Raw genomic sequence first — 72,089 nt, 5'->3', positions numbered from 1 at the left:
ACAAAACCCTTATGGCAATTTTAGGACTTCATGATTGAAAAAATCACACACATTCATACAAACCACACTGGCCACACTCAGACTATCATAAAAAACTTTAAGTCAAGCCAGGCAGCAAAATGAAACCAGGTATTAGACCCTGAACAAAAGCCTACTGCGGTCCTCATTCTTATGATCTAGAACTGATGTTATCACCAACAGCTGGGGTGAAACTCAAACCACATGAAACAAAAGACATTAGCTGAAGAAAAATTTTAATTGACTGGAATACGTGATATTTCTCTCTTGTTTCTCAATATTCTTTTCTTCATTGTTTCAAAAGGCACCAGCAAGTTCCTGGAGTTAGAGACACTCCATCTGTTGTATTTGAACAACACACAGAGAAGTGAACCCCGAACGTAATCTGAATCTTTGGACACACTAAGGAAATCAACAGCGACACTAAAAAAGTGAATATTCTCAGCAAGATGATCCTCCCTTCAACTCTCTTCTGTACCGGTCAGGCTAAGATTTGACTAAAAATAATACACTATAAAAAAAAAATAATTATATTTTCAGTGGGAAAACCCAATGTTTTTGATGCTTCATATTGTCGAGAGGCAGCAGGTCTTTGAATTATATCTTTAGAAAGGCATTAAATAAGAAATATTTTGTAAAGGCATAAATGTGGAATGGAATGGTTACATGGAAAGTACGGAACAGTGCAAGCTACAGTAGCCACTATCAGAAAGGCTATGACGTGCAGAAATACTGGATGATTAGGCACAGCAGATTACTAGGAAGGTACTCCAACACGGGAGCCCCAAAGCCAACGTGATGATATGATCATTTTTCATGCCAAACAATCTCAAAGTGTTTCGCGGGAAATGCTAGCTTGTAGTTTGCTGACAAATGGGATCTGGGTGCTCAAGATGGTATTTCACCCAAACTCGATTTTCACCGGGTGCTCGTGACTCTTGTAGGTCACACCTCTCAAAGGGCAGCCAAAAGGGACATTTTAACTGGAAGGTACTGCCGGAGTTATAGAAGTGTCCTAGACCTGTCCCCCTCTTTGCTTCCTTAGTCAACTGGCTGCAGTGCGTTTCGAGGAAGATCAGCACCTTCAGCAGTTCTGAACACAACTCAGTCTTTGAGAGCTTCCATTCGAGAGACAAGCTTAAATTGTATTTATTATAACCAACTACAATCCCCTGCAAGCTGCAGCTCCCTCACCAGGTTTCTATTTGAGCAGAGAGAAGCTTAAGCAATTTGGGAAGCTCTTAAAGGACAAAGTACACTGCCAGATAATTAAAAAAAAAAAAAAAAAAAAAAAAGTAACGTGGCTACCTGTGATGACTCAGCAGTCAAATATTTTCATTCAGAGATATTTAGCATTAAAATTCAAACAGGCTCAGGTGTCATTAGCTATTTATGAGGAAAAGATTCTCAATTAAATATTCCTCATTTGTTAACAATTCAAGTTACAATGGAGCTTTTATTTCCTTTTAATTGTAAGCAAACAATATTATTAGTACTCAAGGCAGACAAAACAGCAGTATTATCATTATTCATTTACCATTATTACCAAAAAGTACAAGAAAAAGCAACAAAAAACCCCAACCTCAATCTCTTCCTCCACCCCTCAAGATATCCTTTCTAATCCTATAAAAGCATCTGTCTTTGATTTCAAGTGGAGTACCTGCTGTGCAGGATGCAATGCCAATCCAATTTGTGCGCAACAAAACCAAATGGGTTGAAATGAACTCTGAATTTTAAAGATGTTTTTGTTTAATCATTACCGTCACTCCTCTTTAATGAATGCATTAATCAAGCAAAACTTCAAGCAAAAACGGAAAGGCTCATCTCAAGAAATGAAAAAACAAACAAAAAAACCCACCCCCCTATCTTCACAATATCCGCTACTGTCAAACACGGTTACACTTTCCTTTGGCAGAACTTCAAATGCATATTACTGTAGGTTGTTTGGAGACATTAAGTAGAAGCAGCAGCTCCCTCCAGAAAGACGTGGAGGAGGAAACAGGTGAGCTGCCTTGTCGTCTCAGCTCTGCCACGGAGCTGATTAATGACCTGCTACGCAGGATGTACAGCCCTCACTTTCCCTGAGCATCCCCTCAAATGTCCTGGAGTTCCATTTTATGTTAAGGAAATAACAAGAACGGTCAATACTGCATTGTCAGCAACATGTAAAAACCATGTACTTACTTATTCAAACCCTTCGAAATTAATTTATTTCAAAGCTCGGTATCAGTGAGAACAATTCAATATTTGGAAGATTTCCATTAGACAGTAAAAGGCACGGGGTTGGCCTAAAGAGAAACTTATTTTTAGAAATTAGGGTACGCAAGTGCTCATTTTGGACAAATTCAGTCATGTCCATTATTTGCCTTATGATATTTATCCAAATTTTTGAAGCAGGGATTGAAGATTAATTTACATGGGACAATACCAGCAAAGAAGAACAGAAAATAGGAGAAAACAACTTTTTCAGTTTTGCCATCTCCATCACCAAGGCAAAATTAAGGATTTGTTGAAATTTAACCATCGTGATATACTAGAACAAGCCCTTTATCTTTTCAAAAATGAAGTGGAGCTAATTTGATGTAACTTGATCAGAAAACAGATGCATTTTATATAATGTTTTTCCTTTATAAAGAATTTTCCTTGTTGATATTTTCATACTCTTTCGTCAAGGTAATGTTTAAAATTCATTACTTCTCTCTTGCTTCATTTCTGCATTATATATTTTTCCAAATGTTTAAAGGCATTTCTACTGGTCACGGCCACCAAGGTACCACATACAAACCTGGGGAAAAGAGCTGCTGAGAGCCGTACCAAAGTTGCAATGTCCCTTCGAAAGGATTTATTACAGTGCTAGATCCTTTCCAGGAGGAATTATCCAATAGCCCTCCATTAAAGGATCGTAAAAATTTTAAAGACATTTTATGATTAGGCCAGTGACCTTTACTAGAATTTCTCCCACGGCTTCCACAAATTTTATTTCAATGTGGAAACAAAAAAACAGCAGAGGAACAATCAGATTATTTAAATTAATTCGTAGTTTGACAACAAAAAAGGCACTCTTTCCAGTATCAGATGGACTAAGAGAATATAGTAATATTACATAAAGGGATCTTAGTTTATTTGTTTTTTTCTAAAGGGAAAAAAGAAATTAAGATAGATTTTTATGTGCTCTCTCAATCCCTGGAGGGTCTATATCCTTTTTTCATATTTCTGAACAAAACTTGGGAGCGTGAAAGTTGGCCATACTGATGCACAGCGGATGGACATTTTGCTGTTCTAACGCCACTAACTAGAAGATCAGCTGGTGCCATTTCTGGAGCTACCAAGTGGGCAAAGGACAGTTGGCTCCTCTGCATGATCACGCAACAAGCGGGCATTAGACAGGGCAGGAAACGTCTTCCATCCTCTGATGTGAAGGTCTGGAATTCACTGATGTTATTCTATGTTATGACAACCACAGAAAAGGTCTTTTTTTATTCATTTCTTTTAAAAAGCTACCCCCATTCAGAATTATTCCAGAAAAGCGCACTTGGTCCAAAAAAGGGGAGACTCTGCTCCCCTGCTGAGCAGTGACTGAATCTGATCACTGCCAGATTCAGAAAAGGGAAGGAGACGGCTCCTCTCAGTCTCATTACAGACTCCAGGTGAACCAAGGTACACATGAATTATGCATGAGGTAATTTGAAAAAGTAGTATAAAAAGTTTTTTGTGATTATTTGTCTTTTTTTTTTTAAATCCCTATCACTTCTAGCAATAACATTTTTTTTTACCAGTTGTTCCAGTGCTATGCATTCAAAATAATAGTTAATATTTTCCTTACTGTTTCTTCCAAATTCTCCATTTGAAAAGCAATTAAAAGATATCCCTGGTTTCTTCTGGGAGAGACCCAATTTCCCCGATTTCAGTTGTTGATAGATACAAAGCAACATCACATAGGGGGGGAAGAAAAAGAAAAAGACGAGAGAAAGAAGTCATCCCAACCTTCTGTCAGGCACTTTAGGGCATAATGAGCTATGATGAAAAACAAGTCAAACGCTGAGAACACAAGAAAGCCTGGGAATTTGATCTCACTGACGGGATCTGGAGTAATTAATTATAACCCATGTGACCACTGGATGTCCCCACTGTTCCTCAAACGCAGCAGAGACACCATCTACCTGGCAGTTAACAAACCCAGCAGATCTGACAAAGAACGGGCAGTGTGCAAGGACGCAGGTAGCGATGATCCCCACACTAATCAAATTCCCAACACACACACATACACACACACTTCCCCCCCAGCATGTGTGGGAGCAAACTGGAGAGCAGGGGAACAGCAGATCACACGCGCTGAGAGAGAAACGCTCTTTGAATACAGTTTCCACCAAGTTCGCTTGGTGTCTACTCGATGCTTAATAATGCAACACCGAGCGAGGCTGGGTGACAGATCCTCAGAGGGAGCTGGGAGAGCAGAGTTACTTCTGAGGAGATGCGCAGGAAGCCTGGATGAGAGCGTGGCATGCAATGGGGAAAATGGAAGAGACCCTCGTGCCATAAGAGGTGAGAAGAAAGGTGAGTAGGAGCAGGGATGCCAGCATAAGATCACCAAGCAGCTGCCAGTCAAAGGCATCCAAAAGAGCTGAAATAACAAGAGAACACCTGTAACGCCACAGGGTGTTCTTCATATCAAAGCTTTGAGGGCACTGGTGGGACGAAAGCTGGGGAAGGCAAAGGGAAATAAAAACAAACCCCGAAATACACCAGGAAGACTACTTCTACGCATCCTTCTTTTGAGGTCAGGTCACATGAGAGGTTTAAGTTCACATGAAGGCGCAGGAAGCTGAGCTGTTAGCATCAACTCATTTTTATTTATTTTGTCACGTGACAAAAAGCCAGATGCAATTCTGCCATCAAGGAAGGACCAAGCGCCTCGCTTACTATGATAAAAAGGAAAAAGGAAAGAGATTGTCCTGTTTTTTAATGGAAGGAATTTCCTACTAATAGATTTAAAAGCAGATTTCAAGTCCACCATGTGTCTATTTTGCAGGCTCAGAAAGCTCAAGCTCTGATAGCTTATGACTTATTTCATGCTTGTAATGAGAGGTTACACCACAAAAAGCACCAGATCCCTCCTCTGTCCCCACCTCCTTTTATTAACACAGCTCACTGGTGTTAGATGTTGAGCTACAAAGCTAGGGGAAGGGCAGCAATTGCTCATACAAAACAATATTTTAAGGGTTTGCACTATGTGAAGGTGAAATGTGAGTTTTTTCCTCTCTCCTCCTTCATTTCTCCACTTCCTACCACATGTAGAAGCCTGATCAGTGAAGGGTCTGGGTCACGGCTGACTTCACCTTGGACATCAAAAAGCAAGGCTTAAAAAACCTGCAAGAGCACAAGCACTAGCAGAGAGACATTAAAAAACAAATATAAACTGAAAACAAGTACCTAAATTGCACATTTCACTAGAACATGCTAAACTGTCAATTAGTATTACGTTTAGTTATTACTAGTATTCTGTTTAGTTACACACACTATTGGGACGAACAGAAACAGAACTAAGCATAACTCCTTCAGCCTGGAAAGGTTTACCAGAAGGGTTTGGTGTTTTGTTCTGTATTTTTCCCCCCCCTCCACACCATTAGATGAATGACTGGTCTGACACACGGTGGATATTCTTTTGTTCGGATTTCAGATAGTCACAAAAACAGAGCTGTACTGAGAAGGCAGGGGTTTGTTGTGTGGGGGTTTTTTTTGTTTGTTTTTTTTTTTTTTTTTTCCTCTTTTTTTTTTTTAGGGGTAGAGCCCTGGGGGAGGGAAGCGCATGAATATATTTGAATAATAAATTAATTTGAGAATTTCATGGTTTGCAATTAAATTAATTAGGTACTCTGAATTACTGGCCATTGACTCTTCAAGCTTGTTCTACTTGGCTTGAAGTGATGTATATGCACAAATGTGCCAGAAAACCTAGATAGCTATTGTTCCCTCCCCTGGATCTCATCTATACTTTCAGATCAGCAACTGACCCTAATACATATGCTTTGTGTGGAAAATAAAACGGATAAAGTGATTTGCTGAGATTTCTCAATAATAATAATAAAAAATTGTTACTTGTTCGGCTGACTTTTTGTAGTCAACACTCTTTTGCAGCATGTTGTCTGACAGAGAGAATTCATTGTGTACGTTTCAGCCTTCCAAAAATAAGAGTTACTATCATGACTCTTCATCCAAAGATCTGAGATTGCTTAAAAATGTCAGGGATGCTTTATGACAGCTGTTCAAATTCTGAGCAGTTTCTTTATAGCTTTTGGCTCTAAAGGAGGATAAGTAACATATCTAATCCCGAGACCTGATTGCTTTCCCAGGTTTAAAATGGAGACAGTGCACTCTCGTTTTCAGACTTGTCGTTGGAAAGCTAGTTCTCTGGCACCTCCTCCACTCTCAAGACGTTACATCTCCACTTGACTCCAGGCTGAAGTCACGTAAGACTGCTCTGCACTCTCCAGCTCTCAGCTTTTTGCATCTTAATAAGTTTAGGAAGAAATAATAGAAAAAAATATCAAGAAACAGTTAAAATCCATTGAGCTAAACATTTTGGGGCCCTAAAGTTTAAGATCCCATCCACTCTCTTTGCCCTAGAGCCCAGAGAAGAAGAGTTTAGCCTATAGTCTTATGGCTGTGATAGTAAGATAGACCCTTCAGAATCAGTCTGATTCCTCCAATTTTAACGTTATTGTGGTTTGAAAATCGTAAAGGCACACTATGGAATAATTTAAATTAAATCTTTAGCCATTAGAGATACAACTAAGCTCCACTAGTGTTTAAAAAGAATTACCAGACTCGTAGGCATTGTACTTAGGTAAACAAAACAAAAACTATTGAGCCATTGCTTGGGTCCTCCACAGAAAAGACTTTGCCCATGCAAGCTGGAAGATAACTGAATAGAGAAGTATTAAAAGGTGTCCACAGAAGGAAAAAAAAACAACAAAAAACCCACTTAGGCCAAGTTTGCTCATACCTTTATTCTGTGGCATTTGTTCCTTACCAACCATTAATCTAGTAGAGAAGAATTTGGCCCAGAGCTGCTACAGTTATCTCTGATTAAGTTTTAGCTAATCGTGCGTGATAGAAAATGCACGCATGAAATCGCCGTGTAGTCCAGCCTGAAACACTCGTAATGCCTTGATAGAGCCTTCTAAGCATGATAAACTAGAACAAGACTACACAGTAAATCCCGTCTTGCACTAAGGAGTCTCACAAATTCAGCTTTAATTTTTATAAACAGATTGCTTCTTGGGTTGTTATTATTAGTGTGAGCTGGACAGCTTGAATTAGAGAATAATTTATTCCCTGTGCATTTCTAATTACAGAAAAGAGGTTCACTCACTGACACACTTGTCCGTCTTGTTCTTTCCTGTCTTTCAGGCATGGCTGATTGCAGTTAAATAGACAGACCAGCACAAACTGCATAAGAAACACAACTCTGTCAAAAAAGGACTGAAGTGTTACCATTAATTATTCTGGACCATGTGCTCATTTACAACAGATCTAACATGAGAAATATTCTCAGAGGTGTCAAACAGCCTCAGTTTCATAGGTGCATGGGGGTAGCACTGACTAAATGTTTGAGTGACTGGTAGGATGTGACCTGCCAGAGACCCTTGAAGCTTGGGGATTTCACGTGCAATTTGTGTTTCAGCATTCAATAGATAATTTAAATTGGGCCACTCTCTCTGAGCATTTCTGAAGGATCTACATGCCTGAGCCTGTGTCGGAACTGCACGAGTATCTCAAAAAAAAAAAATAAAATCATTTATGAGCATCTGCGCAAGTGATTATTTGGAACTCACTGCATCTTAAAAAGGCTCAAAGAACGTGAAAATGTTGTTTTCTAAAGAATGTCAAAAGGTAGGTGTAACAATCACGGAGTGATAGAAGACAGGAAGATAGCTTGGAAACGCTAACTGGGGGAAAGAACAAAAACAAAATCACCATGATTCAGTTAACCCTCGCTACAACAGGGACTGCTATTTTAAATAACTGAGCAGAGAATAGTCCACCTTAGCCATTGATCAGATGGACAAAATTTGCAAAGGCAAGAACCAGTCGACTGTTAATTCACGTTGGAACTGAAAAGAAAAGCAGCGCTGGATTTACCGAGTTACACCCTTCAACTATTTCAACCAGAACTACAAGTACCATCTTTCTGGTCAATTTTTTTTTTTCTTCTAAAAACAAGAAATACGTATTTTAGGCATGCCCTCACTGCATCTGTATTTAGTCTTTTTAACATCTATGCAACTTAACAGACAAGTCCTTCGTCCACTCTCATGTATTCTCATAAAGGTGAATTTCCTACCCCAAGCAAGGAGCAGCAATTGAGAGCTCTTCCATAATGAAGCAATACCTTTTTCAAACAGGTAATAATCACCTTCCTCCCCCTCTTGGCACAGTTTGCTGCGCTCTCTGTTGTTGAAACTATTTGCTTATTTTTGCAAGACCTGCGTAATTTCTGCACTCGAATCTCTGCAACAAAGTTTCTCCCTTAAAGTCACAGACATTCCCTGGCTATTTTTCACAGAATGTGTAAGGAAGAACTTTTTGCTGCTTAAGGTTTTACACAATATTCTTATGATTAAAGTTGCGTTTACAAACAGCTTAAGCCTAAAGAGCGTTTCCACTAAGTGACAGCACTTTGCAAACAGTGACAAAGCTGGTTGATGGGGTTATCATCTGTCAGCAAGTTATTAAAATCTTTCAGGTTTTTCACCTGAATATTTTAAGAAGGATCAATTTCGAGATAATAGGAAGACTCTATGAGCCAAGGTAAAGAAATTCAGAATTGCATGTAAAGCTGGATTCGCTTTCAAGCGGCATTCTCTCGCAACCTTTGGTTTACTATTCAACATTTGTTTTGAATTTATTATTTCGCTTGGTATCAAAGATTGCCTCTTTCTGCCAGCTAAATAGACAGTATCTTCATACTGTATTCATTGACCATCCGAAAAACAAAGCTGCGATAACTTGCTGTACCTTTTTACTAAGTGCTGCTGTAACTACTATCCCCAACCTCATCAGAGATCTTGCTTCTGAAGTTCACATGACATGACAATGAAAGCGTTCAGGATCTGGTTTCAAAAGATGCTTTTTACCAGGCTACAAAGCAGGTAGGACAAACGGCAACTGCTTTAAGATTTTTTATTTTTGGGGTGTTTTGCCCACCCTACCCCCCACCCCCCAGTGGCTGGGTTTTTTTGGTTTGTTTGCTAAGTGTTTCAGATTTCAAAACATGCCTTCTGATCTGAAAGGAAAAAGAATATATTTCTATATATTTAAATAATAAAAGAAGTATCCAGAAAATATGCACATTCAGTCTCCATCCAGTCAGCACGCTCTGCTGGGTATACAAGATTCAGTTTCAAGACCTCTGTTCTAAACTAAGCTGTTCCAGATGTGATAGAGCAAACACCTGAACAGGAGTTTCCCATATTAACAGGAACGAAGCCTCAAAGCATATTTGAAGCATGTTTTGGCTCTACACAAAATCTACACAAAATGAAGCATATTTTGGCTCTACACAAAATCCTGGTGTTTGGAAAGGTGGTGGACTACCCCCCAGCCAAACTGTAGATATACCTACTCCACATTTTTTATTTAATCTGTAAAAAAAAAAAAAAAAACCAAACCCAAACCAACAAGAAAAACCCACCTAACCCCAAAACAAAACCAAAAAAATCCCTCCCCCTCAAAAAAAAAAAAAAAACAACCCCAAAGAAACAAACAAAAAAACCCAGAGCAGGAAAAGATGCTGGTCATACAGTATTTTTAAAAAAGCCTCCGTTAATTTTATTGTTGAGTGTATGTATCCCCTAAACGAATGTATAGGCTGTATCTACGATTTGGTGGTCTTAGGGTGCATTATTAAGTACTCTGCAGAGATGAATTACCTTCAGAACACTGAAAAAATCATTATCAGAGCAGTTCCTTTCAGTCTTACTACCGTTGAGTATTAGAACTGATTAACTGACTTTAAAGAGTCAGCACCAGTACGGGTAGGCTGCACGAGGTTCAGATGTCAACCCTCTTCTCTGAATCAAGCAAATCTATATTTACGGTTGCAGAGAGAGACCGAAACTAGAATAATTTTAAGTACTACACCAACAGAATATTAGTTTTATGGTGAGACTTCCTACAGACCAGGTAGATAGAAAGGAAAAGGTAATTTTTATTCTCTTCAGAACAGAGATACAATGAGGAGATCTGTGAATTTTTGATATTTTTTAAAGATTAAATAAAAACAGACTTTCAAAACATCTTCTGGAAGGCAGCTGTGTTTGCCTTTGCCAAGGCAAATCTCATACTTGTTGTGGCAAACAGACACCAAGCTGAAGCCTAAAAGCTTTAGTTCTGCTCTGCAGCTCCACTCGAGGGCCACAAGGACGGTGCTCTCCTGCCCCATCTTTCCAACTCAGAGTTCCCACAGAAGCTGAACAAGAGTGGATTTCATATCAAGTGGGTCACGCACCTCTTTCTTCCTCACTGGCAGAAAGCAAGGGAGTCTAGAAAATTTACACGAACTTTCGAGATGCAATAGTAGCTCCAATTAAACGAAGGTAGAAGAAATCCAGCACAGACCCAGACAGCTCAGATTAATGCTGTAAAATTATCTTCAAGATATTTTAATCAAACACACTCAGGGTTCGTTACCAAAAAGACTTCTGAACGTTATTCTTGCTTTCGTACCTAGGGAACCTGACTGAAAGAGATTAAATAACTTGCACAAGGACACTCAAAGCTATGTAATGTCTGATTTGGGTTCTACCTTCTGACTACTATCGCTGAGTCTTAACAACTCCCTCCTTCCTCTGCAAAGCTGCAGGCTTCAGCAAACAAAGCATCCCTTATAGCTAATTGGTATTACATGGAAACTCAACTGCTCTTATTTACAAAACTACAGATTTATGTCAAGCAAAGCCAATTATGCTTAATGTTTAAACTATTGCAGGTGCTCAATGACATTGTTGCTAGGCAGTAGAAGTGAAATTGCTCTTTTAATGCATCTTGTTCCAACTGGGAGCATGTGTTTTATCATCAGTGCAAACTTAACAGATGGAGATCTTAATCCTCTCCAGCGAGCTTTCTTCACCCTCCCTCCCTCAAAATGGTGTCCCATGCATTTAGACTTAAGTAAGGTGCTCAATGAACTGTCTGGGACAGAACTTATATTTCTTTGTTTGTGCATACATGAATACAGTATAAAACACACAGTTAGCCCTTAAATAAACCCCCAAACTGTACCAGCAGTAATCAGCAATTCATATGGCTATTAAAGGTTAGTAATAACCTGCGCTGAGCGCAGCACCTACTCAAATAGTTGTAACCAGAGCTGGCAAAAAGTACTAAAACAGCTTCTTTCAAAGTCAAAACTGAATCCACAGTCCTCTATCCTAATTTCACTGTATGTTGGGACAAGATTTAGAAAATTTAGGCAGTACTCAAACTACAAAACTGAACTGGGATGTTTTTGGTCACTCCTAACCTCACTTAGGAGGCAGCTTTTTCCACAATAAATTTCAAAGCTATAATCCTTTATTGTGAGCATTAAAACATGCATATCTTAGATTTACCTTGTGCAAAGCAACATCAACAGGTGACCTCAAACACGGGCAAGCAAAGCTGAATGTTTTGTTTTCTCCCATGAAAACTGCCGTAGATCAACAAAATGCTGAACAAAAGGCGGCTATTTTAACATTTTCCAGCTGCTTATTGCATTATTTCATACACATTTCTTTATTTTTCCTGTCCCCTCCTTTTTTCTAAGGTATTAAATCAGATGTGAGAAGCCGCTTCCTACAAAGTCAAGACCAAACCTATAGAGTCCTTTATACTGATTTCACTGTGTGCTGGGACAAGATTTACAAAATTTAGGCAGTGCTCTGAAAGTACAAAGGATTCCATCAGCTTTGTGTGGAGTCCCAGATGCTGCAGTTCAAGAAGCATCCCCGTCTGTTGGGTATAACTGCTAAATTGTTCTGTCATAACAGTAAGCATGATTGATAGACTTTTGCATATAGTTTCCTCTGCACCACCAGCTGAAATAAGTCAAAATCCAGCAAAATCAGTACACCTTTTCTTTTTGCCATCCAGCCAAAAGGCCAAGTTCTTAAGTAAATCTGACAGAAAAAGCCCTCCTCTAGTCCACGTGAAGAAGGTAAAGAGTTTTCAGTACTCAGCTACTCATCCCAAAGCCCATTCTATCCCATATCTTCCAGAGTACCTCTTTATGACGGCTGCCCAACTGCTTCCTTCTCCATTACTGAAAGCCTTTCTTGCATGATTGCATGACAGAGAGGTCCTGTCCAGGGAGTTAACTAATCTTCTTTTTTCTTGCAGAATAATCTTCATCAGGCAATTAAACTGCAATAGCTGCATTCCATTCTCTGCTGTCATCAATTCTCACGTTCTGATTTCTGAGGGGGAAAAAAAAAGAAAAAAAAAAAAAGGGTCAAGGGTCTTAGGAATTTTGAAATCATTCAGCCTAAGCATGCACCAGAGGAAACATTTTATCTTAAAAGAAAGTTAGGTTTCTTCTTCGCCTGTTCTTGATGTAAATGGTTCCAAACTGTTGTTATTTTTGCAGTTTAAAAAAATAATTATAAAATTACCATTAGGTGTTAAAAGCATCTCTGGCCCAATTATACTCACTGCCTCAGATCTTAGATTTTACCCTTTTATGACGTAGTTCTTTTCCTTTTGTGTATAACTCTCAAATGCATTGACAGTGACCACATACCTCTTGTCAGCAGACTCCAGCCAGCATCTTTGCAGCTTTTCTGTGCCAAAACAAAAGTCAAGCATTCAGGAATTTCTCACCTTTTCTTTATGGAAAGAAACTAGGAGCTTCCATGGCTTAAAGCTGGCTTTATTGCAATAGAAATACCACTGAGAAAATAATACCTTACAAGCAAGTAACTGTCAGGTGGGATGGACAGATTTACTCAAAATATGTGGAAATCAGCCTGCCTCTCACTCTCCGGTGCCCTTGGAGACTAGGTCCTTCAGCCTTTTGCTGCCTCTCCCTCTCATAGCCCCAGCACCAGCCCAGCTTATGCAGTCACTTTAGGAAAAAGAGGCTGTCTCTGGCTGGCAGGCCAAGAGCCAGGGCAAGGCAAGCAGGCAGCCTTTTTCCCCCCCACAACACTTCTTACGTGGCAAACAGGGAATTGTGCACTCAGCTCCGCCATCAAGGCACGACGTCCCACACCAGTCAGAAAGCACATCTTTGACATGGAAGACCATTTCAGGTCAACTTGTATGAAGTTATACTTCTCCCATCTTCACCAGTGCATCCTAGAATCACATTCTCTTTCACCGCGAAGGAAGATATTAAACAAGTTCCACAAAAAACTCACTTCCAGATGGGTACCTCCCCTTTCTACAATATCTGTTGCCATATGGGCTTTAACAGGTCCCCCAGCGACCACGTAGCTCTTCTGCTGACCCTGATCTTCATAAGTTATTTCCCATGGGACATATGTCAAATGCTTTACTGAAATCAAGGCAGATCATCTCTACTATGTTTTGTTTAGAAAATGAATTCTCATTACACACCAACATTAAGGTAATCTGGCAAATCTGCCTTTGATATGTTGCATTTTATTCAATTTTCCTTTTATCTCATGACTTTAAATATTCTCTTTTAATTAAAAAAAAAAATCACAAAACTTAAATACTAGTGAGATCAAACTAACTGCTCCTGCCTGCCTGCCTTCATGCTTCTTAGATGTCTTTATTACGCTTCGCTCTCCCTTCTGCAACGTCAAACCCAAAGCTACAGCATTAAAAATGGTTAACAATGGAGAGATTATTTCCTTTAACAACCCTTTCATAGTTTCAGCTCACAAATTACCCACCGTGTCATTTCAGTGCATTATATTCCTCAAATATAGTTTCTCCTGCAGTAGAGCATTCCTCATATCTAGCAAGCATTCTGGCTTGTCTACCACTTCCAATACAAACACCTTGATATCAGAGTGCTCCTTTTGTTTTTGTGTTCAATATTTTTCCTTATCACATAAAGAACCCACTTCTATCCTCATTCTTTTTAGTAATGCGGCTTTAAAAAAAATTAAAATGTTAAGTGCTAAATTAGCATTGCTTACAATGCCCAAGTCATCCAATTTGGGGAGTATTTAACATTGTTTAGATTTTTAAAGTGGAATGCATTTTAATAATAATTTCCCCCCATTCCCAACAGCATCTACCCTTCCCCAATCTTCTCCTTATTCCCTTCAAACCCTTCAACTGGGCTACAATTAGTAATTTTGATGTAAATAAATTCTAGTCTCCAGTTCTCCTACTAGCAATTTTCTGTCTATCTTTCTTTAGGAATGACAAATCTCACAGTGCTTCTGCCAAATAAAAGGCTACATGCCTTAGTGTCAATGTTTCATAACATACTTCATGGACTTATTACTGGTATATAGGTTCTAGAATATTTTTGGTAGATCTCAAAGCAATTTGCAAAGAAGGTGTCATGGTTTAACCCCAGCCAGCAACTAAGCACCCCGCAGCCGCTCATTCACTCCCCCCAGCCGGGATGGGGGAGAGAATTAGAAGAGTAAAAGTGAGAAAACTCACGGGTTGAGATAAAGACAGTTGAATAGGTAAAGCAAAAGCCGTGCATGCAAGCAAACCAAAACAAGGAATTCATTCACTGCTTCCCATCAGCAGGCAAGTCTTCTGCCATCTCCAGGAAAGCAGGGCTCCATCTCGCATAACAGTTACTTGGGAAGACAAACGCCATAACTCCGAACGTCCCCTCCTTCCTTCTCCTTCCCCCAACTTTACATACTGAATGTGACATCATATGGCATGGAATATCCCTCTGGTCGGTTGGGCTCAGCTGTCTCCTCCCAACATTTTGCGCACTCCCAGCCTACTCACTGGCGGGGTGGTATGAGGAGCAGGAAAGGCCTTGACTGCTTAGCAACAACCAAAAACATTAGTGCACTATCAACAGTATTCCCCAGCCCAAATGGAAAACACAGCACTATACCAGCTGCCAGCAAGGAAGTCAGCTGCATCCCAGCCAAAACCATGACAGAAGGTTAGTACGGCTGCGTCCGTTTTACTGACAGGGAAACTAAGGTAAAGCAGCAGCTTGCTGAAGGCTGGGTAGCAGATAAGTAGCAGAGCCAAGAATGGCACACAAGTCTCCCACCTTTGCAAGTATCAACCAGCCAATACCGGACTCCATTGGTAAATGATACTGTCACAAAGTAATTTGCTAAACAAATATATACATGTGTTTATTAATTTTGAACCATTACTGAGTACTAATACATGCGGATACCTATCTATTTCCCTATAGAGATTAAAAGCCTTTCGTCATCAACCACGTCAAGCAGTGAACTCTTTGTCCTCCATGTGCAGGAACCTCCAAGGCCAAATCCTATGACGACTGCTATTTTATAAACTTATAAATAACATTATTATTACTAAGAGAATTCATAAATACACTGGCAGTTCCACTTAGGTATCCTAGGTAATTTGTCATGAGAAAGCTGGTTAGTAACACAATCAAAATTTAGTCAAACAAGGGTGAAGTTTTATCAGGTTTTCTCCATAGGAGATAAAACGGGAGAACGTTCCAGGACACCACCATAATGCGTGATGGCTTTTTCATGCTTCAGAAGTTTTCCTTCAGGAAGACATCCTCCGAATTCTTTGGTGTATTCCTGATTCAGATTGTTGTATCTGGGAGGGAGAATAGGGGAAGAAAATACTAAAATAATCATCCTTTCTTGGATTAGCTTCACCTATTGTTTATTAGGTAATATTTTTGCAAGTTATAGTGCCTTCTGAGTCCTGGACTACTAAGCAACCAAAAAACAACCAAGCTAGTGATATGCGCTTTCCTAGAACCTTTCAGAACTTCAGGATGAGCAGTGCCAACCAGGATGCAGGTGTTAATAATAGCTGCACTGTGGCATTTTAACCAGTTTTAAAAAGAAACACGCTTTTCTCCTCAGAGAAATGTTAGTATACTTTTTCTAATTCAGAGCTTTAAAGCCTGATTTCCCCCCACCCCTAAATCAGTGTTTATCTGAAGAGTCCTCACGCTTTTTTTCTTCCCTGTGGGAGAATTCTTCTTCAGCACAAAATGAAACGATTACATTTGACCTCAAAAAACATATTTCATGTGGGTTTTGGTTGTCTTATTGAAAAACGAGGTACCTTGATTCTGAAGTAAGATACCAATTTGAAATATTTTTTTTTTTGGAAGACTGGACATCAGCAAATTTCCTTATAAAAATATGTTAATTTTGCCACAAATTATTTGTCGAGTTCAACCCAATTTTAGGGCTATTTTTTGACAACCAAAACTTTTAATTTTCAGCAGTACATATCAGAAATGAAAATTTCACTTCTCAGAAGAATAAAATCCCATTTTATAAAAAGAAGACAAAGTACACGCAGGAGAAACATTTCTAATCATGACTCAGGTCACATTTAAAAGAAGAGAATCGAGAACCAGCCACTGGAATAAATGGACACTTGTGTCTCAGCTTATATTGAAATAATTGATGAGACACTATGGTAATCTTTGGTGCTGCAAAGTTAGTGCTATACGTAATAGAAAGAGCAGTGTTTTTGTCAAGAGTTCTAGAAGTACACTGCTCTTGGAAGTTTTCTATTATAGTCATTATTGAATCAGTGCTTCAGCAAGGTTTCCGAAGGATTTCCATGGAACTGCAGCCCAATGCCTAAGAGAGAATGCCACTTGCATGTGACCCTTCCCACTTGTGGTGACACAGGTTGCTTTCCTCCCTGTTCTTGACTACGAGTATTACTTAACACACTGCCAACAGAAAGTTAACTGCGATTAAGTGTTCCAGAATGCAGGAGGCAGGCCAACTTTTAAACCACCCTGCAGGTAAAAGGGGACTGCAGTTGTGAGTTCCTTGCATTTTACAGACAATATACAGGCATTAAACCTAGGCCGCTCTATAGGTGGCATAAAATCGCTTCCATTGTCTCCAGCAGAAAGTTGCTTTTATCTCACTGCCCAGTAGAGTATCAGAAAATATTTCAGGGTTATTCTGTTGAAACCACTACATACAGCATTAGTATCCTATATTAAAGATGTAAGCTCATTGAGTAATGTTTTTTATATATTGGTACAAAGCCAAGTGCAGTGGAGGTCAGTTCCATGAACAAGATATCTTGGTGTTGTGATCTAAACTCCATACCAACATAGTTAACGTCTTTCTCTAAAGACTAGGATAGTGTTCTTTCTTTGAGGCATCTTCATATTAATAAGACCCCTTAAACATTCAAGGCTAATTACATCAGGGTTCGTTTTGTTTATTTGTTTGTTTTTTACTTTACCACGTAATTTTTTATTGTGAAATCTCTCTGCTCAAGACAGATGAAAAATGCTAAAGTCTGAATCCTGGACGACAACATATGATCTATCACTACCAATTCTTTATTACACACTAGTTCACAGGTTTTTCAAGGATTTCTACCTGTACAAATGAAACATCAAGCTTTCATTTTCTCACATGTACCTGTGTGCAATGGTCCAGAACCCCAGGGCGTTCACCACCATTAAGGAAGCCAAGAAGAAGAAGAATCTCTCCAATTTACCTTCATGCAGCAAGTGTGGAAACCAGTTGCCTGGCAAAGCAGACATTTGAAGCAGAATTAGTTTACCTTGCAGGATGAGACGTGGCTCATATGAAAGACACAAAGATAGCTTTGTAAGACACAATCACAGCAGGTGCTTTGAATTCCCCCCGCTCCCCATAGGTATTTATACAGACTTCATTCTCACAACATCTATGGGTTTTTTTGAGTCTACGGGGTATTTTGCTCCTGCTTTCTAGACAGGCAATAGAGATCTAGAGAAACTAAAGAACTTTCCTAACAAGTCTGAAGCGTACTGGAAAACCTAACTCTGCACAGCTACTACTGTGCAGAGTAATGATTGGGCCATCTTCCCTTCTATATTATCCTGTGCACATGGCTAAATGAATGTCAAACACAAAAATTTTAGGAAGAGCTAGAATTAAGGTGGTCTGTAGAAATCCTCATTCACATCTCTCATGCTTTTAAAAGGCCCTTCTTCAGATAAAAAAAAACCCCAAACCTATAAGAAAAGCATAAAAAGCATTTGTTCAGTGCCTTGAATGGTGCTCCATTACTGAGATGCTACCTGACATTTCACTTTATGTTTCTTTATAGCTGCCTTTAGCCATGAGTCTGCGACGTGTCCTTGTCGTGCACACGGCATGTATTTGCATGAATGAGACCTTTCTCTACTAAGGCCTTTGGCCATAGTGTCTGTGACATTTTGGCAACTTAAACTCCATTCAGCGAGGATGGTGACACCTACACACACCCAGAGTCTTCCCTGCCTGCAATCTTGCGTGCTGTAGTTTGCAACCGCATCGCTTTCGATGTTGTCCATTGCAACCAGTCTGCAAACGAGCACAGGTGGTAAATAACTATGGAAATCAAGATGCTTAAAAAGAAAGCCAGCCCCAGTCAGTCTGCATTTGAAGACAGTCAGTACCTGGAGTCCCAGAATCAACTACAGCAAAAGCATAAAATCAAGGTGAAAAAGAAATTGTAGTAGATAGAGAATATCAGAGAGAGTTCTACAGTGCTGTAACAACCTTTTACGTTATTTGGGAATACAGGATGTTTAATGCCTTTGAAGAAGAGAGAGAGACTGTCTTCATTGGCAAGTAGTGAAGTGCAATAGCAGCAAACACAGAGCATGAAACAGCTGGTGCTGAGAACATGATGTCCACACTCTAAACAGCTCAGGGCAGGGGCTTCACATCAGACCAGTTCCCACCAACAGCTGGAACACATCAGGCACGAGCTTTTTTTTTTTTTGTTTAGTTCCATACAAGAGGAATGCAGGTTTTTTTGTGCTCCAAGAACACTCTGTGATGCAAAACAACACACAAATAAGCAGAGGGGATCAGGACATTCAGATCAAAAGCACACTCCTGATCCGAGCTAAAACACCGGCATCAATGTGCCCAAAGTTGCCTGACTTTGCTCCTTCAAAGTCTGCTATGAAATCCTACCGATCTAAATGGAGAAACTATTCACCACTTGAACTAGCTACAAGAGAGAGGAGGAAACACAGCCACCTTTGCCGTAGCTGCGCTCTACAAACCTGACAGCCTTAACCGATCTTTTGGCCACTAATGCCATCTTTCGCCATCCAATGCTATACTTAGCTTCTCAAAATTTTCTCATTAGAGAGGAAAAAGCAGTCCCACAGCCTAGGAGAACTGGCAGCCAAAGGATTACACACACACACACCCCGCCTCCCCATATATTTACATTTTTCCCTTTCCTCCGCATCTTAAGAGTTGTAAACACGTTTCTTCCCAAAGCAGTTACCTTTAGCTCTCCTGGGACTAACAGAGAACAAGCTGCCATCAAGTGCAGCCGTTTTCCCCTAACTCCTCCGCAGTTCGCTCCGTGCCACGTTACCTTCCTGCCTGTCACAGAGCAGCACCACCTCACCCCTGCGCACGCCGTTCCTTTTGTAGCATTAGCTCGGAGCGAGCTTTAAAACGTATCATTTAACATTGTCAGTTGACTGAGCTCCTAGGTGCTATAGCTTCATTTTAGGAGCTTATAAACTTTTACCGTCATAATTCACAATCAGGTAGTTTTTCATTTCGCATCCCCCAGTGGCCAGTAGAAGTCACGGCGAGAGCGCGCGTCTCTGATGGAAGAGAAAGCGCGCGTGGGGCTCGGCGCTACAGCTTGTCAAAGCAGAGTTCACACTGTCTGCGAGGTTATTTACATCAGCAAGGCTAACTATATGAGCAGCGGGAGCTTCCTAATGGAACGGCATTTATAATGGAACCTGAACGGAAAAATATGTACTTAAAAATAGCACTGAGCGATTTAAAAAAAAAAATTAAAAAGAAGAATTTAGCAGCTTCTAAGAAAACAGAGTAAAATGGACCTTTGAAACTGTCTTAAGACTAGCAGAGGCACCATAGTGAAGCGCTGAAAGTGGGAATGGTTGGTTTTATCAGCGTGGGAGGGCAGCCCAGCAAGTAGGGTTGCCCAGAACCCAGATTCGGGTTCTGCCCCCACTTCACCACTGGTCTCCTCCATGGCCTGGATCAAGGATCATCGCTCTTTCTCCTCTCTACTTCTTTTAGTAATTGCCAGTGTTTAAACAGCAAGGCCAGGACAACGACCCAAACCTTCGGAAAATCCTGTATTATAAGTGAGTAACAGCGTAGGCAGGGCCAAAATTAGATTGGGTACAGTAAGACTCCATCTCCCATAGCGCACACGTTCTCTCTCTCTCTCGTTTACTGCGCTATGCAAAGCAGGAGGAAGGAGCAAGGCTTTCTTTTCCTTTCAGTGAAGCGCAATAAGGTTTCTCAGGGGTGCCTTTCTCTACAGAGAGACAGGGGTGGCAGCTGTCCTAGAGATATCCAGACTGTTATCCTACTGTCAATATGCATTTTCATCAGTGGATACAGCAAAGATTAATGTAACCATCTCCTATTTTCAGCCAAAAAAAATTTCTTCTTTTTCCTTTTTAGGTGGAAGTTAGTTTTCCATGGAAAAGGGGATAAATCTGGACTACATTTACTTCTACTTACACAACTGCACTACCGGCAGGAAGCCTTGGGAGAACAGCCGTAGGTGTTAAAACATCAACCATGTGTTTCAGGCAGCAAAACTCCCTTTAGATGCTTTCACCCCTTACGCCGCTAACACCTTCCAGAAGCTGCCTGCAGACTCCAGCACCCTACACTGACTGGGTTTGGGGTTGATACTTTCAGGAATTTTACTCTCAACCATGAACGTCAGGAACTTACTGGGCCAGTTTGGTTTTGCTGGAGTAAGACGCCCTGAGCACTATTGTGTTTGAAGAGTCCAGCACTTTCTCATCCTTGAATCAGCATGCAATATGCTAACAATTCACTTTCCCCCAAAAGACGCTGCCTTTGGGTTCTGTCAATCCTTTACTTTTCTATGGAGATTGCCAACAGAAGTGCCAATTACAAGGTTGGTTTGTCACATAGATAATTACTCACTGGGAATTAACTTTCTACAACAAGCTCCTGATTGCCATTTTTATTCCAACAATGGAAATACTTTGTAGCATGAATCACCACAGAGAATCAGAAGTTTCCTTTAGCTGTGTATATTTTAAAGAGCCTTTTCTTATTGGTTAGAGGTGAATCGGTTATGCATTTCATGGTAAATTTAGAACAAATTAGAAGATTAAGCCTAGGCAGAGTCAGTTCCTCAAGCCTGCTATACCATACATTGTTGAAACAGAGTGCCTGGTAAACTTTCACTGGCATTTTGCAGTCCTATCGATTTTGCATCAAAAAATGCTCAGGTAGTACAAGACAGAGGAATATTATACAACACCAAGAGAAAACACCTGGCCCCACCAACACAGCCAGACAAGTAAGTGAAGCAGGGATTAAGACACAAACAGAAATGCTTTCCTGGCCTGCTTCTGGTGGATAACTGACAACAACAAACTGCTGGCAATACTAGCTATCAAAAAAGATGTGGAAAGGGCTGTGAGCCAGTCTTTGACATATACAAGCGTACACAAGGTATCTGCTACTATGACGGCACCCTTGGAGCTCTCAAGGGATTCACAACAAAGCCCAAAGTTGCAAAGGCAGGCATTCAGTTTGTTTAGTGAATAACACCATCATATTTTAGTATTGGGAAAACACAGAAGACAAAGCAAAACAGTCGCAAGCCAGAAGTTAGTCTATTCTGTACGATTCCCACATTTTTACAGCTATCCTGCAACTCAGACTTTGATTATAGAAAAATGTAATTCATATCTTAAAAATGGATTTTATCACCTTCCATCATTTCATCAAGTTAGTGGGCATCTATGTAATGTTTAATCATACCCAAATTAAAGTCTCAGTCTGCCTCTAATCCTTATTAGCTAAGTAGGCACCAGTGGACACCACCATCTGGACTGCAAGAAATATCCTTTAGCTTTATCATCTTTGGTATTTAGAATCACACAAGGCTCCAAACTGGAAAAAAAAAACCACAACACCCAAACCCACAAAAAACCCCCAGTTCTCTAAATACAAATAGGAAAACTGTATCTGGGGCAGTTTCCTTCCTCTGACCTTTTTTTTTCCCCCCTTTTCTTTCTTACGTATTTATATTAATATTTTTAGAGAAATGTATTCTGAAATGATTGGCATAGGAGGACAGGTTTTGTCTTGCATCTTCTTTCGTTAAAATGTTAGGAGAGGTAAGAGATCCAAAAGAAAGCAGTTTCCCAGCTTGTACTGAAAATATCACTGTCACCCGTCATCTGTTTGCACTCGTCAGATTTTTAAAAAAAGTCTTATTTTATCATATTCACACCATCCTCCATAGATGCGTTAAAAATGATTAATGCAGCTTTGACTGTGACTGATATCTGATCAACTTTGCCAATAAAAACCCAAATAAAATTCTAAACTAGTGACATGAAAGAGGATATGAAAGTGTTTAAATTTTGTCAACACCCTCTGTGCTTCATCACTTCAAAATGCACACTGGAGGATCTACTTCACTGCCTCCTGAATTGCTTCATGGAAAACATGGTCTCATTGCTTAGAGATGGGAGAACCAGAAATAGTCTTGGCTCGGGTTTTAGTGAAACAAGAATCATGGGACAAGACAAAAGCACCCGTAGCCCGAGAGGCGCACACTAAGCCTTCTTAAATCTTACAAAACAATTGCATAAACACCATCATCTCCTTTCAGCAAAAGGGAAAGAATTTTGGTCTTCCAATATAGGGAAATTAGTTTAGCTTTTTAGGGGAAAAAAAGTTCCAGTTGGTTTTCGTTACCCCCAGTTCCATAAATTGCCCAGATACCGAATGTTTTACAAGCTCTTTAAACAGAGCTGGAAAAAAATAACAAGGGCGAGTAATGAAAGCTTAATTTGTGTCATTTGACTTAACAGGGGTCACAATTTTATTCTCTGAAGCGCTGTCAACTTTAGAAGGTTCAATAGCTAACCGGTAACCATTAGGTTTTATACATTTAAAAATTATTATTTTGCTGATCTTACGCTTTTCATCACAAGCACCAAAGAACACCGTAAGAAGCACAATGGAAGAGTTTGGAAAAACTACAGGTGGAATAAGAGAATTTTATATATAACTTTTCCTATCAAACTAGGAAAAAAAAAATAAAACCAAGCCTAAATGCCTCTTTGGCTTTGCTACAGTCTACACCCAGCTCCAGAAATCTGATCCCAAGCCAACTTTGATTTATGAGTCAGCAGGACAAAAGCCTAGCTGGGATGAGTAGAGGAATATTCTAAGTTTTCAGTCTGAAGTGTTATAACACAAATTAAGATACAGGAATATCTCCATTATTTACAAGCTGTGAGTTGCACGAATTGTGACAACTTAGAATAATTAATCTCATTCAAGCGGGAAACACTGGGAAAGAGATACCCAGTAAGATTCCAATTATTTTTAGAAATAAGATGTGAGAGCCCAATAATATGTTATTTAGATACTACTTTCCTTGTTAGTATCTAACAAAGCTAACTAGAGGAACTGAGGAAACGCTAAATGTTTTTCACTGTATTTTCTTTAAAGCTTTTCAAGTTTTGCAGAAGACATCCTCTATTTAGGGGCTTATCCCATTACAGCACCTTAATCTGAATACAGACTGTTGCTGAATCCTGTGGAAATTGTAAGAGTGACTTTCGCTCAGGACAACGGTGTGGTCAATTCCATCTACGGGAAAAGCAGGTCTGACAACGTAAGTAAAGACATGTTACACCGTATTTTTTTATTTTTTTTTCTCTGCAAAGCTAAGTAGAGAACTTTGCCATACAACTTCAGAAGTGTTCAAAAATCTTGAACAAAAAGGGTTGGAATGTGACAGCTGCAGTCTGCGGAGAGTTTGGAGAGTTCCAATTTTTGGTCCAGCCAGGATAAGAATTTAAAGGCTCTAATAAAAGAGCCTTTCTGGCAAGAAATTAACATTTTCTTTTTTGAATCAATTAAATGTTTTCATACAGACTTACAGAAAAAAAAAATTGAAATAAATCACCTTGATATAAAATTAGACAAAAAAAAAAATCTCCTGAATTGCAAATGAAATGAAAAAATTGATTTCCTCTATTGCTTTGTATAAAAATATTCTACAAAGGAATAAATTACATATACAGTGGCACAACATAGTCAAAATGTTTTGATGTTGACATTATGCTTAATTATTTTATAAATATTTAATTATACCCAAAGTCAAAGTGCAGTAAAATATGTCAATTCTACTAAAACAAAATTTTTCAACCTTATCAAAATTAATAATTTCCATACTTTTGGGGGGGAGGGGAAGAAAAATAGTCAGCAACACAGTCTTTCTTGAAGTGTTAATTTTCGTTGAACCCATATTACTGAATGAAAAAAATCTGTTCCATTGGGGGAAATTCAGGGAGCTCTGCTCTCCACCCTGGATGCCTCATTACTTAATAGTTGTTTACCTGATTCATTTGGGTAAGGATCCCTGGTTTTTACCCACCTCTAGGTGATGCTTTTATACCTTGTAATAAAATTTTAATTGAATTGTTAACTTAAAAACAGCACTGCGCGTCAAAGACCCATTTGTTTGTTCAGATCTTGCAAGTAGGCATTAAAATTTCTTGTCATACTTTCAAGAAAACCCACTTTCCCTTGAAAGAAAAGAACCCAAAACCTAACCAGGAGCAGTTACAAAATTCTTCATCCGTGGTAACTGCAATGATATCATGCATCAGGGCCAGCAGTTGCGTTCTATAAGAGATCAGTTCCCTGTAATGCAGTAACAACGAAGCTTATCAATGGAAAGCATCTTTAGAAGTACTGCTTCAGCAAGTGGAACAATTTCAGATATGCGAACAAAGGGATCCCCGTCCTTTGGTTCAAGAACTCAAGTGCTTTATAAATTTACTTATGAAACAAGTCTTTTCTGTATTGAACAAAGATTCATCAGCAAAGGAAAAGACTTTATGAAACTCTTGGCCTATCCTGAAAGTCAGCAACCCAGAAAAATCTCCACTTCAGGACTTACACTAAATACTCCTCAATAGGCTGAATCTGAAATAATTCCTTTTGAAACGGTAAGTTCTCTGGGAATTGCAGTATTCATCTGCAAAAGGGTAAAACCAGAGTGAGACCGTATTGCCACAGAATCTGGTTCTTCCAGTAGCTGGGCAAAGGGAGAGGCGTAAAGAAGGCAAGAGGGAGGGGATGGGTCTTGGGGAAAAAATTTCCTAGACAGCTTTGAAAGATTTAACCCAAGCTCCTTTCCCCTACGACACCGTGGAACAGAAAGAAAGGTATGCTCTTCATTCTTTGAAGTACTAATCTTGCTCTTGTGGCCAGAGCCTTCCACCTAAGCATGGCTAACATGAATGTACTTCTTTATGAACATAAAAAGGTACTTCCTAGACAATTTATTTTCTTGTCTTCCAGAACAGAAGTATAGAAATTGGAGGTGAGGGCTTCCTGCAAGATGCCGTCCTCTAATTACTCCACCTATCAAAACTAGGATGACTCATTAAAATTGGATGAATACAGCTGGAAGGCTATTTCCTATCTTAATTCCATCTTAATTGTGAGAGCAAATCAATAAAACTTTGGCATCCCCTTTAATTCTGCTGCCTAATTCTCCAAATCAATAGTATTAGAAAACTGCTCAGGAATACCAGTCATGAGCATATTCTTACCTTGAGTGCCTGCGTGGGCTGTCTGAACAAAGAAAGCTCCCATAAAGCAGCCAGCTCCATTAAAGAGAGTTAAAAAATGCATGGAAATCCCTCTCATTCTTTCTGGCACAAGCCAGAATGATAGTAAGGAACCTTAGAAAGGAAGCAGATACAGTTACAGGTTAAAAAAAAAAAAACAAAAAAAAACCAAACAAACAAACAAAAAAGTAAATGATGGTAGAAGACAGAAAAAAAAATTCCAAAGTGTCTGTAATAGGGACACTCCATATTTTACACAGAGAATATTGCTGCAGAAGGGCAATCACACATGTTAATCCTTTGTTAATAGGGTATGCACCGTTTAAATTGTTTCAATGAATCTCCATAAGAAACCATCCCACATACAACTATCAATATTCCACAGGTACATAAAGATCTTTCACCCAGACTGTTGCTTTCACCTTTTAAAGCCTCAGGCATAGCGAGACAAGAGAAACACCACCACAGTCAGCAAGCGTGAAGACAGCAGATGTGATATTTAACTGTAGGACAGCAGGACCTGCTATGCCAGAGCCAATGCAGCATGGCCACTAGCAAATACTTCCAAAATCCAGAGCTCTACCTTCGACTTGGACAGTTACCTTGCTTTAACTTTAAGATGGACAATGCTCCTCTTCCCCACAGAGCAACCCCCAGAGTCACTGGCTAATTTTAGAGACATTGTTCTTCACTTTCTTGCCAGAAGAAGCAACAGCTGCGGTGGCAAGGGGGACCTACAGCATGCCATTGTAGCTTAGATGACTACAAATAACCCCACCAGTTGTAATTTGGCTAAACTAGGTTACAGTAACAGTAAGTCTTTATAATAGCTGTTCCTTTTGAGTACCTTTACCTGGTTATCAAAACCTCATTTCCTAATTTCACACCTTGAGCCCTCATCCACACTCGTTCTCCAAGACCCAGTGTCTCCCAGCCTGCTTTATTAGCTGAGTTTGAATGACCTCCAGCTTGAGAAACTTGTCAGCAGAGGATCCTATTTGGATGCTGAGTTGCCTGAAGCATCTCTGAATACAAATGAAACTTTGCAATCACCATCTTCCACCCTTTTTAATTTGGATATCCAAATGAGAGCTTTGGAAACATATTAAGGAAACGAAAAAAATACCATGGGCAGAGTTTTTTTTCCCCTCATTCACAATAGGAACCAGAAGCCTGAGGGCAAGAGAAAGCAGGTGAGCCCGGGACACCATCTGTAGATGCAACAGTACAGTCTGAAACATCGTACAGCCAGTGTCCTAGCTAATTTGAATCACTAAGAGTCTAAAAAGTTTTTGGTTATTCCTCCCTTCTAAAAGCAGGGGTGCAAAAACATGCATCTTGGCCAAATTCAGCTTGGGTAATTGCGTCCTACTTACCTAAATTACCCCTGCTGTTTCAGTTGCGTACTCCATTCCTTGCATCTCCCACGATGCTGCTGTGAACTATTAAACAGCTGCTGCATTTCACCCTGGAGACGACTGCATTTCATCGGTGGGTGAAGTGATCCCAAATATATCCTTTAACTAACAGAGCTGTTTGCTACCAGGCTTCCCATTTCTAAGTGCTTTGAGACATGCTGATGGGCAGATGATATTCTTGCGGTACTTCAGCAAACTCTGCAGATCTGCTAACCCTTTGTAGGACAAAGCGGTGACAGTGCACCAGGCGGCCTGGACACTGGCAGCGTAACACAGCTGCTCCTGGCCAGCAGGCTGGCTTCCCTTCCTCAGCAATTTCATGCACTGTGGGGGAAAATATCACCTAATATTGTCCCACAGGACAGAGCTGTTTTGGGTTTTGTTGGTTTTTTTGCTGTTGTTGTCGTTTTGGTTTTTTACCGGTATTTTTGGGGGGTTTCTTTGGGTTTTGGAGGGATTTTTTTTTTTTTCTTTCAAGTCATTGGGCTTTAAAAGATAAATCTCCTAGTTTAAACCAAGCTAGGGTTACAAAATTCAAACTGTCAGAGGCTTCTGAGATGTCACATTCTAACACTGTGGAGGAGAGCAATTATTTTATCATTGTTTTATTTTATTTTTAAAGGACTGCCTTGGAGCTAGGCAAACATTAAATGCTGATATTATTCTAAGAGTCGTTCATGCCACCTGAAGCAGATGATTACACAAAACTCCTATCAACAAGATAATGAAATATATTGTATAAACACAATTGTAAGTATCAGGGCTCAAACGCAGATAAAGAGTTCAATATGCCAAATCTAGCTCCTCTAACCAAGCACTTCAGAAATGAGATATCTCCTCTCTTCCCTCTGATTACAAGTGTGAACATTTCTGTCTTCAACTTGGATCATGTACTTTCAGGTCAAGTAAATTATTATGATAATTGAATTTGACCTTCTGCATAACAAAGGCAGTAAAATGTCAGGAAAGGTGAAACAACTATTTAAATGTCTAGGCTGTCATTACCATTCAGGGAGATACACTGAATGGTTCCTGAACAGCAATTCGGTTCAAATTCAAGTAGAAACCTAGAGCTCAGTTCAGCAGCCTGAATACAGACACCCAGTGCTGCCTGAAATGCTCCAGTGCACCTTAGCCATCTACACGGGGCTGTCCCGTAAGGTGCAAGACTGACAGGACAACCATGTTCTTCTCCAGCAGCAGCTGGAAGCCACACAGATACCGTAAAGAGCCTGCTCGCCCTGCCTGCAGAGTCTAGATGCTCCATGACAAATGGTGCCAGACACCTATGAGTGGGCAAGTGAACGGAGGCCTGCATCCCCATCAACTACAGCAGTAACCTACTATTTTAGGTACCCACCTTTAGTTTTCCAAATGCAAATCTCAAATTCAGACTTAGTCCCATTTACCTGGCTTCCTGAATAGCACCTGTAACTGCAGCTCTTAGCAGGATGCTTAATCTTTATTTAAATAGGGAAGACAACTTTTATTCCTAAGACATTCTAATCACAATCCTTTAAAAAGACCGAAAACAAAACAAAAAAAAAAAACAAAACACAAAAAACACCCCAAGACGGAGCTTTATTTCTTTTCTAAAGGCTAATGTCATCTTCCAAGTCACTGAACTTCTGTTGTGTCCCAGCGTGCTAGATTAATAAGCCTTATTCTACCAGCAATATTCTTCTCATGCTTCTGCATCAGAAGACTGTAAGCAAGCCACCTCCTAACCTTCTTTTTTTGTTAAGCTAAACAGAGAAGGTCACTGTTTTCAGTTACACTTAGCCTGTAACCTAGAAACCACGTTACCTGCCTAGAAACCCGTTTCAGTTAAGTACTTGAGAGCTATCGGATGAAGAGGCATTATGAAAGTGCTAAGTATTTAAAACTAGGGAAAATTACCTTTTTAGTGACAGACCGTGACCCACAGCTTTCAGTAGTCTTAGAGAGTAAGAGTGAAGCTGAGATACTGAAGTTATTTCCTGCTCTTAAATAAAAATCTGAACATTTCTGGGGTTGTACTGGAACAACAGACACTCAACCTGTAGAATTAAATGCCTGCAGAGATCAGCTAGTCAATTACTTTACCTGTGTCTCTATGTGAATGTTGACTAGATTATTTTTGTAAAACTAACAGTTTTTTTTAAGCACTGCAAGGTGAAACACTGGTAAGCACTCTGCATGCTCCTCAGAAGAAAATAAGCCTCGGGAATGTCAGTGTAGTTGTGGAAAGGTGAGTTATGGAAGGGAGGGAGGGTTCAGACTCACAATCAAGAGCGCGTCTACATAATTTATGGGTGGCAGGCGTGAGCGAAGCTCTGCCTGTGCTCTGCAAAACAGGAGTGTTTATCTCTGGCTCCATGCCACAAGCTAAGGCATGATGCTCTGTGCAGGCATGTTCGCATGACTCCCGATTGGAGCACAAACAAAAATATTGCATCTGCCTACAATATTCTCCAGGTTAGCCTATCAGTTGAATCGTGTTACTCGCCTACATATGCTCTGTGTCAGTGAAAAGCTCGTAATAATTCTATTAGCTGGACCCACAAATGAAAAAGGGTAAGATAAATTGCTTCCCCTTTCTTTAACTGTGGCCTAAAAAGAGCTCGTAGACCATAACCACTGCTCATCTGCCATGTGCTTATTTGTTCCATCTCAAGAAAATCACCACCGAAGAGTTCAGGTCAGAAGGGACCTCAGGAGCTCATCCCATCCAGCCCCCGCCTGGAGCAGGTTCAACTTCAAGACCAGTCACGCATCCCAGCCCAGAGTCCCACCGCTCTCATCATCCCCCCACCGAAAAGTGGATTACGCACCCCAGGGACCCGTGGGCTGTGTCACCTTCCAGTTAATCTGGAACAACGCTCACTCTGAGTTACAGCCAGCAAGACAAATTATGCTACTCTGATGCAGGTAAAGCACAGATCTGCTCATTAAGCCCATGGAAGAGAGCCAGGGATAAAATATCAGATGACGGTAATTATTTTTAGGAAGCTGATATCATTCTCTGTGAATCAGGACACTCTCACTTTCTCCTATTAGATTTTACTTACAGGAGGGAGTTACCAAGGCTTCAGCCACTCCAAGTAGGATGTACTGAGGGGCTAAGTGGAAGCAAGGCATAGAGGAGACCAGGAGAACCTCCTCGGAAAGAGTCTGCTCCACCTGAGGGAAATGCTTTCGGTGTATTTCAGAGAAGCCAGCAACCATCACGGAAAGCGCAGCAGATAACTGACCTACAACTGGGTAAAGAGCACAGAGAGTATTCACCAAGCTGTAGTTACAGCATTATCGTGTATTTAGATGAAGCAGAGTCCCAGGAGATGCAAAAGAAGCTTTCCCTCCCTCCTCCCCACAATACATCCTCTCGACACAAACACGGGCAAAAAGTACTTGCTGCACCACAAGCCTAACTCTAAATATATGGCAGAGGGACACCAGCTCAGCACAGAAACAATTTAGGGATTAATTAAATTTTAGAATAAAGGAGAGAGGAAAATCTTTTCTGAAGAGCAAAGTCACAAAGAAGAAACTTTTTTTGAACATTAGCAGAGGTAAGAACGGAAGAGAGAAAGAAAAGGCAGCAGCCCTTCCAGGTATCACAAGAGACTGGGTGGGAATAAGACTACCAATCAGGGGGAAAATTCTCCTAATCAAGTAGCAATATGATTCTGAAATACACACATACGCTGTATGCTTCACCCATTTGTTTTCTATACAAAAAGAAGTAGTGCAGCCAGTTGAAGTACCGTATAACAGTAAAACAGTAAGGGTACAGGCCACGACACATGGGAGAGAAAGATCACCACTGCAGATCCCACCTCAGGAGACCAAGCATTCCCACATTTTCCCCTTTCCCTCCACTTTAGAGTTTTCTTAAACTACTTTTGAAATTTTGTTGGATAGTTCATTTGCTAGACTGTTTAACATTTTAGGATGAGAGGAGCTGCATTACTGTAAGAGATAGTCTTCTGCTTTCTAAGTGCTTACACAATAAGCCATCGGACCACAGTTGCCTCCTGCCTTCTTCAGTTGTCCGGAAGAAGTATCACTGCATGATTCATACTACACTGGATCTATAATACAATTTTTATATATATATATATATATATATATATATATATATATATTTATATATATATAACCGCACATGCAATGTGTGGAGTCTTACCACCTGCCTCAGCGGTGAGGCAGAAGTACAAATACTGTACGAGCTCACAGGGCAGGAAAAAACCTATATGTTTAGCCTCATGAGGCTTCTAATAAACTCAGATGTATTATAAATACCACAGACATCACCATACATTGCATGGAGTAAAATATTTAAATGTATTATTTTATATTTCTTGATGCTGACAGTATGAAATGGTTGTAGCCTCTCGGAACAGAAAAACACAAAGAATGCAAAGTTTTCAAGTAAGTCTCCTGAACTTGAAACATTTATACTTCTGCTGTTTTGAGCTCCCATTGATTTTGACTAAGTTTGTGATTCCTCAGCATTTCTAAGCTATAATGTAAGTACAGGTGTGAGAATCGGGTTTCTTTTGACAGCTTTGGCTCAAATGCCTGGACTATGTTTTTCCACTTGTCTTACAAAACCTTGCCTCACTTATTGGATTTGATGTCAACAGTCAAAGGCTTTTGTTTCATATTATATTTGTAACATTTATAAAGTTTGTCTCTTTGGATATCAGGGCAGAAGAGGCAGAAGTCGTAAAGCTAAGTAGCTTTAGCCTTGTTATGTTTTTGCATGCATCGGTGTTTCTTCTCTCAGCAGCATCTCTCACACCCTTCCACCAGCAGTTTTCCTGCATTTTCACGACTTTAAATACCCACCCCCTGCTTAAGCTGAGGCCTGGAAGCTGTTTTGATGTTAAGGCCCTTCTAGTGCTTAATAAGAACATCAATGAATTATTGCTTGAAAATTGATGATGGGAAGGAATTCAACAGTATTTTCTAGCCAATGCACCTTATCAAGGCCAGGTATAAAGCCCTCAAGGAGCTTCTTGTAATCTACCAAAGCAAGAGTTCTCCTAGTGAAAAATTATGTTACTACTAAAGAAACCTCAAGCAGTTCAATATTACTACACAGCGCCATATTTTAAGCATTTTCCTTACTAAAGGCCAAAACATTTCAGAAAAAGTAATCTCTGAATGCCCAGCAATTGCAATATTTCTTTTAAGACATTATGTGGGAGAAAAAGAAACTGAGAGCCTTGGAGACCTGGTTTTCCTCTTACGTCTTCTCCCTTTGGTCCTCTTTAAAATGACCAGTTTGAAGTGACCATCTGAGGCTTTGATTTTACAGGACAGCAGGCTGTTTTAGGACTGCTTGGGGCTGATTCTAGGACAGGGTTGTTTATATTATCTAGGGAATAAGGTTGTATTAGAGCTTTGTGATTACCTGATCTCATATCCCAGGTAAAACAGGTCAAAAAGCTTTCCTGAAGTTAATACTGGTTCAAACCAGAGCATCTTTTAGGGAGAAAATATCATCAGCTCCTAAATCACTTGAAATAGACATTGGTCTGGAGGCTTGCTTTTGTATACTATACGGAGAGCTACTCCCCACATCGCTCTAAGACAGACAAAATCCCAGATTTAAGACATTACAGTATAATCAGGCATCAAGAATATTAGAGCAAGAACTTCTATGGCTCAGATACTTCAGCTACCGCCTCTCGCCTGTAGCTGACGGACAGCTACCCAACAGACACACCCTTTCAGTTCTCTGCTGAATCTTCTATACTATTGACTAAATCAAGTAGCATAAAATATATTAAAAACACCCAACCAAACAAAACCACAAACCAAAACAATTATGGAACTGGAAAACCTCTAAATTTACCAAATGCTCATATTTTTCATAAAGAGGTCCAGATACTCAATATATTTGGGGTACAATCTAGATTAACTTTAAGATTTTAATGGTTTTTAATCATACCTCATTTAAAAATAAACCAACAACTATAGATTCCAATTTTCACGTAGACCCTTATTACAGAGCAATCAGGTATTTCAGTTCAACATTGTCTATATGGTTCGTCCTGTTATTCTTCGTCGAACTGTTATTCTTAAGGTACTGAAAATTTCCAGAAAACTATTTAAATTTCTTCCTCTTACAAGACTTGAATTAAAATATCGTTATAGGCTGGCTTAACACCAACAGTCTATTTATGCTTTCAATTTTGTTCCTGAAAATAATTTGGAACCTAATTAACTGTTGGCAAACATATTGGCACTTAGAGGTCTACCATATTTGCAGGTGCAGTCATATACTTGGATATCTAAAGCCATCGCCTGTACTCACAGGTATTTTTATGCCTCAGGTAATTTATCACCCCTAACAGGAGGCTATTTTAATAAATGAAGCTATTAAGAATAAACCACTGCATATATTCTACTGCTGTTCAACATAACAGGATAGAACATTAATACTAACTTGAAATTTCCATGGTTTTAAGGAAAATTATTATCTGAATGTGCTTTTTGTGTTTTAATGCAGATGTTATTTTAAAAACTAGGGTAATTGCAACCTGCTGCGTTATATGCATCTGGTTTGTATAAAACTTAATAACACTCTTAATTAGGCTAATTTAGTCAGATTAATACCTCTGTATGTGTCAGTACTCACTGTGCTGCTTGCCATGGGGCACTGAATTAATAGTAGCACACTGAGAAAATAGTCGTTTATAAATATTTTTGTCTGAGGTTTGTAATGCAGGCTGGAAGATAAAAACTGGAGGAAGTTTAATGATAGTATCTACGAAAGGGAATAGTTTTAAGTGAATGCAGAATGGAAGCTGCTTTTCTGGTAGTACTAGATGTAGCTGATATCAGAAGAGGGTTGCAGAGGATTCCTCCGTATCCTAGTACATTAGAGGTTTGGGGGGGTTGTCTTAAAAAAAAAAAAAAAAAAAAAAAAAAAAAAGGAGGTGGCTCAACCCCTACTAAAGCCATCATTACTTCTAGGCTATGAATTTCTTCAAAATGAGCACTGATCTGCAAGCCCGAGTTTACAATTCTTACTGTTGAAAACACTGGGATTCACAGCAGAGAAGACTTCCTTCTTTGTACCACTTCTATGAGAAGGAGATAATACTTCACCTCTGTAGATCCCTCTTTTCTTTGCTTTGAGTGAGTGCACAATATGGCACATTTCAGTTCAGGATTTTAAGAAATAAAATTATTAAACACCTGAGCAATTATTGCGTACTAGATACTCAAATGAAAATTCTAGTACTAGAGAGGAACACTGCACCTCTCTCCAAGTAACCTTCCACCTGTGAAGCGTTCAGCCTGCTCAATGGGAACAGCAGCCCAGTGATACACATACATTTGTTCTACGTAGTCACCTACATGTTTTCTTTTGCTCACCAGTTCTAAACACACCTACTGCAGACACAGAATTAGACTAGATATTTTTATTTCACTTGGGATGAAACTGGAAGTAACTAGACTGGTGACAATACAATTTCACTCTTATAAGCTGCAGTCCTAAATGTTGATGCAGTTATAGCACAAAAATGGAAGAAAAACAAAGCCTTTATTCATAACCTAATTATTTAAATCCATACTTATCATTTTGAGCAACAGAACATTTCTCCACTGCCAGGGAGCAATTGAAGGACTCTCCCATTCCCCAAAAAAAGACTTCCAAAGTACATTAACTTTCCAAAAGTTAACAGATAAACAAAAATATAGAAGAAAACTAAGTCAGAGTAAGTCTGAAGATAAATGGTTAGTACAGTTTCTCTCACAAGCTCCTTAGGATGATTCCTAGTTATTTGTGAGTGTGTCTCAAAATTTTTTATTTGTCAGAAGGGCCTCGATCTCCATTCTAAACAAAAGCTATCCATTTTTTCTTTATATGTAGTATATTTTTTCAGGACTGTCTTTTCAACAATTCCTTTAAAAAATATTCACCCCAAAGAAGTCCATCTTAATATTTATTGTCAGAAATAACTGTATAGGATCATCCATCACCTACTGTGGTTTCTTGTTCAAAACCAGAATATATATCAGAACTGTATAAACACATGTACTTTATACGTACCAATGTAAATTGTTGGAGAATGTCCAGCGTTCTTGGAACTAAAGAGATACGAGTTAATGCATTCCAAAATAGGAACAAGAATCAGCAGTGGCACGATGCTTATCACATTCATTGCTGCAACTGGCAAGACAAATCCACTGAAGTGCAAGTTGGAATTCATGGTTTGGAGATAGTATCCTGAAGGGATCTGTATTGAAGAATAAGACCCCTCTACATTAGTATACCAGGTACCCTTCATGGACAAGATTTTTACTACATTTGGAAACTTCACCAACTCTTTTCCTTCTGGAGAAGTCACAGTAAATCAAATACCTGCTGGCCAAAAGGAATGATCATTCACGATGAAAGCCCTTCAAAGGGCGACATTCTCATTCTCTGCCAGAATGTAACATTTTCCTTCTATGTCACATGCTCACGAGTTCAACAAATCTAAGCAGCATTCCGTGAACTGATTTGATCATCCCTAGTTAGAGCTATCAGCCAATATACTAAATGGTTCTGTCTAATACTTTAGTCACTTCTCATAGACAGTGTTTAACAGAACAGAATTTTAGAATAGCAAGATGCAGAGACATTTTGAACTTCTGATTGCATGCTCAAGGTCAGAGTAATTTTTAAGACACTCTTGCTGGCCCACAGCTCTAAAAGTCACAGGGAATGAAGATTTGGCCAGCATCTTAGAACCAGCCTAATGTAACTGACATCCATAGCACCTATGTAGAGGATTTCCTTTTACTTCTGGGAACTGGAAACAGGAAAATGAATAGTTAGATGAGGAACCCACCAACGACAGTCATCAGGGTATGAAGTTAAGTAGATTTGTAAGACTGTCTTTCACTTCAAGAGCAAATCATTCCTCCTGCTTGTGTGAGGCTCTACAGAACATCTGTTGAGTTTATCAAAAAAAAACAAAAAACAAAAAACCAAACCAATCCAAAACCAACAGAATAGCTTCTACCAACAGATTTTTCAGGGTTTTTCTTTTGTGTGTGTGGTTTTTTTTTTATTAGGAAGCTTGATTAACTAAGCATTGCAATTTCCTGTGCAGCAGGGAGTTATAATCCACTCCAATTTACTGACTGATAGGAAAAAGAGAGGTAACTTGAGCAATTCACAGAGTACAGTCATGACAAAGCTGGATGTAGAGCTAGTTTCTTTACTCTGCTTCTGTTTTTGGAGAGTTCTGGATTCCTCCAACATTCTGAAAGGCTCTTCAACATGACAGGCAATGCCAAATCCAAGTAGAATATTGCAGCTGTATAGCCGTCTCAAAATTAAAGTATGGTTAGTAACAGCTCATGTAGGGTTTCTCATCAATGGTTATTTTCAACCCTACTCACTGGGAGTCTTTTCAGTGCTAAAGAACTACTCAAATGTTAGTTCTTAATAAAAATATTTTTCACCTATACCCTACCTCCAAAAGAAGACATAAATAGTAAAAGGGTGAATAAATGGCAACAGCGCTATCAAAGATTAGAATTGAGCCAAATTTTGTTAGTTCCTTCTTTCCACTGCCTATTGCAAATCAAAATGGACTTCTTAATAGGAATTAAAATATCATCAACATGAATCACAGGCACTGAAAGCTGTTAACCTAATACGGAGAAAATACTACTAATCTTTACCAAAAAAAGATACTGATCTATTGCCTAGTCTAAGAAAAAGCCTTAAACTTACTGGAAATTCTGCCAAAGGAATAGAAGTCATCTCTTTCAGCAGTGCAACTACTTTTATCTTTTCTAGATATATACCTGATTATTACAACTCCAGTTAATGATATCTGGTTTGTTTCCATCTGGTCATCACCTCGGCCATTTGTGTGCGTTATTTGGTTTGTGGGTTTTTTTTGTTTGTTTGCTTGGGATTTTTTGTGCTTTTGGGTGATGCATGGAGGGAAGAGGAGAAAGAATGAGGCAGATGGATGGGAATGTAGGATGATGGCAAGAAGGACTGGCAATAAAGCAGTATATGCTACATATTTGTAAGAATTTCCTTAAGCAGCATTTTAAAACCAACAAGTAAAAATGAATTTCCAAGCCAGCTCATAAATTCGTTATTCTAGTTGCTAAAGGGTAAGCTACTGCAAACTGCTGCTTAGCCAGGATCATCCAGACAGAAATGAATCTGAAGGAATCATGTCAGCTTAAGTAGCTTCCTGACAGATTTACATTTATATAACATGCATGGACTCAGAAGTGGAAAGAAGCACATAGCCTGATAGGCTGTGAAAGGATTGCTTCTTCCCACAAACAGAAACCCACCATTTCCAGTGTAGGTACAGCAGCCACATAATCCCGTCAAAACAGTAGGAGAAATACGCAACCAAAAGCGCAAATAAAGATTTTCTGCACCTCCCAAAAAGTGAATGAACATTTAAGAAACTGGAAAATTACATTTTTTTCAGAATGCTGAGCCTGAGTCTCTGACAAATGTAACACGGCACAGGACTCTAGCACTAGATGTTTAAGCCAGTAAGTGTTCAGAGAAACGAGTAGCAAGCAGCCACACAAGCTCCTTCATGAGTCTTGATGAAGTCATTTTTACTTATTTGATGAGATGATAGGAAATAGCAAGTTATATTCTCAGGTAATTAAAACTACTCTTCAAGGTTGCTCCACAGGTAAAGCAACAGTTAAAAAAACCCCATGTCTAGAGACACAGTAGTAAACATACGTCACAGTATATTTCAAGACTTTTATTTAAAAGCTGTGTACCCACCTGCATAATACACGCTCTGTATAGAATTTGGAAAGCAAACAACGGGAAGAGCCTGGCAAGCGACTTTGTGCTTTCAACCTGAGTCTCACTGTACTGACCACCATAGTTTTCCTTGGCATGATCCATCCAGTTTGTCATGCCTCCGCCAAAGTAGCGATATCGCACACAACATGTTTTCAGTGCACTAGCAATCACCCCAAGAGTCGTCAGCAGGGAACTGTCTGCAAACAATCAGAGACATTAGACATTGGTATGATTTTACTTGCTGCCAAAATAAACACAACAAAACACTTTGGGAGGGAAAATACAACCTGATATATTCACCTTCATGCCTTTTTGGGGAGGGGGACGGCAATAACAGTCTGGATTTGCTCCAAAACATTCCTTTTGAAAAGCCAGTTGGTTCACAACCTAATTGTTACAAAAGCAATCCAGCCCAACATCCAAAGAGAAAAGTGCTTTTTGCTACCAGTTATTTAACACACCACAACAATTTGTTGCTGTGTTTGAGCAGGTAAAGTATTACTTTGCTTTTACTTTCTATTTATTGAATGAGGTTAGTATTCAATCCTTGACAGTACTGAAATATTGCATACCTGCTGAAGTCCAGCGGCAAGGGAAGGGTAGGAAAGGGAGTTCAAAAGAGGGCTGATAAGAGAATTTTCATGGATGCATAAGATTTCATATTATCTCAGGACTTCCAAATAGCATGCTGTGGCAGAGGAGAAGTTTCCAATCTAGTGTTTGGCACATTAAAACTTGCCCACTGGTTACTGGGTTCAGTAATTGCTAACTTGGTTCTCAGACTCAGAAGAAGTGGAAGTAAAACTAGGACAAAACTGTTAGCTTCAGGCTTGGGAATGCAGATTCGTTTGTTTTCAGTAAGTTGCCACACATGCAACTAGGGCTTACAGCACTTCTCTGCTTTTCTGAGAGCGTGGAAGAACTACAATAACTTGGGTATCTGTAAATAAACACTTTCCAAAACCCAAGGCTTAACTAAGACTGCAGAGGGAAAATGTATCCCTACTATCTCTGGTATGGAAACGATTTTCTAGAAATATTAATTGACACCTATTGGAAGCACTTGCTCTAGAGTACTGAGAAAGGGCATTTTATTAGACGACTAACATTTAAAACTCTCTGGCTGCTTAGTATTAACTTGTAGACTGTTGGCACTATTGACTAGAATCTGAAATAACATATCGAAGCTTGCAAACACAGACAGTTGGTACAGTTCTTATTGTTCCGTAGAAGTGTATTATAAGCCGACTATTCTTACCACTCATTATAAGTGATTTTTAAGTTTAGGATCTAGACTATTTCAAGACCAAATCTGAAGATTAACAGAAAAATCTGCAGATTTCTGGAGCAACTTGACTAAGATGCTAACCAGAAAACAAGTGGGACTTGGGGCTCTTGTCAAAGAAGACTTATGTTCAGAAATAGAGAAAAAAAAAAAGGTAGTAAAAGAGTCAGTATGAGCTCAACTCATTGGCAGAGCTAGTAATTACATGTTTTAGGTCAGAGAAGTGATTATCTTTTGCTTCACCCTATGCTAGAGGCTGGACATTCACAAAGAAGGAATGAAAAGCAGTAATGTGGTGTTACTGCTCTACAAGGGTTTAAACCCAGTCAGTGCCAAAATCAGAAGATGCGCAGAGCGCCCCATGACAAGACCAGCAGACAGGTCAACAAAGCAACAACATGGCTGTGAGCTGGTTTATCTGACCTAGTCTCAAAGATGGTCATGGCCATGTCCTCTCCTTTCGAATGGAAGATGTTGGCCAGACACTTCTTTCTTACTCTTATGGAAAAAAAAAGAAAAAGCTTAAAATAGACAACAAATCCTGACATTTCCCTGCCTTTCCTAATGGATCAGCTGAGGCCCTTTTTAATTTAATTTCAGTCAACTACCTAGGAAGCATCATTTAGTAAGAGGCAAAACAGACAAATACATTATTTAGCTGTGTTTCTCAGCATGGAATTCCAGCAGATTATAAAGTCTAGTGAACTAGGAAGATAAAGCTGCTTGAAGTTGTAGTTCAAAAAGCAACTTGAATGATACATAGACCTAATCAATATCAAGAGGATTTTGCCAATGATGTAGTTAGAATAAGTACCTCACCTCTTCTTTAAAAGAAAAGGAGTAAACCCCACAGAACTCCACAGTGGTGAATTCTTCAGATTATAAATTTGATCAGCTAGTAAAAGACATGTTTAAAAGCACAAATATTTCTATCAGTGCACACTGTGTAGATCAACAGCATATACTCTATACTTGTATTTCTAACGTTTTCTTAAAAAACAAACAAACAAAAAAATCTATCCATATAGATATTAAATTGCAACTTTCAAGCAGTGATTTTCCTTCTTTATATTCAGCCCTTGGCTCTAATGTTCTGCTACTTTGACCTTGATCTAATCATGAATATCTATGATACTTAATTACAATAAAAAGACTACATTGCACCCTAGATGGTAGATACACATTTTTTCCTCATCTCTGGTCACCTGCCAGTCCTCAAAATTACAGCACTGGAACGAAATGCAAATGAAGTCCATGCTTGACAGCTAAACATAATTGAATGCATGATCCATATTTGAAGAGTTACCTTAAAATAAAAAAAGGCAGCACATATAAAAATCATTTAAGGTCACCTATGGATTTGAATTACAGTTCTGAAAAATTTCCAATTTCATCATCTCACTGGAAGTATACAAAGTATATTATCTTTTATTTTGACTGAGGAGATAAAAAACTCTGCAGCTATCAGTGTAGAGACTGGCATTCTCCAAAGGCTTGGAAAAATATATGATAAATTAAACAACACTCAGGGAAAAAACACTTGATACAAAATAGTGCTAGTTTTGTTGGTGGCCAAGACAGACATAATCTATAAATTTATGTTACTCCACTTAGTAGAATTAAACTAGTTAGATGATGAACTACATATTTAGTCCATGTGAAATAGTCCAGCTCGGGGTTGGATACTAATGAATCTTTTTACCATCTCAGGTTGTAAAACCTGTAGTGAGCCCCAGCGAGCCAGACAGCCACCATTCTCTCCATAAGAAGCTAGCTAATTTGATGCTGATGATTATCGTGATATTTTTGGGGTATTGTGGAGGGGACGCATTTCTTTCTTCGGCTCTGTTTGTTTTGAATAAACCTCTCTAGTGACATCCTCACCATGATATTCCCAGGCACTTGATTTAGGCATTCATTCCCTCACTGGTAATACATTTTTGCTTAGATTATATTTATAACGTGAAGACTGAAATAACAACTTGCTTTCAGTTTCTGGGTTCTATTGGAAAAACAATAGCAAGGTTTGGGCACTGACAGCCTTATTCAAATCACCTATACTCCACTTACATTATTGAGCTTGGTCAATGGAGAGGGGTAGTTGCCAAAGGATTATGAAGAGCTCAGGTACTAACTGGCGAGGCCACAGAAGTGGAAGAACTTCTTCTGTTATAAAATATCTCCACAGTCTGCACATGAACTATTTAGAGCTACCCAGTATTTCTAGTAATTTTCAAATGGGTAAAAACACTTGATGTTGTATAAGAAAGCACATTGAAATAACAATAAGCATCGACACTGCAAGACAAGGGCATTACAGAACAACTTTGCTACTAGTGCACATTCCTTTTTACCTGACTTACCAGACTGCATGGCTGCTCAGATATGAGTTCAGGTGAGGCAAAGGAGCACACTCAAGGGAGAAAACACGAGCATGCTTCGTGCCTTAGCATAGGTATAAACTTTGCTTCAACTGACCGAAACACATTGGGCATAGGTTGAACCAAACATGACAAAATAAATTCCACCAGCAGCATGCATATGATACCCCTTCTTGCACGGGCAAATGCTTTGACACATGTCTTGATATGACAGAAAATGTACATAAGTTTACCAGAGATTGCTTTCCACTTTTTCAGGCTATCCAGAATCTCCAGGTCTGTCTTTACAGAGGATGGATGTTGTCTCTTACACACAGACCTTGCAAAGCTAAGCCCAAGTATCTCCAACAAAACAGGGCAGTGTTTTGTGGAAGAACATGTTTAGATATGCAAGTTGATCTCTTCTGTAAAAATAATCTCTAAAGATATTTCCTAAGATATAGTTGACTCTTACCTGTTTTGGGTTTGTAAATCATTTCACCACGCACCATGCGAATTGTGATCATAGCCATAAGCACAGACACAAATGGGATAAGGAAACCAAGGTTCCTGGCCACAGATTGCTGGATATAAGAAATGCTGACAAAGACAACTGCTGAATTTAAGCTAATCAGCCAATAAAACCTAGAACACACAGAAAAGAGAGGGAAGAGTGGAGAGGCTGAATAACGTAAGGCTTTTACAGACGATTAAAACATTAAATTAAAGGCATGGTAAGTATAATAAGCACAGGCAGCATCAGTACCATGTACATGTTGACACAGCAATTAACATCAAATTTCACTTGGATGCCTTAGCTCCAAGAGGTGCAGGATTAAAGTAAGCGTACTAAGGCAGTATAGCTGAACAAATTATTAGTCTAGTACTGGAAATATTCTTCTGGATCAGACTAATTAAATACATCAACATTTACACATTTAATATCTGAAAACATAAGTTTTGCGTATGCAGTATCATCAAAATCACATTCGTTAAGCTTAAGAAAGAAATGTCTTAATGCCAGTATCCCTTGTTTAAGAAATATTAGAATTTGATTTATCAGAAAGGATGGCTTTTCCATTAGTTGCAAGGGTCAGCTTGAGTTTTTGTTGGCTTCTGGAAATATCTTGATAAGGAGGTTCTCCAACATAATTTGCTCCCAGACTGCCTTGGCAGTAGAAGTGCTTCCCAAGTAAGTGCTGAGCCCCTCCTATGCACAGAAGATATTCACATGAAAATCACATACTCTTGGAAGCAGATGGTGTATCACTAGTGATAGGCCTACTGCAGTTTGGAAACCCTGACAATAGCATATTAAATATGCTTTAAGGAATTATAAGGATAGCAAAAAGCAACCCAAAAAATAAAATGCATTTCCCTGATAAGATGCAAAATGATGACTCCTTATTTACTTTATCCTTGCAAATGAGTTTATATCTGGAGTACTGTGTCCAGTTCTGGGCTCCCCAGTTCAAGAAGGACAGGGAACTGCTGGAGAGAGTGCAGCAAAGGGCTACAAAGATGATTAGGGGACTAGAACATCTCCCTTATGAGGAAAGGCTAAAGGATTTGGGTCTTTTTAGTCCGGAAAAAAAGACGACTGAGGGAGGATCTTATCAACACTTAAAAATACCTAAAGGATGGGTGTCAGGAGGATGGGGCCAGCCTTTTTTCAGTGGTACCCAGCGACAGGACAAGGGGTAATGGGCACAAACTTGAACATAGGAAGTTCCATCTAAACTCGAGGAGGAACTTTGAGGGTGGCAGAGCACTGGAACAGGCTGCCCAGGGAGAGGTGGTGGAGTCTCTGTCTCTGGAGACATTCAAAACCCGCCTGGATGCGTTCCTGTGCAACCTGCTCCAGGTGACCCTGCTCTGGCAGGGGGTTGGACTAGATGATCCCCAGAGGTCCCTTCCAACCCCGACCATTCTGTGATTCTGTGCTCTGTTAAGAGTATATTGTCACCACACTTTTTTCATTGGATTCCAACTTACACAAACCATTACATCAGCAGCTCTAAAATCCAGCTTTTTTGATTAGTTAACTGTATAAGTATTCATGAAAGTAAAACATAAAAGTAACTGCTTATTCTGTTGCAAAGCCCTCTTCTCACAACGTGACTGACCAATTTTTACTCTACCATTCACGGTTACGCATGTTTCAGTTATAACCCCTCAAACTCATTTTAAATTGTGAGGTGCTCCCCTTATGCTGTTCTTCAGGCCACTTGTGTTGTCTTTTTGCTTTCAGCAGACCATTAATCAAGGTTTCCCTTAAAACACAACTCTCACATAAAATAGGGGTTTGAGGCTACAGAGCAGACTCGAATATTGTGCATCTGTGTAGAGAGATCAGATTTAGTGAGGACCTGCTTTGGTGAAGTCACAGTTTCCAAAAATACTAGCTGTTGGGATCAATATGATAGATCATTTGAAGAGTCAGAGTCAATCATTCAGCAATTTTTTCTTCAAATTTGAATCTGGCTTGCAGATGTAGCCTTTGAAATTTAAAGTTAAGAATTTTAAGTTTGACTGAAGTTTTAAGTTCCAAGCTGGCTTTAAAGACAACAACTGTATTTTAAACAAAGAAGAAGGATCAATAATGTAGTAGTACTACGTCACTATATCACAGGTTACATTTTGCAAGCAACTGCAAGAGGAGATTCCTTCCCCTTTACTGGAACCTTAGTGAGACAGTTTCACTCCAAGGTGACATATGCATTGATGCATAGGTACATAGCTTAATTCATATTGCTTGAACAAGCAAAGCTTGCTTTCTTGTCTTGTGTCACTTCTGCCTCATGTATGCTATTGCACTTGAGTAGTTACTTCTCCTAACTAGTCTAGGATTACATTCTCCACATTAAAAGAAAAATCTTAAGTGTAGTAGAAGACCAGTTACTCCTTAACAACCCAACTCCCAAGCTTTCCAGCTTGATCCCTCCTCAGCTGCAAATGAGTAGGTAGGGCAGGAGCAAGGTATCAGCCCGCCATTGCAGCTCCCTGTAACAATCACAGAAAAATGTTTTGAGCTGAAAATCCTAAGAGGGCAATTGCAAGTCTCTCTTGACACCTAGGAGACTTCCTTAACCCCGTTTCATTCATTTAAGATGACTACTAGGTGGCCTGCCATAATTGTCAAGACAAACCATAGCCATATTGCAAGTTACAGTAGGACATAGCTGAATTAATTACATACATAAAACTGAATTATCATGTCCAACTTTACAGGGAACAGTTCCTTTCTGGAGTTTCAGAACTCTGATGTTTCCTCACATTGAGAGCCAAATGCCAACTTGGGAGGTTCATTTTAAGAACACCATCCAGAAAGAAGTCTAAATGCTATTGTGACACACTTATAAAAACCTAATGATCTTATTATAACTTTTTACAGAAACGTATTCATTGTGATAACTTTAAAGTAGTAACATCCATGTAACTTCTTATTTAAAAGTATTGTTTAGGTTTATACAGTATTCAAAAAGCTTTTAGTGAACGTAAAAATTGAGATGAATCTGCTGAATGAAACAATCTGAGATCAAGTAAAATATATGAAAATATTATAAAATTGACCTTTTGTAACTTTTGGGTTAATTTTGAAGACTCAGTAGATTTCCTGTCACTTGAAATGTTATTTGCTTTTATTTTTTAAGCATGCCTAGCTCTTGCAATTTAAGTTTTCATAGAATTATGGAATCTGTTAGGTTGGAAGGGACCTTCAAATGTCATCTAGTCCAAACCCCCTGCAGTAAGCAGGGACATCTTCAACTAGATCAGGTTGCTCAGAGCCTCCTCAAGCCTGGCCTTGAATGTCTCCAGGGATGGGGCCTCACCGCCTCTCTGGGCAACCTGTGCCAGCGCCTCACCACCCTCATTGTAAAGAACTTCTTCCCGATGTCTAATCTAAACCTACCCTGCTCTAGTTTAAAACCATCGCCCCTCGTCCTATCGCTACATGCCCTTGCAAACAGCCCCTCCCCAGCTTTCTTACAGGCCCCCTTCAGGTACTGGAAGGCTGCTATAAGGTCTCCCCGGAGCCTTCTCTTCTCCAGGCTGAACAACCCCAACTCTCTCAGCCTGTCCTCATAGGAGAGGTGCTCCAGCCCTTTGATCAACTTCGTAGACCTCCTCTGGACCTGCTCCAACAGGTCCATGTCCTTCTTGTGCTGATTTATCCAAACTCAGACCAAGATAGTCCAGTCCCATGTTCTCTACTTTTTTTTTTTTTTTTAAACTGCACATCAGTAAAACAAGACAACATTAATAAATCTCATCCCTAGTCTGGATTGTACCTTTTGCTCTAGTTCTCTGCTTGCATAGACAGAATTTACTTCTCCTGCTGCAAAAATAGTACCAGTCCATAATCTTAACCTTAGAAAAGCAGAAGTCCTTAGGGAAATTTAGTCCAGCAGAATCCAAGTCCCTTCGCATTGGTATATTCTACATACTTAAATGGTCCGAGTCATAGTTCATACTAGGGATTAGAACCAGACCCTAGATGTGCAAAGCAATCTTCTTCAAGGATTGAAGGTAATTACAGGCTGTTTTAACCCAATCTTTAACCCAATAATTCTGATTGTTTAAATAGAACTTGACTAAGATCACAGACTCAAACTCACCAGGATTATGCAACCATCTCATTTTATATTATTTTAAAATTCAATCCTGTGACAAGCACCTACCAAGAGAAAACAGCCTACCAAGAAAAAGTGATTATTTTCTGAGAAGTTTTAACAAGATTAAGAATGCTTAGAATGAAACCCTCATTTTTCAAATCTTGAGATTGCAATCAAATAGCCCCTCTTTGGATGCCACTGCAAAAATTATTAAGTTTTTTTAATCGCACATGTGCCTTCCTTGATATTTCCAAAGTTCCAAGAACTGACCCATTTGGATTCCCCCAAGGAACTTTTTATTCGTATTATATCTCCTTTGTAATCAACACTGAGAAATGTCACTTTGATTAAACACAATTCTGAATGGCTAAGACCACAGTACAATAAATTCTCCAGAGCTATCTTTCAGAACAACTGATTGCTCTCTAGTCTTAATCCCCCAGAGTCTTATTTAATCAAAATGATGTTGCTAATTAAGGATTAAAACTCAGAATAGAGTAAAAAGGAAGGATTTTTTTTTTTTCTTCTCTCCTATGGGCAGGTCAAGGAGGCAGAAGCTGCTCTAAGGAACTAAACAGTCTCATCCACCTTTGGTAAAGCTACCTTATTCACTGAAGTTTGGATTTAATTCAAAACTCTTTGATATTAACATAATTGGAGGAAAAAAGAATAGCCAGGAAAGCCATCCCCAAAGGAAGAGAGATCTGATTTACTAAGATCATTGATTCTTCAGCATAGCATTGTTAATATGCAAATGTTCCCAGTTTTGATTTTAATAACTGTGCATGTATAGGGAAAGGAGAGAAAAGGGGGCAGTTTAGGGCTTATTTCACCCTGCCTTGAAGCAGGAATCTGGAGGTTCCCACAGCGACTTCTTTGATCCTCACTCCGCCGTTTAACCACAAAGTACAGGTGAATGTATATAGCACTCTGTGTAGTGTAACAGAAGTAGTAAATAAAGGCAAACATATAATCAAAATGACCTCTCTGACACACTGAGGGATACCATTAATATGAAAAAACATTGAATTTTAAGAACTATTTTGTAAGCAATTGTTCCTCAAAGTTTTCTTAAAAAAAAATTAAAATATTGAAACCAAAACACAAACGTCAAGTGGTTTACCTGATGCCAAAGCTTCACACCAACGGAGCCGAAACAATACAGCAGATCCATACCACTGAGCTTAGCAGTTAGAGACTACTAATAATCCCTAGTTCCAGCAAACCAGCAGACTCTACTGCTGTCTGTCATTGCTAAAAATTTACTCTGATGTAAATTCTAATATATCATTGAATTTTGTCACTGCTAGTTAGGGAGTAACAACAAAATATTCTAAAGGGATAGCCATGTTAAACATAGAAAGCTAAATGGAATATGTTGTTCTACCAGCAACTAGGTTGGCAAGTCTTTGAGCATTTGGGAAAGTCAGCTCATCCTAATTCTGACTGAAGATATCTATAGGAGGCCAAAATAGATGATCACCTACTGGTCCTAGCAAAAGGAAAAAGTTAGGAAAAGTTTAAACAGAATTCTTGGAATCTATTCCAGAATCTAAGTGTTTTGCAGTTTAAAAAAAAAAAAAAAACAAACAACAAACCACGAAACGCATCATCTGTAGAATTTGCCTTGTAAATTAGCAGTGGATTTCAAGGCTACACTCTATCACCCCCAACAGATAATTAGCTGACATTAAGTTACCAACCAGTTGAAAAAAGAAAGAAGTTCCTTCGGTCCACAGTCCTCAAGGTTGTATGCACTTAATGGACAGACTATAGCTCTTATGCCTCCTATTCCCAGACTAGCTGTAAGTAATGCAAAGTAGAATACTATTTTCTGCTCCCTTTTGGTTAGCGTATGAAGAATGTGTCTTCTGTCAATGTAAATATCTTCAAAGGGGAATGCCACAACAGGTAGTAGGGCCGTGCCTAGAATTGGAAAGAAAATTGTCATTTGAAGTGGATTAGAATCAGACTGATGAATAAGATTTTTATTTTTTTTAAGCACTTACTTAGGTTGAAAAGAAACATGAAAAATGAAAGATACAAGACAGTAGTGCAAAAAGGCAGAGTCTTAATTCTGTAGAAAGCCAGAATCTTTCTGGCTAATATTACACAGAGTAAAGCAAGACCACTAAGGGCCTCCAAGAAGGCAATTTTCCTCTGAAATCCTTGTAAGGATTCAGGTTCTTCAATCACCTGAAGAGCTCACTCTGGAAAAGTAGCTCCTCTCACTAGCCTTCCGCATTACCTATGCGTAGAGGGCAGTAGAGTAGCTCTCCTCTTGCCAGAGGCCACTACTTAAAATATGTAACTTCACCTGAAGAACCACCTATCGACCAAGAAAACCACCCATCGTGGAGCGTCACCTTTTTTTGCATCTTCTTTAAACCCCAGAATTTTTATGAGAACCATAACTTAATAAATACAGTCTCAAAACGTTTGTGTAAAAATTTCTTTTTTTCTCCTGCAGCTTTACGGAAAAGGCATGCTTTTCAGAAACTTCACCTACAGAAGCACTGCCATGAATTGCATTTACCACCTCTAGTCTGCAAAGCCAGTCTTTCAGATTTAATCAGCTACAGATTGTCCAAGTTGTAATTGGAGACTAAACTCAAAATATATTGATGTGTCAATGACAACATTAGCCATGACTAAGACTACGATGTCCATCAAACCCTAATAAGTCAGGAATGTTTAATTATCTAAAAAAAAAACAAACCCAAAAAAACCATTCTAGTTAAAACAATACCCAAATACATAAAACTCTGTTTGTGTCACCAGTCTTCTACTTTAAGATACACATTGAAAGGACAAGTGGCAGAAGGAGATTCCAAACCAGAAGCCCATGGGAGACACAGTGGAACATAATAGCAATCATTTTTACAGGCTGCTTGCACAATGGTTTTTGCAATCAGCTCAAGAACATTTCAGGAGTGACTCTGATTTTTTCCTTACTTTGTTGCATGTCTAAATAACAACACAGCTGGCTATTGCAGAAATCAGACTTGCTTATGCTCAACAACTAGTCCAAGTGAAAAGTATTTCTATCAGCTTGGTTTAAATTGACAGAATAATCACCAGCTGTGAGCTGAGCTAATTGCTACAGAACAGTCATACTTAGTTTGAACAGTGCTTTTACATAAAAGATCTTCAGAATAACAGGAGGGGGAGATTCAGAATGTGCAAACAGAAAACAGGCTCTCAATACAAGTGTTAGGATCCAGCATCTCTACTTAAAGCAAAGCTTATTTACACTGGTATGTGCTAAAATACATCTTTCACTCTTGTCCAAATACAACTGTCAAATAACTTTACATAAAATAAAATCTTACTACTAACAGCTAGAAAACAGTTTCCAAATTCTTTCTCAAACTTTCTCTCTCTGACTAAAGCCTCACAGTCACCCCAAACACCTTAGATGCTTGTTAAAGGGACCGATTTTAAGAGCTGAGCAAGTGTGTTCTGAATAGCTAAGCCACTTTAGAGGCGTCAAATTTGTGCACTAACTATCCACAAGATGCACAGGCAAGTGTTCCTTAGTCTTGTTCAAAGCACTTCCTCACAAAAGCACGTAGACAAAAATACTGCAGTGCATTTCATAGAGGAGAACCTAAGCAATCAGCTATTAGAGAAGGTGGCCGCAAAGTTGGAGAAAATTGTTAGGTTTCAAACACGATGCTTGATAATGCATTTCTGCAACAGAACTGCTAAAACATGAAATAGTCACCAGGGTGTCACCTACCTAGGAAGTGTAGAAACATGCAGATGCACACAAGCTTGATCCTCCCCACGAGGCATTCGGCGAGCCAGCCAACCAGTACTGGCGTCAACATGGAGGTGCCTACAAAGCACATATTGACAATAGCTGCCTGGTAGTTGCGATAGCCGAGTTTGACAGTGCAGAAGAGGATCATGTTGCAGACGATGCCAAAGAACGTGAATCTCTCGCACAGCTCCACCAGCAGCACACAAATAGCCTCTTGGAGCTTCTTCGCAGGGGGAGACACGTTTCCAGCATGGTTGCTTCTCCCAGGTATCGGTCTTTGATCCTTATCAGCAGTGTGGTTCAAAAGTCGCTTCTCTTCCATATCTCTTCTGTTTGCACCAGGCATGCTTGTCTTTTTTTGAGTACGACTGAGTAGAGCAGCTTAAGTTACAGGTATACTTCTGTTCTCCTCCACTGTAATTAGCAAACTGGTAAGACTCTCGCTTTGAATTCCACACTTCACTACTACAATTTCTTAGGGCACCTGTCACTTTTGTGACATTACATATAGGATCAAAGAGTATATAAAAAAAAAAAAATTAAAAAAAAAAATCAAAGAGCTACATCAACTTCAGAAGCTAATTTCAGCTTCTGACTTTAGCAACACTCAGGAACTCAACCTGTTTATTTAATTAGTCCATTTGGGGGTGAACAGGAGTTTTCCCCAGAATTACATTACCTATTAAATTATGTGAATCCAATACAGTATGTGTAACTCTATCTGTATGTCACAGATAAAAGGTTTAAATACACAGGAAAGCTAACATTTTCAGCAGAATTCAAGTAATAGATTGGGAAAATAATTTGGTTAAAATAATCTGATACTTTAATTAGGCAACAAGTAAAAAACTGCAAGCAGAGATAAAGAGAATTTTTTTAAGGTTAACAATATCTAATTGTTATTAGATTTCTTGTTATTTTTTGTTGAAATTCAGATAAAGTTAATTATAAAAATAAGTAACGCTACTAAATTTAAGTTAGAAAAGCAAATTTTAAAATAGAGTTGAATGTATTAGCAAAGGAAAAAAAAAAAAAAAAAGCAATCCAAGAGCAACCTAAACCAGACCTGTTTCTCTAGGCCAGATATTGAGCCATAGCTGTAATGCTTCATAAGGGGCAGGGGCACAGGTGATGTGCTCTCTCATATCAACCAAAACCAAAGCTCAAAAAGAAATTCGGAAGAGCCAAACTTAAAGTGCTTTATAAAGCTCCTGCTGCCTTATCCACAGAGAATTTTGTACGTTTCCCAGATCAGTTTCTCCATTTTGTGGCGCGCATTAAGATCACTAACACATCTTCAAATTACTCCTAACCAAGAGTGAGAAGCATTCTGCATTTATTTTGCACAAATGCATACACATGTTACAAGGCAGTGGTAAATCAGGCCTGCTTCTCTAAATAAAGCTCTCAACACTTCTGATGGCATTTTTTGAGACATAGGCTCTGCTGTTTGTTTCCATCTGTCCATATAGCTACTCAAATTTTACCTCTTCAGATCTGTTTAGTATATGAGAACTCCTACATCCCAAAACAGATGCACAACAGTATATAACCAGCATGGATAAAGATAGATTCCAAGATTACCTCCAGAGAAAAAAAGAGAAAAGTCTCCGAATGTCGCTGTCAAGTTTGACTGCTTTACTTCCCTGCCTAAGTTTCAGAGCCTAGAAGCTCTGAAGCTTAAATTTAAGTATCATTTAAATTTAAATTTGCTCCCTAAAATAATTCCAAATTATTATTTTTTTTTTAATCTAGTACAAGTCTAAAGAAAGAACTCAGACACCAAAGAACTTAAGAGTTTTCAGATAAGCCTAGTTAGGGATGAAAACAGTCGTGACTTGTAGCATGCCAAGAACTATTTGTCTTCTGATCTATGATAGCTAAAATGATTTTCATTTGGACAAACTAGCCAGAGAAGCTCAAACTAGAAATCACTTGTAACTCAGCTTAGCTTCTCCATCAAAGCCTAATGAAGCCAATCCCCAATCAAAACAGGAAAAACAATAATATTTTGACTAAAAGGTGCATGTATCTTTTGTCGCATGAAGATACTTTTATCTACCTGTTCATGAAGAAAGTTATATTTTCCTTTTTTTAAGGAAATATGACCCTATTTTACAATTAGATAGAAGACATCAGGATAAATACACTCTTGCCCCTATAGATATTTCAATGTAAAATAGCCTCTTTTCCTACAAATTACTTTTCTTTAAAAAGCGCGAAGTTTACCTGTTGTCATGGGTGCTAGCAATTCAAAGTGGATCATATCATGGGAACCAGTAGAGACAGCAGGGTTACTAGCTGGGAGGGCGGTCTCTTAGTCCTCATGTGGTTTCATTTACCCTAATTTTGATTTGCAAGCTAGGGAAAAGAAATAGTTGACTGAGCCTTATAAATACCATAGAAAGCAGGAGGTGGGTGATTTTCATTGTCACTTTGGAATTGCCCTTGCATGCGACTCATACAGGTGTGGTGGTTATGACAGTGACAGATCACAATCAGCAAATGAGTTAACATGCTCAATGCTAAGAGAATATACAATTTCATATAACAATATCTTTAATGATTGATTATTTTTTTTTTAATCACTTCCGCAGCAATCATAGGTGGTCTATCTAATTACTTGACATGGTTTAAGTTGAATTCTAGTTGAATCACCTGGCATTCACTTGGCTTACTCTTAATACACAAGGTAGTAGGACTGCATAATGCCTGATGAAAAACTTTATTACTTGTATTAACATATGTAGAGCTTTATATACACTGAAGCAACTAGAAACCAGCTGCACCAAATAACTGCTATTTCAAAATCCAGCCCTTCTGGCAGTAAGGACTTTGTGTATTCTTTTAAACAAATCTTTAAAGGATAGCTCTCAGAATGGGACAATCAGAACTTGGAAAGAGGTTTATGAAAATACTTGCTCTCACGTGACAGGGTCAGCTCGCTAGAGGTCTGGCCATTAATAAAAGAGTTGCTACTTGGTAGCCTACCGACCAAGGCTGAAGGTTACTTCTACTCATACTGGAACTTGTAAGTTAGCGTTAGGCAAGTGAATTAAGTTGGACAGGTTGAAACTGAAATTTTCTCCTAAATTTCTCTGACAAGTGACAGTTGTCAGTGTTTTTATTATGGGGGCAATGTGCTGAAATTGAAGAGACGGAATTTCAGTGTCCAGCACAACAGTTTTCTGGCTAAAAGGTAGTAGTGCTGTAAATCTCAGTTTATGTTCTAGAAGGATCAGTCTCTCTAATCTTTTAGTAAATCTGATTCAGCTTTACCCTTACTCTTTCAAAGAACATGTGAGAGGTGTTACCCTCCATCATAGCAGCAGCTGTGGTTCCTGCTAAATATCTGGGAGGGAAACATAACTGACATGGACAGATTGACAAGGCAACACAACAATTTTGACACTGTAAATAAAAAATTTCATGGGTCAAATCTTTTTAGTTAGCACCAGGGTTCCTATTAACTTGCATGGGTTGAGAAGTTGGCTCAACGACCACTGACCTGAGGACTGCAATTTCAAAGTCAGAGCAAAAGCTCCGGCCAAGAGCACTGCCAAACAGGGGCAAACATGCCTGGGGTTTGCTGCCTGATGGTGTAAACACAGGTCCAAGGTGGTAGGTTGAGCAGGCAGCCACAGTAAAGAAACACTGCTCAAAGCTGGATGAAAGAAAGGGAGAAAGCAGGAAAACACTGCACGGGCAAGTTTGGAGGAACGCTTCTGGCACCGAGTGTCTTGCTACAGCTCCAGGTGACTAATTAGAAGAGATACAAGGTTAGTGACAGAAAAAAGAGAGATACGGTAAAAGCACAGGCTAAGACTAGACTTCATGCTTTTCAAAATCACCACTTTAATTTACTTCTCTTATGTGTATGAGAAATACTCAATTTAACACATAACAGCAGCTACCAGCCCAAATTTGATCCCTGCAGGATGCCCTTCTGCAAGGGCAGCTAAACCATCACTTTCTGCAGGTACTGCTCATGCCTCCTTTCGTCTAACACAACGTGTGGCCTCAGAGAAAGAGTCAGGCACTCTGATATTAGGTATATCCTTCTCGCTTTTTTTTTTCTTCCTTGCAGTTACATCTATAGCAGGGGGAAAAAATCAACAAATACAAATCACCAGTCTTTTGAGGCATAAAAAATAGGCACTAGAAGCTCTGGTCTTGTACAGGTTGGAGATGACCTGGCACTTGTGAATGTGCTTCACAAGACTTCAAAATAGCTGTAAGGACAGAGTTTAATTGTAGAAGGGATAAAGCAAAGGTTCATATTAAAAAAAAATAGATTTAACTTCTAGTATGAACTTTCTTTGTCTTTTTCTGACAATTTTTTTATTCTTTTTGCCCTTTTTTCCCCATCTTTAGGTGTCACTTCAGACAATGTCTTATTTCCTATGTCCTATACCCTATTTCATAGGTGAACAATGAAGCTTATTCTATTTAAAATGTTATCTCAGACAACCATTTTAGCAATTTCTGCACTGCCTGTCACTGCAGTCTCAGAGTACTCTGTCTGCTGTGCAGGTAGCCTTGAATCAGACCTGGGACAGAATGTGACAGTGCTTCTTTTGAAGTTCACAGCATTTGAAACCTGTATGTGATGCTTCCGAAAAACTACATCATCATTGGTAAAAATGCTGACTAATATTTGTCTGACTACATACCAGAACAACAAATACAAGCAAAACCCACGTGCTCTGTGAACGATGTTAAAGGTCAATTAAGTAAAGGAAAAGTAGTCATCGGGAGGTTGAGAAAGCTTATTTGTGAAATCTGTTAGATTACCAAATCTACTCAAATAAAATTCTTTTATATTTTATAAAGGTCTATTAAATCTTATAAAAGTATACTTTGAAGGTTGAAAAATAACATCTATGAAATAACCAGTTATTAAAATTACTGATTATATGACAAATTGTCTGGGAAGTTCTGAGACTATGGTACCACACCGTGTTTGAATAATTTTATTCTCCCTCTGGTAAGTATTCTTGCAAAACCTTCCACACTTTAGCCAGATGTAACCAAGAACCTTAGCCCAGTTTTGCCTTGCTGCAGGATAGATGTAACGTCTGTCTTGTTCCATGGCAACTTTTGTCTGTGAAAGTGCAAGCCCAGGGTGAGACTTTTAAGTTAGGGAAAGGCTGTATTTTAAGAAGTATATTTTTTTCCTCTTGTAGTCATAATTAAAAATTATGTGGGAAAGCCATTTTCTTCTTCATTCTGCCGAAGGGTAACATACCAAGAAAGAGAATTAAATCCCTCTCTCAAGAATGTCCGAGAGGTCCTGGTGCAGAGTACAGACAGGGCGTCTTCTGCAAAAAGCTTTCTTTTCTCTGCTTGTCCTATGAAAGACTGCTGTAGCCATTACTCCCCGTGTCCAATTTTTTCCCCAGTTTCATTTTTTTTCTCTCTCTTTCCTTCTCCTGTTCAAGCGGGGAGTGTGGCTAAAGCACAGAACTGACTGGAGGCAAAACTTCCATAGCTTTTTCCACAGTACCTAAGCAAGTGCAAGTACAAGAAAGTACAAGACATGGACATACTTGAGGGAGTCCAGTGAAGGGCTATGAAGATGACGAGGGGACTGAAGCATCTCGCGCATGAGCAGAGGCTGAGAGAGCTGGGACAATTCAGCCTGGAGAAGATAAGGCTCAAGGGGATCTTATTAATATATATAAATACCTGAAGGGAGGGTGCAAAGAGGATGGAGCCAGGCTCTTTTCAGGACAAGAGGCGATGGGTGCAAACTGAAACACAGGGAACTCAATTTGAACATAAGTAAAAACTTCTGGGGCTGTCAAACACTGGAGAAGGTTGCCCAAAGAGGTTGAGGGGTCTCCATCCTTGGAGACATTAAAAGCCCGACTGGACACAGTGCTGAGCAACCTGCTGTAAGTGACTCTGCTTTGAGTAGGTGGGGTGGACTAGACAATTGCCAACCTCACCCATTCTGTGATTCTGAGGAGCAACACTAAATACTTTGCCAAAGTAGAATCTAAGCGAGAAGATGTCAAAGGAAAGAAAAACAGTTTCTTGCCCACTTTCTGGGTATGACCTCTATGAGGGAGAAAGGTTTGCTAATTTACTTTTATAATTTTTTTTTAGGGAAATGGTTTTTAAATTTGCTGAATTTGCTCAAACCTTTGCCATAAATGAGAATTATTTTGGCATGATTACCCTGTTCCTTCAAACCGCACATGTTTTATTTTGGGGATTTTGTTCAAACATATATAATTATCTATGCTAAGCAGTTTTTCATATGTTCTAAGGCTTTTGTCTTATTGCGCCTAGTTGACGGTTTTATAATTCAGGAGTAATTGAATTGCAATTATTTTTCATGATGCATGGTACGGTTTTATATCATGTTGTTGGCAGATAGTCTTTATGATGTCGTTTGGTCTAATGGGAAAATTAGAAGTAGCTCTATCATATAGAAAGATGGCTTTTTTGTGTCATGTTATAGTTTGTAGATGGCACTCAGGATATTTTCTTTTGACATATAGATTTTTAGGTAGAGGCTGAAATGAGATTCTAAAGCAGGGTTCACAGTTGAGACAATATTATCTGTACATCCAAGATGATTTCAACTATTCTGCCATAGTGACAGTTCATTTATATTCAAGTCCATTTAGTAGACTGTGGTTAGTATTCTAAAATACATATATAAGTACTATGTGATGGTGGAGTTTCTGCTCTAAATTCATCCCTGATCCAATGTAACCGGTTTCAGAGAAGCCAGGAAAAGATGTCAGCAGCTTTTTTAGAAGCAAATATTCATCAGAACAGGGGATTGACAGGAGATCTCCCACCTCACTGAAGAGCTTTCCAACCACTGCAGTGCCCAGATAGTCTCTTAATCTCTCCTGCTGGAGCTGTAACACATTGTGTAAAGCTTTATGAGCTGTAGGGAAGCTGACTTTATAACCTACAGATTAGGGCTGCTCTGTTGGAATTTGGGGAGAGGCAAATTCAAGGCTCTGTGTCAATGAATAGTTAATTATGGCTCCAAAATACATAGTCCTCAACAGACAGGAGTGAGGAAGCACTATCTGAGAAAAGCACAGTTTGGCACACTGGATGTAGGAGAATGGTAGAAAATGAGACCCGAATGCCGGAGCCAACACAGCATCCTTTTACACAGGGAAAAGAAATACTTCAAAGTTTTCAGTTTTGTCCACAAAATAGTATTTGGAATCTCACAAATTTTCACGGGATAGGTCAATGATCATATGAAACTCAAATCATCTGTCCACATAAAATTCTCACGAACAGATGATCGCATAAAAGTCGGTAACAGAAAGTTTCAGATAGCCATCTTGAAATCTTTTTTATTTCCCTCGTGGGTTCATACACATTTCTGCCTTGTAAACTGGTGCAGGAAAGAGTGTAACATAACTTTATTTATTCAGCTGCAAACTGGCGTGTCCACAAGCTGAAAACTGTGTGTGTTACTACAGAACCAGTCTACAGTATCTTGTGCGGCTTGATTGAGGGAAAAACTGGCAGAATTGAAAATGCTTCTCCTTGTAAGAGCCAGTATTTTCACATTAAAATTGGTTTTTAGTAGAATTTTCAGTCTTTATGAAAGGTATCAGCATTGCCAGCAGGTTGAGGGAGGTGATCTGGCACTGCTGGGCACTGCTGGGGGGATATCTGGAGTACTGGGTACAATGTCCTCTATTGTCAGCAATTTGCCTAAAATGAGTGAAACTGAAGTTACACTCCTAATCTGAGGATATGTACAGTAGAACTGTTTCAAAATTAGCTCTTATTCTTGCAGTAAAGACAGACAGGTTAGAATTTTGTATGAGGCATAATCCAAACATAGGATTTTTTTTTTGCTAAGGGTTTCAGGACAGATCTTCTAGATGTGGATCTGAACTGAAACCATGACTCTGAACAGGTCTGGGCAAGTTTGGATCGTGGTGTGATCTCCCAAGTGCAGGCATTTCTTTAAGCTTTCTCTTATGTTTGATATTTAATGTGGAAGCCACATGTTGCTTCTTTTTTTCTCTGCCACACAGCTACGTTAAGGCCTCCACGTCACCTGCATTTAACTATTGTAATGACCTTTGTCGGGTGTCCCAGCACACCGAATTAGCAAGCTACAAGTAGTAGAAAATCATAGAATCATAGAATCTTCATGGTTGGAAAGGACCTTTGAGATCATCGAATCCAACCATACACACACAAAGAAAAAACCAACCCAAAAAACCACAAACAACCTACAATCTCTGCCACTAGAGCATGCCCTGAAGTGCCAAATCTAGACATTTCTTAAATACCTCTAGGGGTGGTGACTCAACCACCTCCCTGGGCAGGCTGCTCTTTCAGTAACGTAATTCTTCCTAATATCTAACCTAAACCTCCCCTGCCGCAACTTCAGACCGTTTCCTCTGGTCCTGTCATTATTCACCCGGGAGAAGAGGCCAACCCCCACCTCTCTCCAACCTCCTTTCAGGTAGTTGTAGAGGGCAATGAGGTCTCCCCTCAGCCCCCTCTTCTCCAAGCTAAACATGCCCAGCTCCCTCAGCCTCCCCTCATATGACCTGGTCTCCAGACCCCTCACCAGCCTGGTAGCTCTCCTCTGGACACGCTCCAGCACTTCCATGTCCCTCTTGTACCGAGGGGCCCAGAACTGAACACAGCACTCGATGTGAGGCCTCACCAGTGCCGAGTACAGAGGCACGATCACTTCCCTGCTCCTGCTGGCCACGCTATTCCTGATACAAGCCAGAATGCTGTTGGTCTTCTTGGCTACCTAGGCACACTGCTGGCTCATATTCAGCTGGCCATCCACCAGCACCCCCAGGTCCTTTTCTGCTGGGCAGCTTTCCAGCCACTCTTCCCCAAGCCTGTAGCATTGCTTGGGATTGTTGTGACCGAAATACAGGATCCGGCACTTGACCTTATTAAACCTCATACAGTTGGCCTTGGCCCATCGATCCAGCCTCTCCAGGTCCCTCTGTAGAGCCTTCCTACCCTCAAGCAGATCAACTCTCCCACCTAGTTTGGTGTCATCCGCAAACTTACTGACGGTGCGCTCAATGCCCTCATCCAGATCATTGATAAAGAAATTAAACAAAACTGGCCCCAAATCTGAGCCCTGAATGCTGCTGCTAGGATATAATCCAGCATAAGGAAGGGTAAATATGCAGCTGCACTTGTACTTTTAATTATAAAAATAAGAAACCAAAGGTCTACAGACAATACAATCCAGGTTGAGCTCTTACTTTATTTCCTCTGGTCTTTTGAAACCTTTGTGAAGAAAAATGAGCCTGAATAAGAATTCTCAATCTAAGCCCCTTGGGAATGAGACTCATCCCTAATTTGAAATAGGCAGGTCATTAGAAGTTTCCCTACTTGCTAAGGAGGATTGTGTCATGTTATTTCCACATGTTTAGATGTAGATGCATATGCATCCTAATAATCAGCCTTCTTTCTGCTTTTCTTCTCCCTGTATGGCATAGCGAGACCACAAAAGTGACTAAAGGCCACCCTTATCATATGGTTATTTGAAGCATGTTCTGCAGACATACGTGTACACATTTTGTTCCAATCAGCTCTTCTGAACTCTGATTTTCAAATGCAGATGACAGTCAGTCAATATTTTGCTAATAATTCCGGAGAATTCCATGCACAGCTTCTGAAACCACAGTCTGTGTGCAGCAGCAGGTCACATAAACTGCTTTATTCAGTTTCCAAGGAAGTCAGCCGGTGCTTGGGATAGCACATAATTTTCAGTCAGTGGTATGGGCCATAAACTCTCCATCTTCTCTTCCTTGTTCCGTTTCCCAGTACCCTTGTACCGGAGTTTGAGAAAGGAGCTGCACAGAGGCCTAGCTCTCACCATATCTGCCTCTGGGATTTTTCAGAGCCTCCAAATGTTAGTCCAGTAGCACAGAGGAACCTTAGCAAAGGGCAGAATCCTTGGTCCAGATATGAGTCTCAATGCAAGAACGGCTTGCTTTATCAGAAGTGCTGAGCACCTCCAGTCTTCACACCAACCCACAAAAGCTATGGCTGCCTGGGGCCTAAGGAAGGGCCAGGATGTACTCAGACACCAATCTTCTGGCACCGGGGCCTCCGGATTTCAACACAACCCAACTCCTCAGCTGACGCTGACTGCTTATGAGTTTCGCTCATGCTGTACTAAAATACTGTCACTGAATCCACCTAGTACTTTCTTCCTACAGGCCTTCAAAGAGATGCAACGGAGAGGTTAAGTACGCCATACATAGGCAAAAAGAGAAGAAAACCTTGATTTGCTCATTTTCTCTCTGACTTTCATTAGCTAGCTGGAGTAAAACACAGTGTTAAACCATTGTACAGCTTATAGTAAAGCACCCTGAGTTGTCTTTAAAGTTGATAAGGTAGCATGTATGATATTTATTACTGGAGACAAGAGAGACTAGTATCTGTTACATGTTTTGAGTGATTTGGCTATCATTTCAAACAAAGCATGCTTTTTTATTAAGCGCAGTTCAGTTCCTTGTTTTAAAACCATCAATACCTAGTATAAGGAGAGGGACATCAGATACTAACTTACTAGCGAGTGAAATCAGGACATTGCTGTAAAAAAAAATTAATTTTGTAGAACATGGCAAAGGAATCATCATTCAGAAACATGATTTTTAAAGGCCCACTAACACTCCCAGTAGAGGGTGCTCAGCTCCACCAGGAAGGTGCTTTTGAAAATCAATAGACATTATGAAACTCAGAGGGTGTTCAATGGCTTGCACTGATGACGTGTGAGAGTAAGGAAATACATTTTGTTAACGTGTAAGTGTGGGCAGCATCTATAGTTAATCTTCTAGATGTCTTGACATTGAATATGGCAGGTGCAAAAAACCTGGTAATTAACTTCAACTTAAACATAGCGGATTAACTTTTTTCAACTTCAGTTACTGTTTAACCTGACTGATTTTGACTGAAACAGATTAAAGGCAGCTCACATAATCCTTTCCGCTGACGGAATTGGTGGGTGTTGTGATGTCTGTCCCAGCATAGTGATGCCTTCAACCACAAAGGTTTATGAAGAGAGCATCTGCCCATGCCTCAAATGCTGAGATCAACACATCGTGTAACTTTATGGCCAGCTCTGCTTCTGGGCCTCTGCTATTCGATGACTTGAATACCCTTTTTCCTGACTACTTATGGCAGTTTAAAGACATCACTGAATTTCTGGAAGTACAGTTACTCCCACCTAAATTCCAGTCTATGAGATCTGAATTTGTATTTGGAAATATTGTTTTCAATTCCTGCTTAAAAAATATACTACAACCATCAATGGCTCTTACACCTGCTATTCAGCGCTTACGCAGAACGCTTGTCGTGTTCAATACAAGAACTGCCTGCAATATCTGTCTGTGCAGTCTTCAAAGCATGGAAGCAATTTAAGACAATGAATACCAGAATAATTATTATTAACTTTGTTTATATTTGATGCATCTTTAAGATTGGGAGTTGCTGGCTTTTAAACACTGGTCTTTAAATTTCACTCTTAATTGCTGGTGTGTGAATTTCAGTATAGAAATACAATTGATTACGTAGATTACATGGTATTTAAAAATAACCCTCCCTCATTTTGAGACATGCAATGTACTACATTTTGAAAAATTCATTTTTCAGAGAGGTGCACTTGAATGTGTGATTCTAAAACAATATAATCGGACCAAATAGCTTTATCAAAGACAGCAATTCAAAGCTTTTAGTGCAAATGCATCACAAATGCTTACACTTAGAAATTCTCTTTGTAGGATTGTGTTTACAGACTCTGCCACAATAGGTAAAAGAACAAAAATATCTTTGATGATTTAGCAGAGAAAAGGGTAGTACTGAAAAAGAGATGAGAAAGAATGGGATGCAAGACACTATTGAAAAATAATTGATACTGTTACAGGAAGAAAGGCTAAACTGAAGAAGAAAGACAGAGAGGGAATAATAACAAAATAAATTTGTTATTAGGTGTTCATATTTTACAATTAGATACATAAACGTTTGTACATCAGTAAAGTTTTGTCACATTCACACTACACATTGACCTAAAACCACATTTGAGTTTCTCAGCTTTCCTTCTTATTGCTTTCTCCTTGACAGACTTTTTGAAGATCTTAGATATGGAATCTCTTAGTGAGCCGTACATCAAGTAATTATACTTGTGGCAGAAGAGATGAAGGTGGAGGAATGCAAACCAGGTGTTGGTTATCACACCACAATCTGCCAGGAAAAGAAAAGCAAAGGGACACCCTAATTTCCTCACACAGGTCCTCAGGACAAGTTGGAATGGTGAAGGAGAGGCATACATGCCAAGCGATGCACAAGGGGACCACACGGGCTACACTGCTTAACAATGATAGAGCCATATCACCAAAATGCTTGCCTTGCTCCATGTGTAACAGTGGGCATGAATTTTGCAGGAAAGACCTCAGGTTGTAACAGAAAAAAGTCTGGAAGTGGCCCAAGAAATCAGCCTGCACACATGAAAAGGAACGAACACCTCAGCACCTTGCAGACTTTTGGTAAAGATTGTATTTAGTTTTTACTACCATGGTGGTCTCTATCTGCTATACACAAGTCCCTTCAGTCCCCTTTCCCAAACAAACCACAGGCATACTTGAGAGAACAGTAAGAGTTTAAGACAAGGACTTTAAAAATAGTAAGCGTTAAACTTCGGATGACCTGTGCAAATCTGTTCAGTCTTTTTTTTCTTCTCCTGGATTGTGAATAGCCTTTAATTAAAAAATAAAATTTGTTAATAATCTCAAAGCACAAGATGGATTTACTCTGGAGATAATTGCCATGAAATAAGAGTCCCTGTAAAACTCAGCTTTACTTTTTGCAGACTGTGGAAAGTGTGGAGTGGATGAAGTAGAGGTATGGACTACTACTAACCTCATGTGCTAAGCTAAAGAAATCAGGTTGGCTTCCACCTTTTCCTTCCAGTCTCCACCTTTTTTCTTTTGCTATAATTTCCACCCCATCCTCTCCATTTCCCTGCCCTCCTGCTACTTTTACTTACCTCCAATTTAACCTGGCCTTTATTTATTTTTCTATCCCTGCACACTCTTATTATTCCTCTGCAGAGAGCAGCAGGAGCTGAGATTTCTGTACCATTATTCCTCTTCAGCCTATTCCCAGACTCCTTTTTGTTATCACTACCTTTTTCTTTCTTCTTTTCTACACTTATGCCGCCTTTTCTTTGAGGGGGATGGAAGAAAGATGTAAAAAACCAGAAGCTGGTGAGAATTTATTTTCTTCGAATATGCCAGTTCTTTAAAAATTGAACAATTACACTACATGGGTCCAGATGAGCAAAAATCCGGCAGATTCATGCTTGTCAGGCCAGACTTGTGCAAAACTTGCCTGCCTTACAGTCTGCCACTCCCATGGCAACCTGCTGCCTGTGGATTGCCTTCAAGTCAGGAGTGACAGATGCTCCAGAGCCTACATCTCTTTAACCATCTACCAGGGCTGGAATCCTCAGGCCAACAGCTGGAATGCACCAGCATGGGTGTTTCCATTGATGAGAACTTAAAAATGTTTGGACATTTTTCCAAAGCTGCCACAAAACCAATTTTGAGATACTGACTAACTCCATGAAGTTGAATTATTATGTTTTTAGTCCTCTGCACGCTGCAGGCTGTCTAGGGGCTAGCAGGGACAGTTGGGAAATGGCACTTTCCTCCTCCGTGTTCCAGTGCTCAGAGACCCAGTGACTTCTGATGGCCAGAAGCACCAAAACCAGCAAAAATATATGTAGTTACTCCCTGCAGTCTGGCACAAGCTTAGGAGCAGGGAGGGGATGGAGTATGCCCTGTGCAAAGGGAATCTTCTGAAGATGCTGGTGCTACAAGTTCAACAATCCTTCCAGGGCGTACAAACTAAGATTTCAAAGGAATATGCGGTTGCTAAATACAGACAGATATTTAGCATATTTGGCAAGTGTTTCAAGGGATGAGGAAGGCACCTTTGGTTCCAGTGCCTTTCCATAATTTCAAGTTCACGTTCCATGGAAAACTTGCAATGAGTTTATTTCTCCCAGATTACCATACCTTACTACATCAAAATAAACACTGAATTGAGATTGTATTTTACATTTACTTATTGTTCATAGAACACATAACTTGGTCTGGTTCTCTCTAAGAGAAAAGAATCAGGCTTCCTGCTGAAAAAAAATGTTAGCGAGATGTTTAATATGATTGCAACTAACTGTTAACATTCAGGCAGCTGACGGAAGAAAAAATAGCATATAGTCCCACTGCAGAGATGTTACATTTGTAAGATAATCTCCAACACAGTGCTTGCAGCTCACATTTGTTCACATACTTCAGAGGAATGTGTCCTAACCATCCAAAGAAGTTTACAGTGTTGTGTTGAGTTGACACCAGTTGAGATCAGGTCAGCAAGCAAGAAATCCATCACGAAAACAGCTGTATAGCACTTGTATGTGCTGCGCAAGTGGCTGCTGCTTCCAGTTTGGTGATGAAATCATGATACATATTTTTCACAGAGAAGGATTCTGGCAGTCACACAAGAATGCTTTCATGGGCTTGTGAAATCTTGAGCAGATCTAAGCTTGAATCTTAAGTTTTAAAACTTCTTTCTTCTCATAGTCCGTAGTGCGTTTCACCTCTGGGTTTTCCAGGTAACCCTGGCAGAGTCTGCCCTTCTCTGCGAGAGCAAATGGAATATATCAACCAAGAGTAGGTACGATTTCAAGTCTTTGGCATTGAATAACGGAAAGAGTAAAAGTTAGGTTTCAGAATACATGTATGAAAGTATCGATTAACATATTCACTATGATATATAGTAGTGTGTTTAAAATGCACCTTATGAGAGCCCGAACTGTTTTTCAAAAATTTATTTGTCAATTTTTAAGTGTGAATGTGTATCCAGAGGCTCAACCTGATAGTCTTCAAGACTCTCAATTTTCACAGGATGTCTCTAACTAGTCACTTTTGAAAACGTTGTCTGTTGCTAATTAAGTCTGGCACGTTTCTGTCAGATAGGCAGGGAATGTTATTTGCCACATTAGAGGTGGGTCAGTTAAGACACGGAGAATTTGTGGCCCCTTTGCAAATCAACAGCAGGGCCAAATATAGAAATGAAAAATCCTAAATAAGATCAGAGGAGAGAGACTAAGGTCCTAAATAATGACTCTACTTACATAAGGATGAAATCAAAGCCATTCCAAATTTAACATGAGAGGGGGAAAAAAAAGCCTCTCAAAATATCAGTGTGACCATCAGACCATGGGCTTGATGTGTGGGGCACACCGTTTAAAGCCTTTCTGTCGCTGGTACTGAGCATTATGTTGATGTCTGTCTCATTGGGAGAATAACTTCTGTCCTGAACCCACCGAATTTTCCCAGGCAGATGTTCTCTAAATTGCTCTGCCTTGCAAAAAGGCAATTAATTCAAGTGAATCTGATTTTTCCAAAATCAGGCATTAAAATAAGCCTTACCCGGCTGTTTTTTGATACTAAGCTTTGTATTTATCAGGAATTACTGATTTTATTTCCCCTGTGGAAACTCAAACTTTACTGAAAAACAAACAGAAAGAATTTCCAGTGTTCTCCTGATTTTTTTCAACAAGCAGTGATACTGAGCATTTGTATTCCCTAATCCAAACCTGCGCTGACCCTATCTCAGGAGACGTTATTGTGGGAAGAAATACTGAGCTACATTGCCCCCACTCAGTGTGCATTTTGTGCCACAGAGGGACAGGGTACTTGCCACCTGGCTGCTACTCCCTGAATGTCAGCTATGTCCCACATGCAGCCAGGTTCCCAGAGTAAATCCAAACCTCCTAATACTGTGGTAGTGTCTATCATTTGGGAACAGCTGGAGTACGATAGGACCTGATAATTTTCTCTTTTTTCCCCCAAAATTCAAAGGGGATGTTTGGGTTTCCTGAAGATCCACCTTTTTTTATCTACCACCTGTCCCACCAGTTAGTTACTGAAGCAGATAAGGCCTAAGAAAATACTGACCAAGCACGTTTTTGGTTTTTCCAAAAGTAGTTTAGACTGTATTCTACTTTTCACAACACAATAAAGTGAGCTGCAATCACATGCCACACTGGAGAACACAATTTATCTCTACACTTCCTCATTTTTAACTCTTTGTATCTTCAGGCTATTCAGTACCTATTTGTAAGTACATAGCATATGTGTGAGAAGGAGAAATAAGTGGAATGAAATTAATATTCCTGCTAGTTATGGAATTTCAGCACAGCAGGACTCCACTGCAAGCAAGTACACAGCAGTGGCATGTATTCCTACCGGCTGTGAACACCTTCTGTACAACTCACAGACCGTACCAAACCAGCAGAAGGGATTTTTTTTTTATTTCTGATACATTCAATATTGCTTCCACGTCATAAGCATTCAACTGATGTCCCACTGAAAAGTTCCGTGCTTCCATTGAGAAGGAATTTGCCACATGCACGTTGTTCCCTTCTGTACCTGGATGGGGGTGGCTGGGCCATTGAGGAAGAGACCAACACAGAATCCTTGAAGCCCATGAGACACCGCCACACCATTTCCAACTGGGCAGTGCACCCAGGAGCTAGTACAACATGTGAGCTTCCTACTAATACAAGGCTTCAAAGTGAGATACACCTTCAGAAAGCGAGGCTACTAAGCAGAATTACTGTAAGTGTTTTCACAGCTTTTTTAAAGTTTTATCATGACATTCTTTTCTACTCAGCTGATTCCTTCAAGTTCAGGTGATAGCAAGGATCTAGTGCCACTCCAGCCTTGAGACAGAAAGATACTGACCGGACAGTGAAAAGCTATCAGCCTCAGCAAACCTACAGATACTATGGTTCACTGACTATCTAAATTGCATTCATACAGCTCTCGTCATAAGAAATATGCTGGGCAAGTTCAGGGGCAGGTTAACCTGCCATTGATTTATAACCTTCCTAATTTTGTTTTGGTTTGTTTTGCATGTAACAGTTTCTAGAAAAGGGTCTGTTTTTATTTTTAAAGCAGTTCTGAAGTGAGCTAGATATCAGTGAAAGCTGTCAGATACCCAGTAATGGGATTCTCTCTTTTCCTTGTTTGTTTTGTAGTTTGGGGTTGTTTTTGTTTTTGTTTTTTTTTAACAGAATGGGAAAAAAATAAGTTCTCCAATAAATCCTCATTTGGTGTTTCTAAATGCTGGTCAGGACAAGCCTCCTCCAGGAGTTTAAATTCCTGTAGTCCATTCAACCTTCTGCCTGTTGGCTGCAGCTACCAACAAAGGCTTATTTAATGAGTGCCAACTGTGACAGTACATTTTGCAATGCTGAAGGACCAAAGGGCGCACAACTTGCTCTGAGAAAAATGCCTCGTCTCAATAGGGGAGAGTGTGGAGCGAAAAAAAAAAAAAACTGCAACAAAAACCCAACCCGTATTGAGGAACTTCTGCCTGATAAAGACTGAGAAAAATTTTAAACCTCATTAGAAAAATAAAGTTTGCCTATATCTCTTGTTTCATACACTGTGCAGGCAATGAACACATATGCTGTCACATTCATATTTTACGGGCTCTTTTTTTCCCCCAAACCTTCGTACCTCAGATTTGAACTTTAAACTTGTGACAGTGTTATGTTCATTAGAATAAGAATCGCTTGCTATTTCCATTGCAAAGCTCCCCCCCAGAGGTTATCTTAGCTGTTTTATAAATCATATCAGGAGGAAAGCTGGCATAAAGGTTGACAGCTCACTCTAGATAATCATTTCCCCTTCTCTTAAGTGACTTTAAGGAGAAAGGAGCGTGTAGCTTGCCAGTTCAGTTTTTAGTGGTCAAGCATCCACATCTAACCACCACCAACACACTGACTAAATTAGCTTTTAAGCATTTTACTGAAATGCAGGAAAATCACAGTCCTGCTCAGAAGGAGAAAGAACCTCAAACGTTCATCAGCTATCAAGCTGTATTTTCTCCGTCCTCCCAGGGCAGAGCTCATTACACAGAATGGCATGAACTCCAAAGCCCTTTGACATAGGCTGGCACTTCAAGGGAGGCTGGGGGTTCGACTACTGTTGATTTATCAGCTTCCTCAAGAGTCGGGCTGATTAGACGAATGGCTTATATGGGGTATGATTTCAGGAGAAAAGTCCTGTATCATGGGGGCAGACAAATGAAGCAAGTTAGGAAACAGAAGCTAAAACTCAGGGCAACAGCCTATTAAGTAGAAACTTAAAGGGAATAAACAGGCACCAAAAGAATCCCAGGTTTAGGAGAAAAGGTCACCCTGCATATTATACTTTTTCTACACACATTAATAAAAGTAAATCCTGTTCAGAGAGACTGAAGCAGTCTGGAAATGGTGTCAAATTTTCCCAGGCTGAGTAAGAAGGCAAAACAAAAAAACCCAAACAAACAAACAAAAAAAAAGAGAACTATTTCTATTTCTATTCTATCTATTTAAACTGTCCCTTTAACACTGCACTTCACCATGACCTGATTACAGGCTTTTTGCAATCAATAGGAATCTTCTATTATTTCTATTGGACTTTGGAGCCAGTGTGGTTAGAAGAGAAGGGTTCGCTGTAACAGGTAAAGTGGGGGGGTCACAGGCAGCAGATGGAAAGCCTTTCTTGGAAGTTGGTAGTGATAATAGGAAATATTAAGGAAGAAAAAAAACCCTGAGAACATTAACTTGAAATGTAAGTATGATTCATCTGCTAATCACTGCATCTATCCCTGAAACTGTTGTCTCTTATTTAAATAAGCACAATAAGACTGTCCTTTATAAAACAGATAATCCTGAAAGTGCGTATCAGTAACTAAGATATAGGGAGCTTATTTTCTCACTGTCTCATAATGCAGAATCAGAAGACAAATTCAATTCAATGCCATTAGGAAGACTAGAAACCAACCCTGAAAAAAGAATACCTTTTTACCCAGCGTATAATTGGACTTTGAAATTAATTTCTCTTGGAAGCCAAGAACTTGACAAGATACAAGAAGGGACTGGATATTCATGCAGACAATGAAAATTACATATAGAATTATTAATTTTCAGGAACAAACATTTGGAAAAGATGTTAAATTTTATATTCAGATATTTACCAACTGTAAACTGACCAGCCCAAGCTGACAAAGACAATAAGCAGTTCAGTTTGGTTAGCTGCAAATAAATAGTTAACTAGAGTGGTGTGGAAATAAAGGAACTTCAGAAAGTAGAACAGAATCTGAACGTTAGGCAATAACTTGAACGAAATACTGCCAGTTAAAGAGATATTACATAAAGCACTACACATTGCAGATATTACTAATTCTCAGTCTTTCTGTAATTTTATTAAGTTGATCTTAGCTTGTACAACACCTCCAGGAATCAGATGAACCTTATACCTAGTACACCCTGATAGTTTCAGAGCTTGGCAGCCTATTTACATTGCTGGAGGAGATTATATATAAGCATTATACAGTTATTTACACATGTAAATCTTAAAAAGACAAAGGATTACACAAGACACCACCCAGTAAAGTGGGTCAGAGTTGAAGGCACATTTGCAGATAGGTGGGAGGACACTGAACAGCTTCCGCTACCAGCTCCTTGCTATGTGGTGCTGGGTCTTTATTTTCCAGGGCTGTCGGGCTGCCTCAAGTCCACATGAAGAAGGTGTTTTAAAACGCACACATCCCTAGTCTGGTGCAAAAACACTCAGTAACGTTTAGCTGATTTTTTGACATGAGGAGTTTTCATAAGCATAGCAGAGCTGGGCGGGCACTTGCTGTTAAGCAGGAATCACGCCTAGCTCTCACCTGTCACCGAGTTCAATGCCGAGAAACAGAACTAGGAGGCAAATACAAAATCAATATTGTGTTTGCTCTCAAGGAAGCAAGGAGGTGAGGAAATTCTGAACCAAAGCCTCTGCGTTGTGTCTTTGACCTAGCTTGTTTTCAGTGTTGTGACACGCATTGCACTAACTGGCAAACTACACAAAATTGTCACTTCATGCCCATTGAATGCAAATTCTTGGAAATGAAACATCGGAACTATTAAAAAAGAGGCAATGATTTGAGACAAGAAGGACCATATCTAATTTCTACCGAAACTACCTTAAGAAGGTAAGTAGTTAGAACTGGCCTCATTTTTTGTGTGGCCATTAACTTCTTTAAGGAGAATGTGCTGGAACAAAGGCACAGCTATTCCGGAGCCTGGCCGAGCGTTGTTATTGCAGTTAAGACCGAAGTGTGCTTTTAACTTTGCAGCTTGTGATGAAAGAAAGTTGTTGCATCAGTGGGAGTTCCTGACAATACTGTCTTAGATTCCCAGAGATGAACTTGCCTTGGGTAATCTCGCAGAAAGCAGCGCAACGTGGCTGGATGCCGAGGTCAGTGACAAGCTTAGGACACAAAATAAGAATCACTTGGGCCCATTGTCCCCAGGAGCACAAGGAACATGAAGCATCTTTCAAGAAGACAGCAGTATTCTTCTCCCACTGGGAAACAAGCTTCTCCTTGTTTTGCTGCTTGTTTTTAGCTTTGGTCAGAGATATGGAAAGGCGAGGGTGGTGCTCGCGCCTCCACTGCACTTCCTTGGCAGTTTCTAAGGACAGAGCTTCATTTCACCATGTATGCTTTCTGAGGAAGACAAAGATCGTTCACGGGTGTTAGTAATTGTTTGGGATGAGAAATGCCTGGGAAACAGCCATATGTGTGGTGTCTATTTCGACGAGAATCAAGTATCAATACATCTCAAAGGCCATTTATATTTTGCTTTCCATTGGGACACTGGAGAGAATCTTATTCCTGTAAAGATGTAGTTTATGCAGAATTGATAACAAAGCCTGATACTCCAGTTACATCTCTGCTTCCTAAAAGCATGGGGCTGTGGTATGGGATGAAAATATCGCCTTGTTTACTCCAGATTCACCTTAAACCCCTACCACAGATTTTACACGGCCTTTTTGCATTTGCTATTATAGATGCTGAGCCATTAGCATGCCTTCCCTCTTGCCCTAACCCAAAATTATTAAATTAAATGTTTATGATTATGGCTGTATTTCATTGTTTCTTGAATGTGGACAGTTCAATACAATTTCTAACCTGCACATGCTTGCTGCCTGGGGGCTGTGAGTCATGTTTGTTTGAAAAGAGGCAGCACTCCCAGACTGTCACTCACCTGGGTTATTAGAAACAGAGCACTTTAAGAATTACTCTGCCACCTCCTCGCCTCTAAATATAGCTAGCATGCGTGGGTCTTAAGCGATTTAGCTAGTCTGAGAAAAGGTCTCATTCCAAATAATCAATTAAAAATCCATCATTTTAAGAACTCTGCGGGCCTCAGGCCAAATGCATCTTGGATGTAATACCTTTGACTGTTTAATGCTGATATTAATTATTTGTATTACAGCTCCAGATCCCAACTCAGAATGAGATTTCTTTGCCCTAGCAAGTAACAAGACCTGTTCCAAAGAGCGAACTATTTAAGCAGGAATGATGGACAAAGAGCAGCAGCAGAAAATCATCGTTATTCCCTGCTTCACGGATGGGAAACTGAAAGACAGATTCAATGACCTGTCGAGGGTCACATAGCAAAAAAAGTAATTCATAAATCCCAGCACAAGGTCTTAAGCCATGAGATTTCCTCTCATTCTTTAATCAATAATAAAACACCACAGATGTCTAAGAATCTAATATCTACAAAATTGCTCCAAGGTCTATAGGCGCGATACAATTAATTTCCATTAAGAGCAATGTGATGTGAGGGCACTCTGTACTGACCAGAAAAGTAGGCCTTGCAGAATTTGCAGGGTTTTAATATTCTTTTAATAGAGAATATAAAAATCAGGGACAGTCTAATTAAAATAAAAATGAGGGGAAAGGGTTGCCAAACCTTTGACCCACACTAAAACCAAAGTAACTGATTCAGGAAGCAAACCAATTTTTTTTTAAAAAAAGCCCCACCTCTAGAAAAAGCAAAGTCTGTAGGTGAAAGTATTCATAACAGATTTTCCTTTTTTAAATGAGAACGTTGTTCCTCAGTGTTATGTGTTCTGTTGGCTCGGGCTTTGGGGCCGTACTTGGCCACATTTTTTAACTC

At 39.5% G+C, this 72,089-nt stretch overlaps 1 protein-coding gene across 1 annotated transcript; it reads right to left on the bottom strand.

The window, feature by feature from the left end:
- Positions 1 to 15,616: 15,616 nt before the first annotated feature.
- On the bottom strand, positions 15,617 to 50,381 carry SLC15A5 (solute carrier family 15 member 5). Its single transcript, XM_063323230.1, has 9 exons — positions 50,012 to 50,381; positions 47,973 to 48,195; positions 42,129 to 42,298; positions 37,985 to 38,205; positions 35,267 to 35,453; positions 30,264 to 30,452; positions 25,778 to 25,909; positions 17,580 to 17,688; positions 15,617 to 15,762 (listed from the first exon to the last, which is right to left on the bottom strand). Exons 1-9 carry the CDS (start codon positions 50,379 to 50,381, stop codon positions 15,618 to 15,620), a joined length of 1,746 nt encoding a protein of 581 aa, XP_063179300.1. The 3' UTR covers position 15,617.
- Between the last annotated feature and the right edge of the window lie 21,708 nt (positions 50,382 to 72,089).

This window comes from Chroicocephalus ridibundus, chromosome 1 (genome assembly GCF_963924245.1).
Source record: "Chroicocephalus ridibundus chromosome 1, bChrRid1.1, whole genome shotgun sequence".
Taxonomy (NCBI): domain Eukaryota; kingdom Metazoa; phylum Chordata; class Aves; order Charadriiformes; family Laridae; genus Chroicocephalus; species Chroicocephalus ridibundus.
The sequence above is the reverse complement of the archived record's forward strand: the minus strand, read 5'-3'. Positions and strand labels throughout refer to the sequence as shown.

Bases quoted from the DNA above. Each gene is read 5' to 3' on its own strand.
- SLC15A5 (XM_063323230.1), bottom strand. From the start codon at position 50,381: ATGCCTGGTGCAAACAGAAGAGATATGGAAGAGAAGCGACTTTTGAAC. The intron at 42,299-47,972 runs GTTGGTAACTTA...TGTGTGTTCTAG, and splicing joins CTTCTTTCTTTTTTCAACTG to GTTTTATTGGCTGATTAGCT. The intron at 38,206-42,128 runs GTAAGAGTCAAC...GATTGTTTGCAG, and splicing joins GATTTACAAACCCAAAACAG to ACAGTTCCCTGCTGACGACT.